The sequence below is a fragment of the Paramormyrops kingsleyae genome, chromosome 3, assembly GCF_048594095.1.
Source record: "Paramormyrops kingsleyae isolate MSU_618 chromosome 3, PKINGS_0.4, whole genome shotgun sequence".
In the NCBI taxonomy this organism is placed as follows: domain Eukaryota; kingdom Metazoa; phylum Chordata; class Actinopteri; order Osteoglossiformes; family Mormyridae; genus Paramormyrops; species Paramormyrops kingsleyae.
Window position 1 is genome coordinate 5,251,923 of NC_132799.1, and position 71,386 is coordinate 5,323,308.

At 48.5% G+C, this 71,386-nt stretch overlaps 2 protein-coding genes and 1 long non-coding RNA gene across 10 annotated transcripts; all 3 read right to left on the reverse strand.

Annotated features, from left to right (window-relative positions):
• Positions 1-1,208: 1,208 nt before the first annotated feature.
• On the reverse strand, positions 1,209-30,156 carry LOC140588352 (uncharacterized). The gene is made up of 3 exons (XR_011989706.1): positions 30,049-30,156; positions 7,978-8,158; positions 1,209-1,347 (listed from the first exon to the last, which is right to left on the reverse strand). It is a non-coding gene; the product is annotated as an uncharacterized lncRNA (long non-coding RNA).
• A 3,933-nt stretch (positions 30,157-34,089) lies between these two features.
• On the reverse strand, positions 34,090-39,635 carry npas4l (neuronal PAS domain protein 4 like). Of its 4 annotated transcripts, none has more exons than XM_023796246.2 (11): positions 39,564-39,635; positions 39,198-39,297; positions 38,775-38,922; positions 37,723-37,886; positions 37,493-37,635; positions 37,239-37,338; positions 36,577-36,832; positions 36,355-36,464; positions 36,049-36,184; positions 34,715-35,949; positions 34,090-34,601 (listed from the first exon to the last, which is right to left on the reverse strand). In XM_023796246.2, the coding sequence occupies exons 3-11, from the start codon at positions 38,885-38,887 to the stop codon at positions 34,573-34,575; spliced, it is 2,286 nt and encodes a 761-aa protein (XP_023652014.1). In that variant the 5' UTR covers positions 38,888-38,922; positions 39,198-39,297; positions 39,564-39,635; the 3' UTR covers positions 34,090-34,572. The 4 variants fall into 4 exon arrangements, with proteins under 4 accessions (XP_023652014.1, XP_023652013.1, XP_023652012.1 ...); XM_023796245.2 differs by having other exon boundaries at positions 36,577-36,835; XM_023796244.2 differs by lacking the exons at positions 38,775-38,922; positions 39,198-39,297; positions 39,564-39,635 and having other exon boundaries at positions 37,723-38,744.
• A 3,661-nt stretch (positions 39,636-43,296) lies between these two features.
• On the reverse strand, positions 43,297-67,394 carry klhdc3 (kelch domain containing 3). 5 transcript variants are annotated; one of them, XM_072709476.1, is made up of 12 exons: positions 67,276-67,394; positions 67,002-67,065; positions 64,102-64,483; positions 63,431-63,607; positions 63,140-63,255; positions 62,955-63,026; positions 61,368-61,581; positions 60,086-60,172; positions 59,006-59,114; positions 46,766-46,839; positions 45,949-46,027; positions 43,297-45,262 (listed from the first exon to the last, which is right to left on the reverse strand). In XM_072709476.1, exons 3-12 carry the CDS (start codon positions 64,253-64,255, stop codon positions 45,196-45,198), a joined length of 1,149 nt encoding a protein of 382 aa, XP_072565577.1. In that variant the 5' UTR covers positions 64,256-64,483; positions 67,002-67,065; positions 67,276-67,394; the 3' UTR covers positions 43,297-45,195. The 5 variants fall into 5 exon arrangements, with proteins under 5 accessions (XP_072565577.1, XP_072565576.1, XP_072565578.1 ...); XM_072709475.1 differs by having other exon boundaries at positions 67,144-67,318; XM_072709477.1 differs by lacking the exons at positions 67,002-67,065; positions 67,276-67,394 and adding an exon at positions 65,914-66,964.
• Between the last annotated feature and the right edge of the window lie 3,992 nt (positions 67,395-71,386).

Sequence of the window (71,386 nt, forward strand, 5' to 3'; positions counted from 1 at the left end):
GTCTGCTATTACCGTAACTGGCACTACCCTTCAAAATGGGACGACCGATGACCGAAATGCTTAACTAAAAGATTCCGACAAGAAAACAGGTCACTGTTGTGGCGTTGAGGAAACCGGTAGCAGTCTGCTGCGTCGGAGTAAATCGCTAAGGTCCGCAGAATCTTTGGTGAAAACCTTCTGAGCTGGAATCGGCTCCAAGCTTTAAGCATGACAGGCCATTTAGTAAGAGCGGTGCAGAATATTGCTGACACTCACAGACACCTACATGCTCCTGCTATTTCCTACAAGGGAAAAAATTGTGCCAGTTACTTTGTCGCTTTTCTTGTGAACCGAGTTCACTAGTAACTAGATAAAGAAACCAGGCACCAGTTCAGTGACAGTGGGTCTTTCTCACCCTCCTGCGTACTGGGGTCACGCTCCAGCGTTCGCTGCTCTACATTTTTGCACCAGTAATACGGCGACTTAATTAAAGCAAATATCATTCTTCCAGGGGTGTGACCCCAATCCATCGACTGATTTTGCAAGCATGGATTTCCATCTTTATTAGGATCGCGGAGGATAGGAATTATGGGTAATGGCCGTTTGTCTTGAGCACATTCATGAGCCTTTAGGAAAGGTGCTATGTGAAGAAAAAACGAATTAACTGGATGGACGGGAGCTGAAGGGGGAGAGAAGAGAGTGGATGAGGCCGAGGAGGTGAGTGGATGAGGGTGAGCTTCTAGGAGGAGCCACAAATGTCTCCTTTGACAGCACTGTCCAATTCTGAGTCCATCTTCATCCCATCCAGGCGGCGTAATCGCGGTTCACATTAGCATAAACAACGTCCCCCGCGGCCCATCTGTCAAACTATTTTCTTAAGCCATGGAAAAAAAAGAAGAAATCTCCCCCCTGGAGCTCGTCTGAATTATTGATTGACCGCAAGGCCGCTGGTCACCGTAAGCGATGACAAGCCAGGAGAGGAATACCCAGAATCCCCCTCAGCATTCCTCTGAAGCTAGCCGTATGCTAAGAAATTGAAAAATGCAAAAATAGTGCAGATGGGATTTGAGATAATTGGAATCACCTCCCCACCCCCCCACCCCCCGAAAAAAAAAACGCCTCAAACATAAAATAAAAGTCAAAAGCACAACGCAACACCCTCCACGTCTGTGAGGCCCCCAGCTTGGAGACTGGGTGAGTTTTATTGGAGAATTCATTGTACTGAGATTGGGCTGTGTCAGGGCTGCCATGAATGATGGCGCTGGTGCTGAATTGGATTATCTGCGTTCATTTTGGGTCTTTTCACCCGGGCCGACGGCTCATTTCGGATTCAGGGGTCGAGGCGCCATGCCGCCTGACGCCAAGCACCTGGGATGGAAGAAAACAAGTAGCAAATATATTTCACTTGGAAATTGCAAATCAAAAAAAGAAGAGATGGGGAGGTAAAGTTGATAATGGGAGGGGTTCTGTGAGAGGGGGGGGGGGCTGAGCCAGTGGGAGAGAGACTATCAAAGGTGCGAACTTCAAAGACGACAATCCAATCGACGCAGTAAAAGCTCAGTCACACTTTTCAAACGGTGCCTGACCTGAGATATCATCAAAAGAAAAAGAAAGGAAAAAAAAAAGAAAAAAGCCCTGGTGCACTTCCACAGCCTCACCAGCAGGGGCAAAAAACAACCGTCAAGGTGAAGTTATCGACTAGCTGCCAGCCGATAGCATTTGATTCCTATGATTCACCTTAAACCCACGTAGAGCTGCAACATAACATACAGATTAGTCAGTACAAGGCAGGGAGCTTGTGAGCGTAGGACATCAGAATAAACACACATATGAAGCAGCCAGCCATAATAAACGTGATAAATATCACGGATCTAATATTAATATTGTGAATTAATAACAATAATAACAATTAAACAATTAAAAATAACAGGTGGAATTAGACCTGCAGAAAGAGCAAAATTGATTTCCAGATCTGTAGGATATCCATCTAGTTACCGCACAATTTGGTAACTCCAATCAACCTCAGCATGTTTTTGGACTGCGGAGGGGGGGGGGGGTACCCAGAGTAAACCCCATGATGACACGGGGAGGACATGCAGACTCCGCACACGGAGCCCTGGCGGGGACTCGGGTCCTGAGGCGACAGGGCTAACCAGTGCACAGCACCACACTCTCCAAGCTGTAAGGCATTGTGTATAATATACCAACATCTTTCTGATGGAGTGACGTGACAGTGTAAGATTCCGGGGAGAGGCTGGATGTTGTAGCCCAGACCCCAGATTCCAACCTCGGCAGCTGGGCTCGTTCCCGGTCACCCTGCCCAACCCCCCAGCATCTGTTTTGGCTTCCTGTGTTTTTCGCCTGTGCTGAAGTCCAAAAATACTTATTTTCCCCTTTACACTCCCATTCCATCCCTGACTGGAACAAATCTGACTCATTTTATTTAATAGACACTTTTATCCAAAGCAATGTACAAGGGATGGACAATGAAACTGAAACACCAGGTTTTAGGCCACGATAATGGTGTGATGTGGGGGCTCCATTTGCAGCATCAGTTTGTCTTGGGAATGACAGATACATCTCCTGCACAGCGGCCAGAGGGATTCTGAGCCATTCCTCATGCAGAACAGTGGCCAGGTCACAATGTGATGCTGGGTGAGGAAAGTGTTTCCTGACTCGCTCCTCCAAAACACCCCAAAGTGGCTCAATAATGTGCAGATCTGCTGACTGTGCAGGTCATGGGAGATGTTCAGCTTCACCTTCATGTTCACCAAACCACTCTGTCACCAGTCTTGCTGTGTGTATTGGCGCAATGTCATTCTGATACATGACACCATCTTCAGGGTACAAAGTTTGAACCACTGGGTGAAGATGGTCCTCCAGAATGGTTGGGTGGTCCTTGGCAGTGGCACTCCTATCTAGAACATGTAGTGGGCCTAGGAAGTGCCATCATATTACAGCTCAAACTATCACTGATTGATCCCTGTGCTGCAGTCTGGGTACAGAATAGTCTGGGTGGTAAGCCTCTTTTCCAGTGAAGGTGGACTCATCAGAGAACAATACATGTTTCACATTGCCCATAGCCAAGATTTGCACTGCTGGCCCCATTGAAACTGATGTTTGGCATTGGCACTAGTGACCAAAGGTTTGGCTACAGCAGCCAATGAACATAGACCTGTGGAGCTGCTGGTGAACAGTTCTGCTGGTAACAAGAAAGTTGATTGAAGTTAATTCTGTATTTTATTTTATTTTATTTCTATATTTTGTTTTTTGGATACAATCCGGGTTAGTGCCCAGACGTCCCATTCAGACAGCTTCCTCTGATATCCAGAGTTCCTCCTGTTGGATGTGGTCAGTCCTTCATGGTGATATGCTGACTTTACCCTGGATACCGCGGCTCTTGATATGCCAGCGAGACATGCACCAACAATTTGTCCTCTTCTGAACTCTGATATGTCTCCTGTTATGTTGTGCGGATCGCAATATATTACATATAACTGTGCTATTGCTCTGCTAATTCAACCTTCACACTCTGCTCATACTGATAGAATGTGCAATCGGAGAAGATTGGCCACCAGGCCGCACATTAGGCGTGAAACCTGAAACACTGTCCCGGCCAGTGTTTGAGTTTCATTGTACATTTTTTGAGAAAGCAGGGCCAGTCAGTCCCAGGAGCAATTGAGGTTTAAGGGGCTTGCCTCTGCTGACCCAGGGATTTGAACTGGCAACCTTCCGTTCATAGACATGTTAAATCCACTGAACCACACACCCTCCCCGTGACTCAGCTGACTGTGCGTTTTAAACTGATGCATACAAACAACAGTGTCTCCACGCTTACGACAGTTCCGCTATGCGTGACTTCCCTCGGGAAAACCACCACATACTAATTAGTTAATTGAAATTTAAAATGCATGGTAATGTGCTCATTGATCAGTTGAGCTTTGTGATTGGACAGTCAAGCAGACATTTGCATAATAGTTACAAGCCTTCTTCCCAGGGTGGGAAAAAATATATACGGCAGAGCCATTTAAATTTGATTTACTACTGATTGTTAAAAAAAGATTCATGCAAGCCCTGCTCTTCTCGTTTCCCCGTCACCGCATTGCAGCTTCAGTTATTATGTAAATGATCGCAATAAATCTCGCTTTATATGGCGTCCCGCGGTGGGAAATGAGGACTGGATTTCCAAAACACCACACTTTCATGCACATTAATGGAGCCTGACTGGCCAAGCTGGTGATTTTTCCCCCCATTGCTGTTTCACAAAAGCAGCTACACTGCGTTCACCATAACAGCAGTCGCACGACTGGCCGCTCAGCTGCAGAGGCTTGGACAGGATTGGCTGCTTTCCAGAAGTAGCTAATCTGGTACCTGCTTTTGACAGCGATGGGCGGAGACTAAGGCTCGATAGGCACCGCCCAAACCATCCACTGTCAGCCACCCCGTCCAAATGACTGATAAATAAGTCATAAAACCTACATCAGTTATTTATGACATTATAAAGGGACGGCCTGCACCACCCTCAAAGAAAACAAACCTCCGAACACCAGGCTGGCGTGGGAGGGGGCAGGGCTGCTTGCCAAAACTCCTGGGGATTCATTCACTCCTGGGCTTGCATACTATGGCTCTCTACGGCCCCCAGCCTATCCCATCATGCTCCTATATCATATCTGCCCACACATTTAGAGTCCAGAGCAAAACTTGGGGTTTAACTGCAGGGTTATCCATCCAGCCAGGTGGTTAAGGGTTATGCTCAAGGGGCTGATGGGATTTGAACCAACAACCTACCGATCACAGACACAGAGACCTAAGATGCTGAGCCAAACATCTCCCCCAAAGGGTCCCGTCTCCCATCCTTTACAGGAATGTGGTCTGGGACAGGGTGCTGCATACCTGATGTATAGATTGTGCTGAAACATACAGCTTGTCACCATGATAAATGTGGAGTGGGGGGTGACTAGGGAAGGTCTCTCACCGCCTCTATGACGGGACAGATTTAAGGTGCAGGTCCCATCCCAGGGGAGAGATGCCTCCCCCCTCCCCCACCGTCGTTCTCTCGCCAGGGGTGTCTTCAGTCTTCGTGCTTCTGCTTAAGGTTCTCGGAATTTCATATTACGAGGTTAAAATCCCCTCTCTGTCACAATCATTAAAATCCCAGAATGCAACAGGACCTGCAAGTGCCAAAGGGGAGGTGTTTGTGAGCATGTCAGTGCTGCCGGTTTTAATCAATCAAAATGTAAATTAGGGCATTACCAGAATAATCTGGAAAATCCTGCTCTAACTATTTAAGGGGACTAATCTGCTAAATATTGCTGAATGTGGATGTCAGGCACACTGCAGCCCTTGATATGACGAGCAATGCACGGAAACGCTTTGATTCTTAAAATTAACTCCTAGAGGAGTGCAGAGCTCAGTGCACAATTAAGCTCGTCATCAGGGAAGACCATCGGGAGCCTCCGCGGCCTCGCACCAGGTGGAGCCCACACCTGGCAACCCCAACGTATGGCGAGAGCGCCGTCCAACAGGGCAACCCGCTCCAATTTAGTCAATCAACCCCATCATTTGTATCAGCAGGACTCAACTCAGACATCTACCAAGTTCTTGCTGAATTGGATATAAGGCAGTTAGGGTAGGAGAAGCGAGGACAATTAACTAAACGGCAAGGAAATCCAGTGGCTTGCTGCTCCCAGATTGGCCACATGCAGCCTCTGCTGAGAATATAATTTCAGCCTCATCCTCCAATCAGGATTCACGTTAAATGTGGTAAACCTTCATTAGGCGGCACGGTCGTTAAATGGGTGGGAGGTGGAGTGTTCAGCTGAGTCAGGGGATGGATATGCAACCATCACCATCAGCTGTTTATTAGGAAACAAACAAAAAAAAAGAATCGTTCTTCTTAATTACCCAGAGGTAACGAGGAACGGCATGGCAGGAAGATTTACAGCCCCAACCTCAGCTTTCGACGGCCACGCTTCCCTGAGCCCCTCCATTTTTCTGCGTTTTCCGCTGGGAAGTGATCATTTTATCCCCCAAACTTTGCGTGTTTGCTAAATTTTATGGTTCATTAAAGAGCTGAAGTGATGCTGGAGCCGTTCCAGCCTCCGTAATGAGTTTCTGAAAATGATTGTTTTTAATTTAATAATTTACTATTTATTATTAGCCTCTGATGTGCATTGCAGGCACCCAGGTTGTATAATGAACTCAGGAGAGTGCGACAGTTTAAATGTGGCCCTCGGAGGTGTAGTAACCAAAGCCAGACTGCAGGGGTCACTCCTCAGGGTGGCTTATCAAGCACCCTTTTGGTTTTATGAGCATGGTGAGCAAACTTCTACCCAAAACAAATCCCTGTAGCTGTTTTTTTTTCCCCTGGGAATACATGTTCTGATAGAGGTGTAGAACATTATGGGATGTTTTTTTCCTTCTGCAGTTGCCATAGCAAACCTGCATCATTCAGTCAGCCGCTGTTGATGTACATGCCCCCCCTCATATAAGCCCTGCTCTGATCTCCCACTGACTTTACTGATTATTCGCTGGGTGTCAGCCACACATTTCGGGGTCCTGCATAATGCAAACCTCCGTATACTCCATTCCTTCACGGAATACAGAGTTTGCCAGAAAGCACTGCTGCTTCCTCCCATTTAACAAGCCTCCTCTTCCTCCTAAAGATGCGGCTGCTTCATAACGTCAAAATCTGTGGTGGAGTGAGAGCACATTGAAACCCCCTCTCCTGTAAGTTCATTATGTGGAAACGGATGCATCTGTTTGCCTGGCAGTGCCCGGATCCCGGCTGAATCGACGGGGGCACACGGCTCTTAGAAGTACATGCTTCACAATTATTTTCATCTTAAAGGACAGAGCCTCTGGAGCTCAGCTCTACTTTTACGGGTCACGAAAATGCCTAATTCCAAGTTTAATGCGTCATTCCCAGATCGAGCGATCAGGAGCGCCAACTCAGGCATGCCGGGCTCCGCTATCACAGGCTGATGACAGCTTTGAACCAAAGCGGCTCGTCTAAATCAAACCGGAGCTCGCTGCCACCTTCGTCTCCCAACCCAAGTCCTCATCCGGCTCTCCTGCTTCCTGGGACCTCCTCCTCCTCCTCCTCCCCACCGCGCGCCGACGCTCCTTTCCCCCGCACGTCTGCGTGCCGGGGGGGCAGTGGTGGGGATTAGTATTTAGATTTCCCTCAGAGGTAATTTTCCACATCAGTTGCCCCCCGCTTCCTCCATCGCTGAGGTGCGCAGCGACGCCGGCCTTGCTGTATTTATGAAGTCCCCGTAAGTTTTTCTCGGGTCCTTCTCATCAATTTGAAGAATGGGTGCCTACCACCGTCCGAGTGTGGAGTAAGATAGTTTAGCATAGGCTGGGGGGAAGGGGGCGGAGTCAACACGGAATTCAGGAAGTCCCCGGTAAGCGCTGTGTGTGTGTGTGTGTGTGTGTGGGGGGGGGGGGGGGGGGGGGGGGGGGGGGGGGTTGAGGGGGCGTGTCAGGCAAGGAGCATTAATCACAGGGAGGGGGTCCGCTGAGGGCCTGTCTTCCAGAGTCATTTCTCAGCGTGTTAAAGCAATACCTCTCCACAGTGTTACCCCCCCCCCCCCAGCTGGTGTGCCACTGGGGAATGGGGGCAAGGCAGCGTGATTCTGAAGCGGAGCACAGAGCTCAGAACCTCAAATGGGACGAGAGAAACAAATACCCAGAACCCCCCAGACAAGGGAGCATTAAGGCCACATAGAACCATGTGTGGGATTCCAAAGGTTCCAGGCATCAGTGTCCTCTAAGGAATATGTGGTCTCTCTCAAACCAGGAAATCCACAAAAAACATAGAAGAATGTGTGGTGCCTTAAGTGTCTGATGTTCCCAGAATATCCCCTGTTGGCTGGATAAGTAAGGATGAGGTCTCCCATGTTTCAACTAATTAAATGAAGTAATAAATCAAAAGCAAATGCTTGTTTCGGTATTTTGCCTCATTCAGTAGCCAAACTACTAACTGACGGTTACCTTCATGGGCTTGAACTGTGAAAACAGAACGAGTGAGGAAGGAGGGGACAGGACCCGGGCCTTCTGCCAATCACAGACGCTGTTGCTGCGTTTTGGTAAGCATGTAGCCAGTAGCATCCTGTGTAGCATCCAGCCACAGAGGACAGGAAGCCATGCAGCGTTAGACAGGAAGTGAGACCCTCTGCGAAAGCCAAAAAGAAAAATGGAATGAAAAAATTAGAATGTGCAAGATGGAGAGACAGAGGGAGGGAGAAGGGGATCCGTGTGGTAGTGGGGGCATCTCTGTGGGCAGGGCCTGATCCTGGTGTTTAAAGTCCCTGACAGCGTGTGGCCTATTTGGGGCCCGAAGAATCACTCCGACAGTTTAAATGCCACACAGCCAATAAGAGGCTCAGCCTGTCACCACTCATTTGCTCATCAACAGAGGTTGCCATGGGTAACGGGAAGTGATCTCCCAAATTGCTTGTATCTTTTATGATTTTTTTTGTGTCCCAGTCTTCCCCACGGACGGACGTGTCTGCACAGACTGGCCCTATTTGCCGTGAGAACCGGCGGTGGGAAAAGGTTATTGAATATAATTAGACGTGCGTGAATTAATACAGACATTTTGCCGAGTGCGCAGGGCACATTCGGCCATTTAAATATGGCCCGTACATAATCGTGACAGCTGTCATATTTATAGAGCCGATTCTGACCTCAAACTTGGTTTTATAAGCTCTGTTTTATGAGCTGGAGGAAGCGCCACAATCGTCACGTCCTCCGAGACTCGACTCCATCTGTAACAGCTCACCAACGCGCTGTTGTCAGACTAGGGCCTGTGGTAGCGCACCATGCCGCCATATTGAAATGTTCAGCCCGCCGTAGGAACAGAAGCTAATGGTAGCGATTGCAGGGCTGAGTCACAAAATGACGTGATCTGAAACCTTTTAAAGCCCGTTTGCTTCTCCCGAGTCCCAATGCTGTGCCACGGGTGATTATTAACAGCGTTGCTTTGTTTTGGCAGACGCGTCAACACATTAGCATTTCCGATTGATGCACTCAGCTCACGGCAGGAAATGCTTGAATTGTTTTAATAGCCCCGTATTCCCCAGACGAGGCGTTTGAAAAGACATGTGCCATTTTTTTTTTGTCTTGGTACATGACAGAGAGGCCTTCTTCTCAGACAGCACAATGAATATTTATAATGGCGGCATAATGACACAAACAAGCTAATACAGTGAGATACATGACCAGACAAGCGAACTCTCAACAGTGTCTGTTTTAAACAAGCCATCTCTAAATTAAGAGACGGATGGTAATGTAAATAAATCTGTTCCGAGATGGGAAGCATAATGAAATCCCACCAAACGAGCTAGACTGCGACGGCAGCCATGAATTAATTAAAGGTAGCTTAGCTAGAATAGCCAGACACTGAACCCGAACACAATGTCACTACATTGTGGGATGAGATTGATAAATAAGCAAATGACCGACACGGACAAACAGAAACGCGCGGAACGAGGCCCAGCCCTTGAATGTCCTCTGCTGGGGAATCCACCAGAATTCCATGTAATAACATCCAAAGCATGTAGCCTGATTAAAATGCTACAACACACACACACTCACAAAGAGAGTCGCAGATACTCCCCTGCATAAAATGTAAATTAGGAAACCGACGATGAAATCTGCAGTGTTTTAATACAGCTGTGCATAGAGAGGCTTTAACTCAGACATATAGCTCAAAAACTTCTAGAAGAATAAGCAGTGCGTGGCTGCACAAACCAAGCTACTAGATTAAGTACCTTTCGATTTCACTGAGCTCTTGGCGTCTTTCGGAGTGAGATTATACGGCAATATGCAAACGACTGCCTCTCATTAGCACCCTTCCGGAAGGTGACAGATGATCTCGCTCATCTAACACTGTACAACTGTTTATAAAAGCGGCACTGGCCACTGGCGTGGCGTTACTGCGTTTACCGGGCTGCTTGGGGGTCGCCCTGGATCGCCAGGCCGTGAGAGGGGCCCCCCCAGTGTTATTTTCCATCTGACACCCAAATGAATGAATGTGAGCAGAAGACAATCTCAAGGCAGACGCAGTGTCGCGATTATCGAAACGCAGTGTTGCGATTATCGAAACGCAGTGTTGCGATTATCGAAACACAGAGTGTCCCCCCCAACGCCAGACAGAAACAGGCACTGCGTTCGTGCTCGGACTGCCCCCCCTCACTCGGCGGTGACCCAGCAGAGTGACATCCATGACATCCATAAATGATGCGACTTCGCCATGACAACAGAGCGCTGACAGAGGCCGCCAGTGACAGACACTCTGCAGAGAACAATGTGGGCGGCGGCTAAACAGGGCATGGATATTTTTTTTTGGGGGGGGGGGGGGTAAGTTTATGTGGTACTGTATAATTCTGAACATGCACGGCCTACAGCAACAGTGATCTTTAAATCGCCTTTGAAGAGTTTCTCCGTCTGTCCTACGCAGGAGAAACGTTATGTACCCACAATGTAAGTTTAATAAAGGAGAGGCAGCTCGTAACTCTAAGATAACAGCAACAGCCTTAAACCTCAAAGACAAAACTGCCCATTATGGGTCATTTTAAGGTCTGTACCCACAGCCAAACTGTCTGTTCGCTGTCACTGGTGGTATTGACCTGGTTTTCTCGGAGATGCCAGTAGCCAGAGGGAACAGCTTTCGCTTAAGCCCCAATGCAGATATGCGACGGCCAAACTAGGGCCCCCTAGGCAGCGTGGGGTTGGGGGGTCTTTTCATTCCCTGGGGTGGAAGCAAAACTGAAAAATCTGAGGCACAGAGCCTGCTTTGACATTGACAGTTTTTACAGTCAACATAATGCTATGCCTGAGCCACGTATGGAAAAGATACAGTGCTCTCCTCACACTGTTCCATCTGTCAGAATGTCCTGTGTTCAGCTGGAGACAAGACCCCCAAGCACGCCTCTCTGGTCTTGCCAAAGGGGCTGTGGAATGTTCCCCAACACTGCAAAGTCTCCGCAGAGCTCAGGAGAATCTGTCAGGGTAACGGGGACAGCTTCACTGCTTAAGGGCCACTTTTACTCACAGGTGAGTTTTATGTGGCTGGTTATTCCAGTGCATTTTTCAGCAAGGTCCTCTCCTGCAGGTCACTCACCCGGTAGTGAACATAACGGGCAGCATCGGGCATGGACCGGTTCATCATTTATGTTTTCATTTCAGACATTTATGTACATTTCAAAAAGAAGGATCAGTCAGTCGCTGGAGAAGGGGCCTTTGTCAAGGACACCATGGTGAATCCACTCTGCAGATGCTGGGAATTGAACCGGCAACCTTCTGATCACTGACACAGCATCTCCTCTTCAGGCAAGTGTTCGGCTGAAACAACGATTTTTGGGGTTTCATTAATTCATAAAGCAGGAAGTGGGTTCCACACTTATTTTTTAGAACATTGCATTGAAAGCACATACACAAAAAAAAAACCAGCCCAGATACCCAGCATTTATCAGCTGCTCTCATTTTTAATCAGCGGGGGAGCAGAAATAATAACGAGCGAGACGCCTTCTGTGAACCGCAGCCAGAACGGAAACAAGTGTTTGCCATGAGGGAGCAGCTTTCATGCTGCATCCCAAGAATATAAGCCGCTGTAATACTCTAAATGCTACACCTTGAGTTAACATCCAGACGCTGCAGTAGGCAAGGTAGTAAATAAATAAATAAATCAGCTCCGCGGTTTGCGATGAAGGTGTTTAAGTAACGGCACGCAAACAGTCTTTTGTCTAAAGGGGAATGCGGGGATGCTCAAAAGTGGCTTTATTGTAGAATCTGAAGACGAGCTTTTTGAGAAATCACAGAGCCGCCATGCATTATTAACTGCGGCACGCGCAGTGCGATGAAGCCCCGCTTCGTATCCGTTCCCCTCTCTGCTTCAGCTGAATTTGCTTTGCTGCTGATACAAAGCCAATCATTCAGGCTTTAAGCAGACAAAAGCAGGCCCTAGAAGCACACTGGGAAAGGAAAACAAGAGCATTTTTTTTCTAGCCTTTTGTTTCTATTCAAAACAGAGCACGAGCACGGCAGTGGGCTGGAGAATGACGCGCCAATTCTGACAGACACTAACCGAACGTCCTATGCAGACAAAGACCCGAAGTAATAATAGTCAGCTACATCTGAGAAAAGTTTACATGGCATCTGTTAGCCCTCCGTCCTGTAGTTTTTTTTAATGAGGGGGGCATTAGAGCAGCTATAATTCATACAGAAGGGCCAACCATGTAATTAGCCAATGGTACGTTCAGAATTGGTGAATGACAGGGGAAGAGGAACTCCAGGAGCCAATCAGCTTGGGCCACTGCCCCTGTGGTCCCACCCCTGTGTACACCCCTGCCTGCAATGTTGCAGTTGGCGTAAAATTAATATCCGGGGGACAGGCTCTGGTACCTCTAATCCACTCTCCTTTCTCTCTCTCTCTTCTCTCTCTCTCTCTCCTCTCTCTCTTGTTCTCCACTTCCGCTCACATGAATCAATCTCTATTACAAAAAAAAGGGTCCGCAGATAAGAATTAATCTGACTTACAGCTGGATTTAACGGGCGGTTAAATTACGGCCCCAGAAATAGCTACAGGAAGCACCTGGGCTGCAGGAGCCGCTTCAGTCTCGCTGCCAGATGGGATGAAAAACGATCATCCCTTATGGTACTTGAAAAATTCTCCCTCACAGCTGTGAGTTACTCTGCCATAATTAATTTGGTCCTAGAGAAAAGGTAAGTGTGGCGGACGGTAGGGAAGCAGCAGATCCGGCAGCCCAGGACAGTGCGGGGATCGTCTCCCACGAGGGCATTTTCGGGTCAGTCGCTCCACAATACTTAACAATGCAGCTATGGGGAGGGAGATTTTCCAGTGTTAACCTGCCCTAATTTACACAACGGAATATTTACTGGATTAAAGTAAATAAGCGACAGGGGACTCGGGGACTTGATGCCAACTGGTGAAGAGTTTGTGTTGGCTTGTAGTTCACTTCAGACTTCAGAAAGCCAGACCGGCAACTCAGTTTTGTTACCGAAAGGCTGCGCAACACCAACAAACTGATGAAACACCCGGCTGTCATCTCAAAAACTGTTTATCCCTCACTGTGGGCTAATGGATAAATTGCTAATCTCCCAGGAGACCAGTAGGGGGTGCTCTCACAGCAGCTGACAGCCAGGTATATCTGGGCTGGCTTAAAACTCTCACGCTATAGTGGATCGATATTAATTATGTTCTGGTTCAATTTCACAAACTCGGTTGGTTTTTTTTTTTAAGACTCTTAAGCGTGGAACGGCACAGCTAATAGATGTAAGGCGGGGGCGGAGTAATACGATTCATTCCCGCTACATGAGCGACGGGGTCGGCCTAAAATAGACCCACATGGCAGGAGATCCATCAGCAGCCTCTGCGGACGCACCGATGCTTAAGTTCATTAACGCCATGCAGCATGCAGCCAGTGGTGCTCAAAGCCTGAGGCTCTGCTGTCCAGAGGACTCCGGGCTGCCAGGGACCCCATTAGCCAGCCACCAACAGCCTGCGGTCCGCTGCGCGTGGGCTGCGCGTTCTGCTGCGACGAGCCGCACAAACACGTACCGCACACTCGTGCAGACGTAGAAACATCCGCGCACACGCCAAAGGACACGAAGAAAGGCTTGAACACAATCACTCCACTAGACGCATGCTTGGAGACGACATTGGCCTATAGGGGGTGCAGTGGTTAAAAGAGAAACCACCTTAAAATGTCAAGATCTGAAAAATTTATATATCACACTACACCGTGTGGCAGAAAAATCTAACAAACAAGGTGACACTGATTAACGATACGACAAAATGCTACACTGTGTTACGCTGTAGCAATGCCCAGCATGTACCCAAGTGCAGAGGTGATTTTTGACTTTTTGATTTTTTCACACCAGCATAGGCGTAGACACAGGCCAGTTCCTCGTTATCTGTTCACACCTAAAAAGCACACATGGTCGCTAAGGAGACACACTATTCTCACATCATGTTGCAGTTTCCATGGCATCCAGTCAGTGCTGGTTAATTGTTAAGTTTTGAGGAGAGGATTGGTATAACGCTCGCGATACCATTTCATCATTTCAAAGTATCATGAGTACCAGTATAGCGGTGGGGGTGAGGGTGGGGGAGCTTTTCTGTCCTGGAGGGCTTTCCCTTAACCTGTCATGTTAAACACAAGTAACACAAAAGTATGAACATACTATTTAAAATACTCCCAAAGTAAACATTTTCCATTGTTTGTTTTTTAAAGATAGAGCAGAGGATTTTTAAGGGGACAGAATATATTGAAGGCTGGTGAATTACATATCACTGGAAGAGCAAAAAACATGTTTAAAAAATACATCTTTCACTATTAGTCCATTAAAAAAGCATTTCAAAGCCCAGAATCAAGGTGCATTGATAACACAGAACATCTTTCATTTATAATACATCAGTCCATCTATCTATCCATTAATCTACTTATCCTGGATAGGATTGAAGGTTATTTAAAATACATTTAAACCTAAATATTACAAAGAGATTTAGCAATTGACTGTAACAAAGTCAAGATTCCAAGTCCGCCATAATTAGATTATTGAAGATTTTTGAAAAACTTAAGTCTGAAAATCAATCAGTCTTTACGTTTGTGTGGCGACAATGAGCTTAGAATTTATCGCACAGTCGTAACTTGGATAAGAGAGATGAAAGTATATCTCATTAACATAACATTGTTACTCGTACATATAACGAGTAAAGTCCTTTAGTTGAGTCCTGTTCATAGCTCTTATAACGGTTGGCAGCCACTAATCACAATCCTGCTTCGGGCGTTCAGTACATCTGGGGTGACCACTGAGTAAGGAGAAAGTTCCGGGTTTTCATCCACAGCAGCGAGGAGAGCGTCCTTGTTCGAGCATTATATCGCTACCTTCTGTTGTGTCCAACTAGCGTTCGTGAGGTGGAAAGCGTACAGGTCTTAATCGGTGTGCTAAAACAGCTTCGTCATGCTTCAGAGTAAAGCTTTACGATAAAAGAGCGTATCTGTGAACAGTGGAAACAGGAGGGACCAAAAATGAGGACGCTTAACGCACGTGGACACCCACAACCTTCCCAGACACCAAAGTGCTACACAATCCAAATGCAGCTTTATATCAGAATCACAGCAGCACACGTTTCCGCTTCACGTGAGAGACCTCACTCGATGCGCTGTGGCTTGGAACGCTCCGCACAGCCGGCTGCCTGGCGTGTTACGCGGTGCGCTGCGTTTCACACAGTTTTTCCAGCTACAGCCATGCGGTAAAAATGCTGTTGACAGATACTAAAGCTTTTTCTACTAATATTTTGCTTTAACACGTTCAGATCATTCACTGGCCACTTTACATATTTACATTTGACAAACTAATACCGCTAATAAAAAAACTGATGTCTTTTCTAATGTCTTATTTTCTGTTACTGAGCCAGTATGAGTAGCATCATTGGCTATGGAGCTGTTTGTTATTGACTGACAGGATCTAGTTGGTTCGGTATCCCCCCCCAGCCCCCCAGCGGAAGTTACCAAGCTTGACTGAGCAGATCAACATGATAACACCGACAAGGAAAGTTTGGACTGGGCCCATTGATCAGTACTCGAGTCAGACACACGTTCTCTCCACTCCATCAAGCCGGGACGTACACAAATCATGCAGATACCAGTGCAACCACCGGCTTGTAATGGAGAGCTAGAAGCTACAGTGAGTGGAGGACTTCAGCTCCATCCAGGCTTCCTCAAACCCTGCTTCACCATCCCAGCCCTGAGTCCAGGCATGTGGTACTGGTCCGGTCTCCCAGCATTAATTCTGCTCGGTTCTGTCCAGCACTCTTCCGAGGTGCTATTGCAGGATGTCAGACCTGAATCTGAACCCAGACTCTTTTCTTGGCACATTAACCGTTAAGTAAACAAACCATTGCCTTGGGTAAAGCAGCAGAATTAGATTCCGGGTTCCTTGCCAAGATGTCACGGGTCTACGGAACCGAACCGAACCGCAAGAGAGGTGCCAAGCCGCTCGGCTGCTAAGAAACATCATCAGCTTAATTAGGAGATAAAATATAAGAACCGTTAAAGTAGAAACAGAAATATTGACTGAAGCTTTTTACTAAACTGTCAGTAAATAGTTACGATTTAGTCAAATTCATTCAAATCGTCATTTATTTTTCAGTGGCTAACCCACGCAGAGCGATCTGAACCCCTGTAGTGCATTAGAAATAGTTCTGGAAGCACAGAGCTGGTACAGAACTCGCATCCTTTCCAGAACCACAACTGGAGAATCTACTTGCTAATTAGGTTTATATATTATTAAGGCGTATAAGGAGCTTTAGGGTAGACGTTCAGCACAGAGGCTCATTTTATTTCAAAAGAAGGCCATAGGCGCCTTTGAAACAGCTCTATTTTTGTATAATACCCACACTGCGGTGGAATAGCACAGCTCGACACACCAGCATAGGATGGAAACTGGGGGCACTTCCTGGGAATGCTGCTTTAACATGAAACCAGCTGCCAAGCATTTACCCACAAACCTTTGCAGCTACAGATCTCATGCAGCTAAGATGCTCATGGGGACGTGATATTTATGCCAGTCACCCCCCCGGCCCCACTCTGAGTCACATGTCAGCAGAAGGTAACCACATGGTTTAAGCGGGGGCTGTGGGTAATGCTCGTGTCAGGCCCTGTTGTACCCATAATTGGGTCTCTCAGCCTGAATCCAACAGTCACGTCCCTCAGGGGGGGGCAGACTGATTAGCACCAATTAGCATCCACACCTGGCTCACTCTCTTTATCAACCCCCCCCGCCCCTGCCCTCGTGCTCAGTGTCAGCCATTGTTGCTTCTCTATGAGCTCTGTGTGCTGTCCTGTCGGTTCCTGTTCCTGCCTGCCTTCCCTGTTCCCTCCCTTCCTTGCTCCTTAACCCTCCAGTCCTTCCTTGTGTGCCGACCCCTCATTCTTCGTGCCTCCGTAGGACTGATCCCCCTGGCATCTGACCCTTGACTACAAACTTTGCTTAACGATTCAAATACCGTCTGCCTGATCTGGATAATAAAATCTATCAGCTCTGCATTACGGGACCCCAAGTTTATGTCCTGGCTGGGTCTGACACTCACTGTATTTATAGGTCAAACATCCATCCATCCATTTTCTGTAACCACTTGTCCTAGGGGGTCTGGAGCCTGTCCTGGATACTACGGGCAAGGGAACCACCCAGGAGAGGGTGCCAACCCATCGCAGGGCACACTCACACGCCACGCACTCACACGCCACGCACTCACACGCCACGCACTCACACGCCACGCACTCACACGCCACGCACTCACACGCCACGCACTCACACAGGCACACCTATGGTAATTCCAATTAACCTCAGCATGTTTTTAGACTGTGGGGGGAAACCGGAGGACACCCCCATGACGACACGGGGGGGCATGCAAACTCCACACACATGGAACCCGTGCAGAGAATCAAACCCAGATCCCAGAGGTGTGAGGCGACAGTGCAGACCAACAGCATGCCGCCCCGAGGTCAAACATATAATATTTTAATATTAAGATTGACTATATTGATCCCTGGGGGAAATTCTGGTGCATACAGCAGCAAGAACATAATAAATAAACATACATACATACATACATACATACATACATACAGTGCAAACAGATTTAAAGGGTACACAGATTAAAAAAATAAAAAATCCCGAAAAACAGAATATTGAGATACTACAGAAATAATTATCTAAAGATAAGAAAAATACATTAGCACTTTGGATAAAGGTCCTACCTAAGCAACAGAGGACACAGGACGTCCATCACACTGCCCCTTCACTGATCTTTATATAAACTCTGGTATAGGAGCGTTTTTGGCACATTTCAGATTGCATTTCAGATGACGGCCTGCAGGTTATGGGCTTCTTGTGACGGGGCTGTGAACAGAATGGGGTCACCCCCCACCTGAGACACCGCTCTGCCGGGTGACATCACACTGGCTGAACGCTCCTGCCCTCCCCAAGATGCCGACTGATATGCAGGTGTGAGAGAGAAGCATTTTCACCCCGGTCACATGCCCAATATCGTCCGAGGCCCTCACGCGTGAAGTCTGGAGGACGCTGGACGGACGGTTTAATCAGAGGGGCATTTTAATATGCAGACAGAATCTTCGGGAAACAACACAAAATATGAGATAAAGAGGACCTTGTGGGTGCAGGAAAAAACTCACCACGTAACACATTGAGTCTTTGGGGGACACTGTAATTCACTGTAATTCACTGTAATTCACTGTAATTCAGCTCCCAGAGCCGCCTGATTCGCTGTGAACGGTGGGGCTTCATGTCACATGGCGTTCGATAACAAAGGGCGCGGATCAATCACACTCCTGAGTGACAGGGAGCGGTGACCCTCCAACCAGAAGTTTGTTCAGAATTCCCACCACATGTTTCCTGCATATGGGAACCGGCCTGGAGTCATGCTTCTCAAACTTACTGTACCTGAAGGCTGGCTGGGAGACAGAGGAAGGGACAGAAGGGGGGCGGTGGGTCCTGGCTGAGGACAGGGTCACCAACTGTCACACATCTGGCGTGACACTCATGCTTTCAGACTCTCACACTCACACAAGAAATCTTACAGCAAATCTGTATTATGCCATTTTAAACCTAAAATTAGCTACATCAGAAGCGATGGAGTAGTTTGCAAACCCTACAGACTATTTACTAGGTAATGAAACTGTTACATACATGTAAATGCGTGTGCATGTGTGTGCAGACATGTCTCGAATCGAAAATCTCACTGCAGCCATCTGACCAAAGTTGCCAGCCCAGTGAAGGTGATGTTCCACCTTGTCCTTTGGAACAGAACATATCTGATGGCCTTTTTGGACAGAGACAGACAGAGAGATGATGCTAAAAATAAATGATTGAATAAACAAACAAACAAACAAACAAGCGAGCGCCCCTGCCGTGAGGAAAATGACACAGCAATCAGAGGGCGCAACAGGACGCCACGGTGATTAACACTTGCCGTTTTTTGGAGGCGTATATAAATGTATAATTAGAACATAAAAAGGTCTGAAGGACCTACTGCATCGCCATGCTTCCAATTAATCTAATTCATTTATATGGGCATTTCCATTCCACCCGCCTCTCAGTACGCTGGAACGGAACCGCCAAAAATAAAACCCCTATTTCTTCGGGAAACAACACGAGCCAACTTCAGTGGCTTGGATGGGCTACATGCTTGCGGTAATGCGACTGCCCCCCTCCCCCAACACCCCATATCATCATAGCGGCAAGGGCAGGCGTTAAATTTTTAAGATAACACAAGTCGCAGCAGTGGCTGGGAAACAGCGGACTTGGCTCGACTTTCCGCAGTGAAAACGAGCGACGCCGCCAACGTGGAGCTTTTCGCACTTGGACCGGCGGCGCTCAACGGAGGCTGCTGTGCAGAAGTCAGCGCGATGTGCCCGAGCAGTACGGCGCCGCCCCGCCGCGTTATATCGCAGGTTACAGAAAACAGTGGGGGAAAAAGTTGCGCTATTGTGGTCCATTTTCATTAACCGGCGTCACGATTTGCATCTATTACATAAAGGTTTAATAACCGCTGCACATTTGTACGTCCTTAAAGCGGCAGAGATAACGGGGAGGACGGACTTATGAAACACAGAGCCGAATTGTGCAAGTTCCATCATAGTTGACACAACACAATGCATCTTTTATTCAATAAATAGGACAATGCAGATGAAAACTGAAGTAACTTAAGCATCTGATTCATTTTAGAGTCACTAACTTTGCTGCAAGACAATGTGCATGACTGGACCTCCCCCCCTTCACCGCCCCCAGATAGGATGTACGGACCTGCTACTGGCTATTAAACCTGGCCCCTGCCGAAAGCAGAATCACATTCCAAAGTCCAGGTCCCTCTTAAAATTCGCATTGTGCCATTTGAGTCCCATTATATTATATAAAACAGTCAAGGGTGGCTTTAGGGGTCAAAGCACTGTTCCGGCCCGTAAACCCGCCTTTGCACCATGATGGCCAATGACAGGAAGGGAAATCGCCTGTAACTGGAGCGAAGTCACAGATTTACAAAACAAGCTAAAATCAACAGAAGGTCAGAGACGTCTCTCTGCAGTAGCTGCAAGCCCTAAAAAAATAAGACCGACAGAAGAGTTTCTAGGCTAATTAGAAAGATGATGGCCCACAGGAGTAAAGCAGAGGTACAAAGGCAGATGCCAGGTCATCATAAGACTTTGTAAGTCAGGCACAGGTGTAATTTCGGAGAAGCGATGAGATCCTCCGCGGTTCCAGTCTGGCTTCACCACAGAACCCCGCGAGAGTCTGGCGCGTTTTGGAAAGGTCAGGCTTCCTGCGGGGCGCATTTAATGAGATGTATGGGTGCCGGCGCACGTTTCAACGCAGCCGCAAAGGTCACCTAAACACCGGGCCAGCTGAACAGGCCTCTTTTCCCATAATGCAAAGCAGCCCAATTAGTGTTTGTCCCTCCCCTACTGGGCACGTCTCCTCATTCTGACAGCAGCAGCCTGCAGCCTTTCGTTTCGGCTGTGCATGTACCGATCAGCAGTTACACACGTGTCCAGTCTTCGCCATGACCAATGCTGTTGGAAGCATCTGTACTTGTGTGCTGGTGTGTCTGTGTTGCTCAGCAATTACACCTCCAAAGCACCAGGTGATACATAGTTCTGGATGTTGCATTTACCGTCTTCCCGCCCTGCGATGTATTCAGTTGTTGAAACAGAAAAAAAAAAAGTAATAAAAGTATACAAAGTATCCATTTATCGGCTCCTGGCTATATTTGTGCTGCTCCAAACTTCCCGCAGACATATTTGTGAAAAAGTCGAGCTACGATGTTGCTACGATGCCTAATGTGGGTTAATGCCAGATTTAATGTATTTAATGCCAGATATAAATAGCATTTCGATCAGCAGTATATCTGTATATCACCCTTCTTATGGTCTGAGCCGCCGCAATGTTTAGGTGCATTTCTGGGGAGGTGCGTGTCAGGCTGTGTAATGCTATACTTACACAGAAGTAAAAATCAGCCTTAAGACAGGGATCTTCTTGAAGAACAAAATGGACTTTGGTTACTGAAAAGCAGATAAGGGAGGGGTTTTTTTTGTCCTAGTTGGTCAATTTGACCACGTAAACGGCCATCTTACCCCAACCAGGAAAAAACAAATGGTTGAGAATTGATAGGTCAGTGCATTGCAGTGCAAATCATAATGCAGTTTTAACCAGCAGAACTTCCCCAAGTAAACCACTGCAGTCACATTAATGGGCAATTATCCTTCTGAAACCGAAACGCTGTAATTATTGTGCTTGACACTCATCTTCCCCTAGAGGGCGATATGGTTAACGAGGTCAGCATCGGTCAGTAATTCAGTTAGCATGTGGAATATTTCTATGTGACATAAATCCCCCAGAGAAAGCACTACAGCAAAAGTACTTCCTATTCCTATAACTCTGCTCAGAAGCACTATGGTGGGTACAGAACTACGCAGATGGTAAATTTCTGTGAGCAATGTCACACCCAGGGAAAAACCAATAAAAACCCGGAATGTGCCAAACACGAGAGCAGAAACCCGTTAAATAAAACGGTCTGCCATCTCCACCTCAGCCCCCCAGCTCCAGCCCATTCCCCAATTTTCCGGTGGGAGAACCTTCATTGCGGGCCAGTTAATGAATAATAAATTTTAATTCATTCCTATGTATTAAGCGAAGTCCTAGCCGACCATGGGAGAAGGTGACGCATGTCAAAGGAGATTTCTTGTCAATGGCTACATTTATATGCATTTCTATAATCAGTACATTCCGCACGAACAGATAACTAAGTTATTAGCCCGATTACCACGACTGAACAGCTCAATTCCACAACAGTGCAGGATTGGCTGGAGCTCAAACCCACCAGCAGAGCACAAAAACCCTCCTTCTGTGTTCAGATTTATCAAGGTGTAGGGTTTGCTTTTGGATCAGCTCCAGTCAGGCTTGTCCTTAGAAATCTTTGACTGGCTGAATAATCACATAACCCCCCCCCCCCACCACCTCGACGGAATGGTCCACCCCCCAACTCCCTCCACTTTGCTCTGTTCTGGCGGCTTCCCCGACTGCACGGCCGTGATGAAGGGCTGCAGTAAACCCCCCCAAGTAAGCTATTAGATCCTGAAGGCTGGCAGACGACGTTCTTGAACCGCCGGCTGATAAATGGGTTTGTTCTGAGGTCATGCGGAGAGGATGTGATGGAGTGTGGAGGCGGGACCAAGCTCTAGGAGCTCCGGGGAAGGCGTGGGGTTGACCTCGCAGGGGCAAGCTGGCCAGGTGTTGGAGGACACACAAGCACGCACATTCTCAGGGGGGGTCTTGATGCTATTGACGAAGCAGGACCGCCTTGATTCTCGGAATATGAAGATACCAGGATTCCAGGACGCCGTCTCGACCGACACGCAGGAGATCCATGCGATTCTTGGCGTTCTGCTAAAGGGTCACAACCCAGAAACAAATGACCTGCTTCCTGTTAACCTGCCAGAAGGAAACTCTGGAGGCTCAGCGTATTGAAACACTCAATAACATCACGGCGGATCTACATATCGGTGTCTACCTGTCACTTCTACTGAATAATACTCACACATTTAGCCATTTATATGGCCCATATAGCTTAGCAAAGTAATTATGGCTAGACATTTGGGCTACAGCGGAAACACCTTGGGGATTTCAAACCAGCTGTCACTACCTACACTGAGGGGACCAAGATGGTACAGCACAGGGTGGGACGGGAGGGGGGGGGCAGAGGGAAGCAAAAGGAAGAGCCAAGACATCCTCTACTGCATGACATTAAACAGGAATTACCTGCCACTTACACCTCAAGGGATCTGAACTTCAACACGGAGGTCTAGTCAAAAGTGACTCTGCTATGTAGCATGTCACTTAGCGGCCCCTGAAAGTTCCCCGCATGTCAGCGACTAACAGTAGACAACGAGATGCATATTAATAGGTTTTAGATAAAGCTATTCTTAATGGGACATGTACCTTCTAACTCATTTTTCCTTGTCAGGCTCGTTGGGGCCCAGGAAGCGATACGAGGTAGAAGGTCCCGAGGTAGAAGGTCCCGAGGTTGGGGTATGCCCCACTCTGGATCTGGATGGGATGCTAGTCCATCACAGGGACACATACACGAATAATTATACACTCCGGGCAATTTAGAGACAGCCAGTTAGCCTGACTGCATGTCTTCAGACAGCAGGAGGGGTTCAGTGTCCCAGCCAGGGCTGCCAATAATGGCGGAGAAAGAGGAAGACTTTCAGCGGCCAGACACTAGGGGGAGCCTACGAGAGTGCGAGCACAGAGAATGATGCTACTGCAGTAGGACAGAATAATATGCATCTCTGAAAGGAGACTGGGCAAATATTATTCAAGGCCAAAATGATGTCAATAGTATTGTTACCAAGCTTGTAAAATGTAATTTGCACATGCATTAAGTATCGGAAACTCCCAGAGGTAGAAAGCAGGAAATTACAGGTTATCCATTTAAATGGCATTTAACTGACGCCAAATATGGAATGAGGTCAGTTCAGTTCACACCACAGGGCATTCGATAAGGAAGCGGTTCGCACAGGGTCCTGGTTATTATTAAGCCAGATTTGCGGCACATCAAATCATGACTCAGTTAATCCTTCGAAACAAACATTTACATGTGAATGGAATTGCAGGATTATGCTAAATTAAACCAGTAAGAGAGGTCAAAGCCCCTTTCCTGCCGTCCTCTGTTCCGATGCAGTGAAAGGATTGATGATCATTAACTAGCCAAAAACTGGAGGCATAAACCAGGAAACAGGCATGACCTGTAGGGGGCGATATAAAAGCAGGCTGCCAGTATGCAAATACATGGTGCATCTGATTCATCGGCGCAACTGGGAGACGTGTCGACCAATCACATTCCAATCGATCTTCCCTATGGTGCTGCTCTGCTTTCCCTGCGTGAGGAACGCTAGCGGCACGTGGTGTTTAACGAAGCCACAGAACGGGAGAGATTTTAAACCGATGCGGGAGGAAACGGCACAGCCTCACTAAGCAGGCCCCTCGGTCTGCAGGAAAGCCATTCAGCTCAGCGAACTAATGGCACACGTGGGAGAGCCCCACACAAACATTTTGGGCTGAAGGTAAACAGCAGCACATCTGTAGAACAGTGACCGCCGGCTGGAAGGCAGCCAACGGGCCTAACGTGACCCTGGGGCCAGCGATGGGCAGGCATCCACTTAGCCAGCAGGGGGCACTAGGCAGGGGTACGACGTAGATGGGGTGCCAGTCATCTGTGGGGCTAAATAACTGCACAGCATGTCCATGGACCGCTGGACGAAACCGACGTACTTGGAGGAATCAAAACATAAGATACGGAACACAACCAAACACCACACGCAGGATTCGAAGTCCTATCCCAGAGGAGTGAGGCGACAGTGCTACCAACTGAAGGACAATACCAGCCCTGAGTCACCAGCATCACGGCAAAAAAATAAATGCACTTTGCTGTACGGTTTTGTTGGGAGACTGAGCAGTGAAATTCCCATCCATCACCTGCTGGTCCTGATGTTACTCCACCCGAAAAGTTATCAACCTTGGAGCTCCAAGCTTCTCCAAGCGGAGGAACTAATCAGCCCCCCCGCCCAGCCAGTAATATCTCTGACCACACATTCTCAACCCCCCACTGTTAATTCCCTCAAGCTGCACTGAGAGGTTTATTAATCATTCAGGCCTCCCCAAAGACCTACTCTTGATTGACAGCAGTATTGATGAATACCTCTGCTGTCGGTGGTGGGAGTGGGCGGCACAAGGCTCATCGGTCCACCCCATTGGCCAGGAGCCTGCCCCCCCCCCCCAATCAGAACCACTAACAGCGTCTTAATCATCGATTCCTGCCGTCATCCAATATAACTCAAGGATGTTCAGCATGTTCATTCCCTCTATTTTCTAGGTAGGGGCACGTTCTTGAGTCACCCAGGGTAACCTGCTCGATACGCCCACTGGTTGTTCAATTTTGGAGGCTACAGCTGGAAGTAGTGGGAACTTGGGGGGGGGGATGTTGGGTGACTAAGGCCTCCCCATCTCCAGGAGAGCAGGAGAAGGCCTCACAGGATCACGTGCAAGTCTGCATTATTTATTAAGCAACTCGCAGCCGGAAGACCAGGCATGCGATAAAGAGAGCGAGGGCGTCCGATCCACCCACCGGAAAAAAAACTCTCCCCGTCTTCCTGACAGCCGGTGGAATTCGGTGTGCCGTGGGCGTCGGCCCGCCCGGTGAGAGGGAGGCAGTGCCTGACTTTGGTGCAAGAGGTGGGTGAAAGTGAATCCAAAATAATATATCAAAAGGTCCCAAACTCATCACAGAACTGACATTTAGAACGCCAACGTCTGTCACCGTTTGTGCTTCACTGTTCATGACAAACCCTAAATATACATCTAACCACTTATCCTGGTCAAGGTTGTGGGGTAATTTAAAAAATATTTTAACGATTATAAATACAATGACTGTGAAATTCAAACTACTGACCCTCCCTGTGAAGGAGGTTGAGGTTTCTCTGCTCCAGATGCAGAAATTATCAGAACATCGGTGTGAAGATGCCATCCCACTCAGAAAATACATTCAACGTCCAAACAGAGAAACGTGACGCGAGGCGTTGGAAAGTATTCAGCACAGTTGGGAAGGAAATTAACTCTTTTGCGCTTCCAAATGAAATAAACATCAGGCACACGAGTCAAGCAAATCTCCGCCCATGTCGCCGTGGCAACACCCCCCACCAACAGCACTGGAGGATATCGCCAAGTTGCTACGGCGATACGATGTGTCAGAACGCAGCGATCACAAGGATTCTTCCATGGCTGGGGGGAGGATTGCAGTGCTTGTGCAGAACGAGCATCACAGTACATCACAGAGGGACTATACCTGTTGCAACACCCCCAAGTAAGTAGCGTTCACATCACTATGGAGACCAGAAAGCAAAGACTGCATGGATGCATGGAACTCCAGTCAAATGAAGCCCCCGAGAAGGACCTGCTCAAAGGCCTGCTGCCCCTACAGCGTGCAGTGGGGCTCGTGGCTGCAGGTCCGATTGTGCAGACAGACAGAAACAGGTCCAGGAAATGAATAAGTAATGGATGGCAAACATAAAGACAATCACAAGCCGTTCTTCAGCGAACAACAGCAACACACCCCAGTAAACCCCTAAACATATTGAATGCACGAGCCTGAGGTTTATGGAGAGAGACAGAACCTTAGGAGGTCGTGTTCTGTACATATTTATAGGGGTGGAGTCTGGTAATCTTAATTATTAAAGGGTACATAGGCTCAGAGCACCAAGGGGACTTTAACGGCAGTTTAGGGCATTGAGGTCATCAAAATACCTCAGACCATTCAACCATTCCCCTGGTACTCCAGGGTGTGACTGGAAAACTGTACGCTGTTAAGCCAACCATGCACTGGAGGTCAGTGCAAACCCAGCTTCTCACACACACACATACACACACACACACACACACACACACGGAGGGAATCCATCTGAAGTGCAGCCCCTGGAAGCCATAGAGAACTTTCCTACTGAAACAAAAACATACAAGCTCAGACAGCAGTGCAGCTATATAATGAGACCTCAGCCTACACACTTTTAAAGAGGAATGTGTGTATCTGTCAGCTTCTGTAGCTGGGTAAGGAGCCTTTCTGTCACCTGATAGAGTCTCCCCACTGTCACCCTTTAACCAAACCACAGCCTACAGAATGTTCTGACGTTCCAGAATCCTCCCCGGAGAAACGACAGCCATCAGTGTCAGACTGGGAACAATGGGCCGCTGAGATGCCGTTTCCAGAAGGCGGGGCGGCACCTCTGGTCCCGCAGAAACCTACTCGAGTTGCATCAGTGCAAAAAAAAAAAAACAACAATACCATTCCCAGTCATTCAGATCCATCTGCTTTCCTGTCGGCTTTGTATCGCCCACTGGCAAGATCGACGGCGACACGGAAAAATATTACAGGTCAGTTTTTTTAAAAGAACGTCTTTTAGTGGCATTCTGTCACATTTAATGTTCAACTACCAGGTTGTAAGAGAAGCACGGAGACAAAAGCACAGGATTGTTAGACTGAAGCTATAATATTTACTTTGATCCTGACAGTTTCGCATTTATCTTGTGAAAGAAGCCCTTAACCTGGACCCTACCAAACAGATCTCTACTGAGGGGGGTGTTCTTCCAGTTTGAACTGGAACGTGTATAATGCAGGCTCACCAGACTCCCCTATGATGGAGGCTACTATCTTAAAACCTCTGAGATTACAGTAAAACAAAACTACAACAACAAACCACAGACAGTTAAGGAACAGCAGAAATCTCTCACAGCCTGAAGCAGTGCTTCACTAATGCGACAGCAGAGGAAGGCTTCCTCTCATCCTGCGTTCAGCCCGTTTCCATAAATAACGGCGCACCACTTAATTCAGCGTAGGATCAACGTGCCGTGCTGTTCTGACGCACCCCATTGGAGAACTTTAAAAAAAAAAAATTCATTCTGCATTTTACCAGTTTCTGGCCGTCCATATGTTTGACCCAATTACGCCGAGTTCCCCGGGAAACTGGGACGATGTGCTCATTTCGGCATGAAAAAGAGGGGATCCCTTTCCAAAACGATGGCTCAACGTTTCGCCGAAGGAGCTGGGGCGTCTGAAAAAAAAACACTTTTATGCCCGCTGCAAAGACAAGACAGCGCGCCCTCCCGGATTCACGGTCTGCCATCATTCCCCCCGGGGGGAAGCTACCTGGCAGAGGAATGAAGGAGTAGCGGCAGGCAGGCCAACACCACATTCACAGTGGAGCCACACACCCCCCCCCCCCCACCCCCACCCCCAGGAGGAACCGACCGGCTAATAAACGAAAACAGAGTGTTTCCACCTGAGGTCTTGTCGACTCTAGCAAATAAAATCAAATTCAATTTGGGTTCCAGCATTTTCTGGTCGGGGGGTGGTAGGGGGGGAGCAGGTGGTAGGGGGGGAGCAGAGACATGGAGTAATTCTATCCATCATCTAACCGCTTATCCCGAGCAGGGTCACAGTCGGGGCCTGGAGCCCATCTCAGCTGTAGGTGGAGCAGTGAACCCCGGATGCAATGCTAGCCCATTGTAGAGCACATACACATATAATCATACTCTATGACCAAATCCCAGATAAAAGTTAGCCTAACTGCACATCTTTGGACTGTGGGAGGGAACCCAAGTGCAGGGGAGGACATTTAAACTCGTGCGATTTAACCCCCAAACCCTGCAGGTGTGCACGCACAGTACAACTCACTGCGTCTCTTTGGATAGCTGAGAAGGGTCATGGAAGGTCGATACCCAAAGTGATTTTCACTTAAAGCAGTGCAGGCTACCTGCCCATCTCCCTTTCAGGACCTATTTTAAGGGCACTCTCAGGCCAGGCCTGAGAACTTCCTTCAGCCCTTGATGACAATGTGTCACAATGTAGCCAAGATCAGTTTCATTCAGACTGGATGTTGGTATCAAGTTCTGCTAGACCCCACACAACAGGACTATTCCACAGCAATTATAAAGGACAAGTCACAAAATGGAGATAGGGTGACAGTTGTATTTGTAAAGGGGGGAGCACTCTACAACTTTATCCCCCACCCTTTACTAGAGATATACAATCATAAAGGAGAAAGATTTTGCGATTCACCCCTTTCGGTTTTCACAACAAAGACGCTAGAGGATGAGTCACATTCCTTATGATCTCCCTAGTTTAATGATCACGGAGAAACAGCGAACGCAACGGAAGCCACAACAATCCTGAATCTCGACGGGGGGAGAACACAACAAGTTAGTGGGGGGAACACAACAAGTTAGTGTTTTAACCGGTTTTCTTTTCTTGGATGGATAATAATCGTGAGGAAGTTTCTCTTAAGATGAAACACCGCGGCTGCTGCAGACCAGACAATAACATCCACAGATATCATCGACGACCTGTTGCCGCATTCCCCCCCAGTAAAGTACATAAATCTCAGTCAAATTTAAGCGCACACACACACACACACACACACCCACGTAGTTCTTAGGCGTTTTCGGCGTCTTGGGGAAGGGCTCCCTAGGCATCCTATATCTCAGAGCTTATGCTGGCCTCGATACCATCGGCATGTAAACGCCTAGAGCAGCCTGATCCTTTTCCAGCGCTTGATGGATTTGCTGCCGCCCGAGTCGCGGCTGTCACGGCGCAGGGGGAAATTATCGCTACTTCAGGTGACAGCCACCGATGCACGCCAGATATCAGCCTAACAGCTGCCCGGGCTGACATATTGCTGAAGACGTGTCAGACAGCCTTATTTACGACGGCGGCATTCAGCGAGGGCGCCTCCTAATTAAAACCCCCGACGTGTCACCGCCATCTGGGCGCTGAAGTCGCGCCTGTAATTTGCTGACAATGTATTACAACCCAAATCGGTTGTGTTTTGTCTTTTTTTTTCTCTCTCGGTGCCTTAATCACTACTGAACGTTAAATGTCACGCTGCGACTCACATTGCGGCTAATTCATTCGTATTCATGCCTAAATATCAGAGCTGGCTATCCGTGCTCTGCTTTGCAGGATTGTGGCATGGGGATCTCTCCTCAATTATTCAGAAGATTGATGTATAATTAATCCAAAGTCATGGCAGCCGGAATTATTACCTATGTGCTTAATCCACCGGGAAAAAAATGAAATACGACGGGCAGTCAGACGTAACTGTGTGATGATTAATTCAGTGCAGCAACGCAAATCCCAACAGTGACCGTATCCATTCGCTAAAACAAACAGTGTAGTTTGTAATTATCTTATTTTCAATGCATTTGAAAAAATATAGCGTTTGTGAGTAAGCACAATAAGTCAGTATTATTGTGAGATAATATTTAACAGGGCCTATAATCATGACATTTCATAAATTCTATCCGATTACGGCATTAGTTTTAAGTTAATTTCAGAATTAAGTTTCCATTCTAAGGTACAAAACTTAATTTCCATTGGAACATCAGTGTTACACGGTGTGTCCTGCTTACCTCTCGTACTATTCTAGTTCACGCAGACAGCCTTCCAAAAATCTGTTAAAACATTGCAACGGCAAACAAGCATTTGGCGTCCTTGATAACAGCAAATCGGTCTTTGGATCTGGGTCCCTTTCATAGGCCTACGATAAATGGAATGCTTAGTCGCTGCCCGTGCACATTTAAGGAAAAGGTTTGAGCCGGATAAGTCCTTCAAGTGACCGTGATCTGGCAAAAGCGATTATGCGAGTGTAAAGAGTATTTTACGCTTTATTGATCATCATCCTCACCATCATCAACGGCAATAATATGGTACTTTTAAAAACAACACTAGGCCACTCCTTAAGAGTGGTGCAGCATGTCACATCAGCAATTCAAAGCTGGAAATAAAGTCGATACAGGTCTCAACACAGCGAAGTGAACTCAGAATTGGCGGCGTCGGCGCCCGCGTCCTCTTGGAAATGCTTCCATCGCTGAATGTATCATTAAACGAATTAAAGTTTAACGGGACAGCGAAGTCATGCCTCAGCATGCGACGACTCGCCATACTAGACGAATCCACAGGTTCCCTCTTGATTACCAAAATTAACGTTTCATCTGACTCACGATTACAATTAAAATCAAGTGATGTGGGGTTGGATCTATCTACATTGAAATCATTCGGCACTTTGTGGTCTCATCATCAGCTAATTCCCCACAATAGGCCCTATGATTTTGTCCCAAATTAAATGAATGACAAGATATAATTATTAGAACAAATGCGTCGTGCGCCCCAAGTTTCCATAAAAGCAAATATTCCCGTTTGTATTTATACAATAGCACCACCTGGTGGCCACATTTGGTAATTCTACGTTAGTGTAAAAGGAGAAACCGATGAACTTGTTGCCGTGCCTTAACTATCTAAAGAAAGCACTGCTTTTATCTCTATACTTAACTAATTCCCACATGCCCGTGTGTATACAAATCGAGCGTCATTATAGCAGCCTAGATCTTCGGGGATCGGTGTGAGGAAAGCAGCGGCGCAGCGGGAACCCCCCTCCCCCCGAATTGGGTAATTCAGCGCTGATAACCTTCTGGGTCGCCCCAAGTGCACGCGTGTGGCGCCGGTGCTGCTGTCGACTGCGGCGCAGATGCTCCTCAGGGACTTACAAATGCATTGTGCTGATTATCAAGTCTCTACTGAACGGGGGGCGGCTTATCTTATTACGTTGTATCAGACAGTCAGCTGATAAGGAACTGCTAGTATTACGGTTATGGTTGGTGGAATCTATTTCAGAGGACACTGAAAGAGACAGACTTTATTTATTAAACTAAATCATAAGGTTATTTCCCTGCAGTGGCCAGTTTTATTGTCGTTTTACTTTCCCACGCTGAAGACTCTCTCCTTTCCTGCAAAACAATGCCGGAAATATACTACTATTCAGAGAACTCACATAAATTTTAAAATAATATACATTTTATGTTATGTGTAGAAATTGAGCACTGGTCCCCCTGCTGGAAAGGACAGGTACAGCACCAATGTAACGAGACAGGCTAATCAGCGTTAGTAGGCTAGTGCTCTTTAAATTCATTATAAAACTGCTACCAAAATAACTACCCGTCAAGGCGATGGCATTCTTGATGTGCTGAAAATCACTACAATCTCCCACACACTGAGCTCCATATCCCGCAATTTTTCACACAGTCACCACACAGAATCACGCGTACATGCATAACTATAATTTATACAGGCATAGACTTAGATACGATTAGTACAGTTCTCAAGCGAGGAGAAGTAGGTAAGACAGTTGGTGGACACTCGGAAGGCAGAGTCAGTGCCTTTCACTTTTTCTGGGCCTTAAATCTGAATCTAAATTGCATCCGCTCTCTTTTGTAGGTACGTAAAAGTGCACAGATGCCCTAAGGAAAGTGTCGTAAATGAGCATTAGACTCTAAATGATCTCAGCTAACACATCCTTGAGGAGGAACTTATTAGTCTTCTTTAAATGGTTCCTTAAGTGGTAAAGCTCATCAAAATCGTCCGTCGCCGTTATAATTTGGTCCAGTTTTCCCGTCCCAGTGAGTTCTAGAGAATTTGGCACGAAGAGTGGAAACGCTGTACATTAAGATTATCTTCGCATGAGTTTAAATAAGGCAATAAATGAAGCTGCTAAAGAAATTAGACAAAATTAACAGCGACGAAGCAGTTGTTAAAGAAACGAAAAATAAACAGGCGCGCAACGGGGAAGTCCAGCAGTATCGCGATCCTCAAGTTTCCCCCACCATCAAATTTACAGCGGGGAACGAACTAATTAGTCAAAATTGGATGATTTGTATTCGGGCTGTTCAGACTCTGAGAAAATTAAGTTTATTGCAAAATGTAAAACTGTTTTTGTACTATTTGAATCAAACTGAAATAACCCAGTTTTGCAGTAAGAAGGCTTTAAATTGCCTAACACAATAACGTTTTTTCATACAATATAGTTTACCAACGTCAAATAACAGGATTTCAGTAACCCACAACTGGGGATTATACATCCCAAAAAAGGCTGTTTTTATCTCGGTTTCCACATACAGCATTTACAAGGGGAAAAAAACGCATTTCCGGCAATTATTCTTTTGGGGAGTGAAGCTCATACAAGGAGTGTAGCATTTGAGGGGGTCTCGGGGTGGGGGTAGCAAGCTCTTTATTACAGCAGGCGGAGCTGTCCCGCGTGGGCATGTAGATTAAAGAGTTTCAGGCTGTATAAAACAGATTGACACCGAATCAAATAAGCTTCTTTTTTGTGTGGAGTGAAAAAAAGGGATAAACATGTTTGGTGAAGGAGTCAGTAACTATTTAATTGAGGCAGTTACATGAAAGTTGTCGCATTTGTTTTGTCTGTCCACCGAAGGCAATACACTGCACTCTTTTGTTAAATAAAATGTTCATTTTTAAGGTACAACAATTCATAACTGGACTTATTAGTTTTGTGCCATTTTAATGAAATCGTAACATAGAAAGCAATGATTTCGGTAATTGTGATTTTGAAATGACAGAGAAGTTTGGTTAAGTACGTGAATTAAGGAACGACGCTAAAATATTACTGCTATAACACAGTAGGTGGCGCTGATGTGCGAGATTCTATGCTCGGGAGCTGTCCGGTGCTGAAACCGGCAGACTAGACTGCCTAATTTTGTAATTCTCCCTCCTGGTAGATCTAAGGTGATTATATTATTTTTAATGACCCTTCATCTGTATGGGTGTCTTTAGCTTTCTGTTTTGGCTTTAGTGCAGCAGTGGCCAATCTTATCCGCAAAGGGCCGGTGTGTATGCAGGTTTTTGGGATAACCCAGGTGTGAGGACTCTTCAGCCAATCAGTCCTCTAATTAGTAATCTAATTAGGGAGTTGCAGTGAAAACCCGCAGACACAGCGGCCCTGTGTGGATAAGATTGGCCACCCCTGCTTTAGTGTTTCATTTGTTATTTCTGTATCTAGCGGTATGACCCGAGGTTAATTGTTGCATCTTAAATTGAATGATACAAATAAATACATAAAAATGTAATAAAGTACTCCACCTGGCCATTGTAATATTAATTACTTTTATTAACCATGTTTTAAGTACAAAAATATAAAACAGAAAATGAGAAAAAAAGAGAATGGACGAAATGGACAAAATGAACTCATTTACAAATGTCAAAACCAACATACTGTATACTATCAAATACAACAAACTGTCAACACACACTGTGAGGCTGGTGTAGAATACATGTGTCCCGGCTTAAATCTCTCACGTTTATTGCTGTCAGTCGCAGAGAGACTTAGTCACACACAGCAATGCAGTTCCAGACTGACACCAGAATAAAAAGATGAAGACATACTGTCCAGAAGGCACGTGAGGTCCAGGGTCTACAGCTTAACGTTAAAACACGGCAATAAATATACAGCAGTCGCACTTAAAGCAAAATGAAACCATTCTTCTTTCATTTTGAACACGCCGAGGAGGTAGTAGGTTTGAGATGCATTTCATTACATTTAGTTTCTGTCCTTATTTTTTATTCTTGGAAATATCAGAACCAGATTTGGACGATCAGTGTCCATTTTGTACCAGTTGAGTTTTATTTTTTCTTTCGCAAACATGAAGTAAACGTGTCTTTCTCCAACTTGACATGAAAACAGACTAAGTGCTCATAAAATTCCCTTCGCTGTCCGGCCAGTGATATAAAACACACCAGTTCATGAGTAGCATGTGACTTCAGTACAGGAGATACAGCATAAAGAACAGCAACCCTAATCATATAAAAATAATATCATACAAAATGCTTCTACAAATTGCGCTATCACTACAGGTTTGGTCCATGAAATACGAAGCTAAATGATGTCATGTTTCATCAATTATGGCTCATTTTCTTGCCTTTTCTGTGATTGTTGGGAGTTGCGAGCCGAAAGCCAGTTCTGCTGGAGATCCAGTCAGACAGAGAGAGTTCTCGGCAAAGTCCCCCTCTGGATCCGGAAAAGATGCCGGTGGTTGCTATGACAATATGCCATACACAGTCGTAGGGTAAGTCACGGACTTATTTCAGTACATGGATTCTTCAGCAAGCTCATCTGCAAGGAGATGTAGGAGAAGACCATGAGAACCTTGAAACACAGGAGCTACTGTCACCACGACTACAATAAGAAGAAATATGAGAATGTTCATGTCAGGTGTATTTACCGACCTTGCTGGAGGCTACTATGCAGGTAGCGGCTGAGTTGATGCAACTCATTTCCATCCTCTTGGCATCCGGGCCTCACCAGGCAGGGATCCAGTGCAGGGTGCATGCTGGGAAACTGGTCCAGGGAGGGTTCCCACACCAGGGCGGTAAACAGGGCTGCAGACGCCTGGGAGATCGAGGCATCCAGGGACTGCTCCCCGTCCTCCACGTGCCCCTCTTCGGTGTCTAGGTCTTGTAAGATGCTGTAGATGACACCTTCATCCAAGATCAGCTCGAGTCTGGATGGGTGTGAGCACACATCTGGGCAGTCGCAGGGGGGTACTGGGCCTTCGCTGAGGGGGGTGGGCTTACCGTTTCCAGGGGCCAGACCCATACTACGGTATGTGTCAAAGCTGTTAGCCAGCGAGGAGATCTGCTGGGCCAGGATGCTAATTTCGGCCCTCTCCCGCTCACTGTACTGGAAACGGCACTCAGTCGCGGGCGAGGGATCAGGGGTCAGCACAGGGGTGTCTGAGACATCCTGACGGACTAGGAAAGGGCTGTCTCCCCCTGGTGGCGGGGTGGAGAGCCCGAGGTCGTCAGGATGAAAGGCACAGTCCGACGAGCCGTCAGCCACATCCAGCCCCTGTAGACCGTCTGGGACCAGGTGACTTCCCACGGGGCAGCTGGGAAACTCATAGGATGGAGATGGGCAGGACTCAGGCGACTGAGCCACAGCAAAATGGTGGAGGCCAAATGTGGGATCCATTGCAGCCTGGAGAGGATCTGAGGCAGGGAAGCAGTCCGATACCCCGGAAAAAGTGTTCTGGCCGGAGAGGTAGGGAGGAGAGCTCTCCGGAGAGGAGAGCAGGGTCTCGGCGTAGCTGTATGCGTCCAGGAGGAAGTCGGACGGACAGTCCTCCTGCGTGGCTGGAGAGTGGGACGATGCTGGGCTGTAGGGAGGCGTGGCGGGGAACACAGTGCTGCTCGTCAGCACCCCCTGCTGGCTGCCGTCTTCTGCCGGATTGGTGCAGATCAGGTAGCCGGTGTTGGTTTCAGAGACGCGGCTCGTCTTTGGCTGGGGCTCCTCTGTCACGCAGCAAGCCTCCCTCTCCCTCTTGAGGACCTTGGTGACGCCATTTCCATGACACTGGGGGGCGTCGGAGTGCGATGGTTGAGGCTGTTTTGGAAGGAGGGGGGTCGAGGTGATGGAGGCATCGCTGTAGATCCTCTGCTTCAGGAAGCTGGCCTCTGTTTCGCTAAAAACAAATTTTAGAACAACTGATGAATCCACCACTCACCTTCATCGCAGTACGATACAACTGTTACCTTTTCATACTCAGTTACGTCTTTCTTACCTGACAATATAGTTCATGCAGCTCACTTCCTGTTTCCCAGAATCCTTTGTAGCTCGAACATATAGCCACACCCAGTAGAGGTTCTTGTGTTGTAGTCTGAGGACCATCTCGACCAATGTGCCTTCATCTCCTTCCACTGCATAATGAACAGGAAAACATTTCAACCTGTCATCCATATGCACCCTTATTGCTACACACTAAATAAACGTTGTAACCACAATATGGCTGTCAGATGATGTAGTTAGTTAGACTGTTGTTTTTTCTCAGTTTCTTTCCGCAGTACAGTAGTCAGATAATAGTACTTACACAGACTCTTGTGTTTTGATGCACATGAGGAAAGATCATCTGGATGAAGCAGGCTGTACCAGGATCGACCAATCACCTCACCCGCTGAGTAGCCCAGGTGAAACAGCAGGCTGTAGAAATGGTGGGAGGAATGTTTAAATTAATACAACCAGGATCCAGGCTGCAAACTGCAGTGTCTGATTCCGTCGTGCATCCGCCCGGGATGCTGTGTGCGATGCTCACCTCTCAGGCGCGTAGGCGAAGGACATGTCAGGCCCGTGGAGTGTCCGGAAGGGCTCCGCGGAACAGCGGGGGTTACCGTCCCGCCAGCGATCTGCTGTGGGGGTGCAGAGGGCCACGAAGGCCAGGTCAGGCTCCTGGCCTGATGGGGAAGCGCGGGGAGCCGCCTGGAAGCGGCCTCGGACCAGCATGGAGCAGCTGCTGCCGTGCCGGAGCCGGAACGCCTTGGACATCAGCATGCGGCACACAAAGGTCCTCTCTGCTGGGGACAGGAGACATCGCCGTGGTGATGAGGGGGTGTTGATGCAGTGCAGTGATCATGACATTCATAGCAAGCAGGCAGACATGATATACCCAACAAACACCGTCAGAATGTGGTTGTTACTGTTACATTGTTGCTATTTATCTATTACATTGTTACTATCTGTTACATTGTTGCTATTTGTCTATTACATTGTTGCTATCTATTATATTACTATTCTGTACTCTGTTGCTCCTAGGATTTCAACTCTGCTTAAATTGCCTTTCAGAACATGGGAGTTTAACCCACTGATTGCTGGTTTAATAAACAGTAACTTGCTAGCAATGCAATGTGCTTTAGGCTTTGAAAACATTAGCTTGATAATTATAAAGTGTTGCCTGCTTTTCCTGGGGGTTTATGTTACCTTTTGCTGGCAGGCCCTCAGTCTCCAGGTTAGATTTCACAATCTCCACATCTGCGTTGTCCACCATGTCGTAGATAGCATCTCCCTGAAGCACATCCACCTTAAGGGAAAATGAAAACATGTAAGTCCCAAGCAAAGACCACATGTGAATTACATTGATTATTCAGCCTCAGAGTCATTACACTAAAATTTTAATTTAATTAAGTCTAAATAAAGGTATTTGAGATTGTTTAACCGCCATTTGGTCCACCTACCATTGAGTATCCCAGGTAATCGGCCACATTCTCAGACACATAAATCAGCTTCCCCTCTCTGGAGGTGACCAGTATGAAGCCAGGCAAGGCTTGCAGGAAGTCCTCATAGGGCAGGAAACAGCTGGACCCATCTGGCTGCAGCTCTGATGAGTACAAGAACCTGAAGAATTAGCTGAGCCCATGGATGGCGCTCAGGCAACATGACGCAGCTTGCAGGAGGCTCAGCGTACCTCGGAAGAAGATGGACTTCCGGATGAAGGTACAGATGGCCGACATGGAGTGTAGGTAGGAAAGGCGCTCCTGGTCCTCCAGCGGGATGGGCAGGAGGGCCCGCATGCTCCGAATCTCGCAGTTGATGTGGTCGCGACGGGCCTTCGATGCCCCCTTGGTGGACCTGTGAGAGACCAGCATGTCACGTGATGCCCGAGGGACTCGTACCGCTAATGCTATCACGTCAGACGAGAAGGAGGTGCCACCCACTCCCAGGACAGGCCACTCGCTCCCCCAGGACTGACACAAACATCTATTCCTCCTGGAAGTCGCTCCAGGAAAGCGGGCTTGCATCCCACAACCCCAGGCTGGGCTGAAATATTGTTGTTGGTACAAAAAAAATGGGGTGGCTCTGGATCCTTAGGACACCTTACAAGCCAGGAGGCCCCCAGACTCACACTGATGTGGCCAGCACTGTCAGAGGGCGCTGGCTTTATGTAACGGACGCTGTGAGTGGGCGTCACTGGTGTCGCTCTTGCATCCCCTTAAAAGGCGCCCCGGACCCTACGTCACATTTACGATGCAATGACGCACCTCCAAGTCCCCCTCGTCCAAGTGACCCACGCTTCCCGGTTTTGCCCAGGAGAGGAACAGCACTGAGTCACAGTGATTTTCAAATCACTCATCTAAGCGGTCCAATACAGCATATGCCCACAGTCTCTAGCTCTCTTATTTTCAGGCACAAATTACCGCTATTTAAGTCGTCGGGGCTGATATGAAAAAGTCAAAAGTCATATTAGAAATAGTCCATGAGTCACTGAAAACAAGAATCTTCAGTTCGTGATCCAAGTCGAGATTTTGATAGCGTTGTACCACCTTGGTGGGGTGTACACGAACGTTTAAACACCAGATCTGATACAAAATCTAAACACCCACTTTAAAAAAAGCAATAGAAATCAGTTATAACTTTTTACATTAGAACGGTGCGGTTTTAAACGGGCGGTTCCGGCACGCCACTAGGGGGAGCCTCTATCATGAAGCGGAGCCGCCGTGCCGTTTCTCCCGGACTCACCGAAAGCGCTTGCAGGAGACTCTCTGGGTCGCGGTGTAGCACCGGGACGAGCAGTGCGCCGGTCCGGGCATATCGCCGATCGGACTATGGCAGGACTCGCAGCACACCGTCATTTTCACTCTCTCTCTGTCTCCCTCTCTCTGATTTCCTTTAAGCACCAAAGTGAAAAAAGATCAATAGGACAAATAAGAAAACATTCCCTCGCATAAAATGAAAAACCATTCACTGTTGTAATATCTGTTGCATTTTTAAAATGTTTTCTTTTGCACAGGAAAAAAACACACATTACATTGAATTAGCCCCCTTAACTAATAAAAACTACTGAGCATCAAAAATATAATTATAACAACCTACATAGCTGTATCCGACAATCAGTTAATACGCATCAGCATGCAGCATGCAGCAGAGCGCGAACTCCCTTACCTTCACAGGAAGGCTGCCCGATGCCTCTCTGTCCTGCCTCCGTTGTCTCCTCCCTTTTATAGGCAGGCTCAGGATTAACCTGATACCTTTGTTTTAAAATCTGGCGGTGCGTAAGAAAAAAAGCGCCTAATGTTACTTCTTGTGACGTAACGACAACTGACGGTGGGATATTTTTAGTTATCCCGACTCTAAAAATAACTCCACTCAGACGCTAACCCCCGCCTCCCCTTACGGAAACATATTGGGCATACAGCTCCAGTAATGAAATGACCATTGATCATGTGTGCAGAATCGGTCCAGTCGGATCCAAAATGCAGTTAAAATGAAAACCCAGAAATGAACAGGCGCAAGTTTAAAGCTCCTCACCTGCCCGGAGGAAGCTGCAGTGCCCGCATGTCGCGTAGGTACGAAAGAGGGACACAAATTAAGAATGATCAATCATGGTAACTCGTCGGTAAACCCTGAATGAGAGTTAAAACAACAAGTCATTTTAGCTCGTCGGCTTAAGGCAAACAAACAGCGGACACGCAAGATGCATGCGAGTGAAAAGGACGCGAGTATCGAGTACAACAATATTATTGCCGGGGGTCCAATTTCATGAAATCATTTAGCCCATTATTTTGTGCTTTAACAACTTTTCATGCTTGCATAATATGATAGGAGGCAAAACCTTGATGAATGGGTTAATGTAGTTAAAAATCTTGCAAATGGACCTAAGTGAATGGGATGCTACGGCTAAATGATTCACTGCTTTATTATTATTATTATTATTATTATTATTATTATTATTATTATTATTATTTAAACTACTTAATTTGTGTCATTGATACACGGAGTGTGTTTGTATAATGGAATAAAATTATTTAGCTCCAAACTTAACGACCTCTGACTCTGTCCTTAGAATGGAGGCAGTAATTTTACTTACTGGTTTAAATCATGTTTAACCAGTCGTCCCGGGGCAGATCCGTTATATAGGCAATAAGTGAGATAGAGACACCGTCACGAGATTCCTCTATTAAATCTCATTGTGACTTCTCCGGTCCGACAAAATCGTATTTGCAAGTTTATCATGAATCATTCATAGCTTGGCACAGCATTTGAGCGCTGTTATTAAGCAAATTGCTGTCATTACTGTCATACCTAGCCTTATAATTTGTAATGTCATCGGATCACTGGTGTATATCTACCCTAACTGAAACTGTCCCATTTGCTGAATCTGTGATAAGAGTCTTTCATGTCATGCAATCTTAGCCACTGGAGCTGATAATGGTGCGGTGATGTAATACCAGTATGTGATTTATTAGTGATTTAGAGGGATCACAGCACGCACAGGGCTGGTAAGTCCATCAGGAGGTCTAGATAGCCGGCATATTCTGATGGTCTACATGCTCCTTGCACCCCTCTGTGGTGGCAGGTTGGGGGCATCAGCGGTTAAACTCGCTTCAGGGTCCACATGAATTGCAATCGACACCGGTGACACACATATCAGACCTGCACCCCCAGTCACTTCAGCCTCCCTGTAGAAAGGTGGTGATTTCGGGTGTCGAGGGGGGGGGGTTGTGGATGAGTCTTTATAGGATCCTCACAGTCAAGTTTGTTTCAAGTGCCCTCAACGGGCAGTGGCGTCGACGGGCTGGTCACCGCCAGGTGAAGTCAGGTCTGATGGTGGGGTCTGTAAAATATCAGAGTGAGGTGAGGACAAGGATGAGGAGTTCAGGAGTAGCAGAGGGGAGCCTCCACAGGAGCCCAAGGCGTCACGGCTGGGATCGGAGCTCAGGTGGACGCTGGTGTGGGTCATGGGGCTAGAGCAGTGGTTTAATTTTATGTTACGTTGCTTATTTGATGTACGTAACAGACATGTTCATTGTTATCAGTACCATTGATGAGGTTATGGCAGGATTGTAGCAGCTTTGTTACAAGCTATTTTGTTACAAGGAACAGTGTTATTTTAAAGGTAATTGAATAAACTTTTCGCTTATGAAGTCTGCCAGGGAAGATCATCTATTGCATATGGCAGGGGTGGGCAATCTTACCCGCAAAGGGCCGGTGTGTATGCAGGTTTCTGGGATAACCTGTAGGCCAACTGTTCAAACCCAGGTGTGAGGACTCCGCAGCCAATTAGTCCTCTAATTAGTAATCTAATTAGGGAGCTGCAGCGAAAACCCGCAGACACAGCGGCCCTTTCTGGATAAGATTGGCCACCCCTGGCATATGTACACCTCTTCATAGAAGTATTTTTTAGTATTAAAATTACACCAGAATAAAGAAAAATAAAGTAGTGATCAAAAAGCACTATCAAATCTACACATAATCTGCACATCTACATCGTCTTATTGTTGGTCTGTCGGTTTCAGCATTTAAAAGTCAGATTCTGAAGCACTGATTCACAGCGAAAACCCAGACAGCATCTCGGAATTGCCGGGGCCCTTCCCGACTCACCGCCATCATTTTTCGACAACCAATCAAAATTTCAATTCCCAGAAAAGCATGGGGGAAGATGGTGGGGGGGAACACTCCAAACTATCTGCTCTTCAGAAAGCCTGACCGAAGACAGAAAAATGAAAGATGAGACATCAAGAGAAAGAGAGAGAAAAAGGTTAGGGTGGGGTGAGAGATAAATGGCTTTTTGCGGACACTGGAAGCGTGTGTCTACAATGGCCAGGCCTGCAAATTGACTTTCAAGAGTTCTAATGGTTATTTAACCCAAAAGGGAAATTGTCAGGCAGTTTTGCGGGCCGTCTCCTGGCATTAACACTTGAGCCGACCCCTTTGCTCCGGGGCCAGACGGGGCAGCAGTGGACCCGCTTCCTGTGCGCCAGGCCGCACGTCTCTGCGGCCGGTCCCTGGGTGACCCGTCGTCTGCAGCCTGCACTTAACGCCGCAGATAACGGGACCTTTATAGCGGGAGTCTGGTGACAGACACGAGCAAACTGCCGGGCCGGAGAGGGACAGCTCTAGGCTCGCTTGGATCGGGGGCTGGGGTCCATCCGGGGGCTGCTCGGCCCGCCAGGGGCAGGCCAGGGCCCGTGCCAATCTGCATGGCCAGACAGCATGGCTGCCTCGGGGCCCGGGGTCAGATAATGCAGCCCCCTACAACCTGCCTGGACACCTGGGGTTCTGGCGAGAGGCAGCACAGAGGTTGCGCAAGCGGAGTGATGTACTCTGTCAGCCTGGGGGAGAGGGCCAGGTTTATCTTTACAAGTAGTACAGCGGCATCAAGACAAAAAACAGAAAAGACCTAAAAGACCTAAAGGTGGGCTTTTCCGTTTATCTACAGTCTATTTGCATGCCAAATTAAATTATCAGAGAACATTTTGCCCCCTCCCCATTAACATGTAGATTTTGCTTAGACGACAGCACCAGCCCGGATTCTGCCCCCCATAGGGTGTGAGTTGGGGCATTAACGAAGGGGACAGAGCAGGCTTGCGCACCTGGGCCCCCCACGACAGCATCCCCTGCCATCCACCCAGCCTGATTTATTACCACACTTGAAACGTCACTCAGACCATCCACGCCACCCCCGCCCCCCCAGCATGACGCAGCCCGTGCTCTTTGCCAAAAGCCGGCGGAGACGTGACCATTGCCTGCCTTCCATTTGATGAGTCCCGCCTGTCGAATCCTGCAGGCCGATCACAATCTTTTGGACTTCCATCTTGCTCACTCGCGGAGTCCAGTTTTGACTCTGGCCGCCCGTCGTGGGAATTCCAGGTCACAACAATCCATAACTTACCCATACAGCAGTGATTTTATCCAATCCGCTAAACGGCTTCCCCTGAGGGTGCCGCGTTCTGGCCCAGCCACCCTGTCGCTAATTTCCCCCCACCCGCTAGTGTCAATTCAACACCCAGCCATTAAGCTGACAGAGGCTGGACCCCTGGCCAACTTGGGAGGGTAACACGAGACCCCTCACAGACGGGGTCTGTCAAGATGCACCCCAGGCGTCCACTTAACCTTTAACTTCCATGGCCTGGCCCCAGCCACTGTGGTGTGTGCTCATGAGCGCCGCCCCAGTGGGAACAGTGCTACATACCCCCCCCCAGCCACCCACACCCATTCCCAAACATGGTACCTTTAGAGGAAAAGTAAACGCACACCAAAGTGCAAATAAAACCGCATCCATTTTATTGACACAATTTCAAGAGCATATTGCACAATAAAAGTTTTATTCAATCTTGGTGGGGCATATCTCATTTTTATTATATAAATGTAGAGCAAAAAGCCTGTGACCGCACACCGAGACCCTGTGGGACTACAGAATACCGCCCACTTCCTGCCCAAGTACTGTTAATGCCTGTCTGTGGTTAAAGAGTCATTACTAAATTCACATATGACAATAAATCTTTAACAAATTCACCCCACACATTTTCCTGAACAAAAATGTTTCGAAGTTGCCGAGCACCAGTTGGTTAACATACTCACAGAGGTACAAAACACACACTACAAATTTCAGGGGATAAGGATTAAAATGGGGAGGAGAGGGGGATTAAATTAAAAAAAAAAAGAAAAGAAAAAAACAGCATGCCAACCGCCTGGACGACTTGAGCGGGGTCCAAACGCTCCGCTCATTCTTAGGAGGAAGGGTTACTCGATGTTCCTGCTGCCCAATCCACCTGGCCCGGGCGGCCGGTCCATCGCGGTGGGACACTATGGTCTGTAGGGGGCGCCACTACTAGGGAGCAAATCGTTGAGAAACGTGGGTCTCCGGGTTCATGGCATGCTCACCCGAGGACTCAGTGGTGTGCAGCCAGTCCTCATCCTCCTGATGCTGGACCTGCCTCATGTGTTTGGCTGAAATGTGTTTCCAAGATCGAAATCAGAGCAGGAGATTAATCGCAAATCACTTTTGTTTGGACAGAGAATACAGTCTGTCTAAGGGGGGGGGGGGGGTGGGTGATACAAAGGCAAAATAAATGGATTTACATGTGAAGTGCGGACCATGGTTTGAGTCAATACATGCCAGACCATGGGTCGCGGGGAAAAAGAAAATTAAATAATAAGCAGACAAGAAAGAACACCAGCACAGGAGAAGGTCGCCACGGTAACCGCAGAACCAAAACACGATTTGCCGCAATGAAGCAGGAAAACGAGGCGGGTGATAGACATGGCCACCCGGCGCCTTCAAAGGCAGCGGCGGCAGGTTGACATGGCGGCAGGTTGTCATGGCGGCAGGTTGTCATGGCGGCAGGTTGTCATGGCGCGCTCGCATGACTCTGCCTCCATATGAGGGTCTTCGGCTTCGGGAGGTAAGGGGGGCGGAGCCAGGATCCTGTGGCACCTGCTGTCTTGCAGGAAGACGCCGTGCAAGGTCTCCACGTCCAATTCAAAGGGTGGGGGGGGGGGGTCCCCTCCTGCTCACCGGTGGCTACCGCGTCCTGGTAGAGGTAACAGGTTCGGAGACAAAGGCTCAGGCTCCAGAAGCAACAGCTGGACGGTACCAGTCTCACGTTCGGCACTCCCCCTCTGCGGAGGACGGAGTAGCGTCTGTATCCCGGTGCTGCAGACGGCGCACAAGGGTAACACAGTTTGGAAGAACGTCTCGCTGAGGGCAGCAGCCTCCAGAAATGGAAAATCACGGTGCGGTGGAACGTGTACAGCTACTGGACAGGAAGAGGGTGGTGTTTTCTGTGCGCTGCCTGATGAACTCATACCTGGCCATTCAAAACACACCTTGCTGCTTTTAAAAAAAAAATTAAATAAAACATCCACTGGCTACTTCATCCAAAGACATCTGCAGGCGTGTGTGAGAATGAGGAACAGAACGACATGAAGCACGTCCACCCGCATCCCACGTCCGGTGTTCTCTGAAGGGGGACAGGAAATACTGAAGGGTTCTGCAACACCCTACTGATCCCAAAGACCCGCAAACTAGAAACAGCGGATGTGAAGTGAACAAAAAAAATCTAAGAATAAAAATAAAAAAGGGACAAGCTCCATGACCGGCGGCACGCAGACGGGCCTCGTCCTGCCAGAACCTGAGGTGCGGGTCGGGTCGGGCCGCTCAGCCGTGGGACGAGAAGATGGGTCTGCTGATGTTGCTGTTGGTGGTCATGGCCGTCAGCTCCCACCTGGGGAAGGAGCAGGGGATGAGAGGAGGATCCTTATTTACAGCTCCGCCCCACGCCAAGCTGGGGGGGCCGACACCGTCACACAGCCCCGGTGAGTGTCGCTGCAAAACCAGGACATTCAATTATGAAACAGGTTGGAGAGCAACATCTGGAGGGCGTTCCTGACAGCACGTGCGTGTGTTTATCAACATCAACACCATGGAGGTCCTACGAGAAGCACCCTGCAAACACACACACACACACACACACACACACACACACACACACACACAGATAACTGGCAGATTTATGACGCTGGTGCTGTATCACGTCAGTGGACCTGTTTGCTTTGCTATCTGTCTGCGAAGAGGGCCGCCCCCCCCAGGCCAGGAAGGCGAGGAGTCTCTCTCTCTCTCCCCACCAGGGTTAGCAGGATGGGTCCCAGCCCCCTGGCAAAGTGGGCACTGAGCAGCAGGCCTGGTGTTACCCCGCTGCGGGCTCAGGTGGGGGCAGGTCACCATCCTTTCACTTTGGACACTCAAAGTGCCCCCGAGTGGCGTAAGATGTCCGCTTGTACTTCAGCATCAGACATCGAGCCTCAACATCATCACATTACAGAAGGACCCACTGAGATAAATAAAGCCGTAGCTGGGATGTAAAAGGGCAATGAAGTTTAAGGGCAGAGCTCGCGGGCGCGTCCATCTTACCGGATGTCATGTGGCAGAGCCGACTGATCGAGGCTGTACTGAATAACGGCTATTTTGCATAATGTCTTCAAATTAGGGCCTGGAAAAAAAAGAAAGCCAATAAAAGTGAATGAATCATCTGCAGAGCCTTTTAACAGGCTATTTTTATCACGCCAGTCATTCACAAGCCTGGCCCATTTATTCCGGTTCGTAAGCAGCGCCGTAAACCAGAGGTTCCGAGAAGGACTGGACCAAAGAAGCGCACAGCTATACCCCCCCCCAGCCTTGGCCCGGCCCAGTCCGGCACTATGCCTCTCAGGAGGGGGCCACGGAGGCTACCGACACCGGGTCCTTCATCCCAGCGTCCTCTGGGGGGCCACGGGCGGATCTCCAAGCTGCCGCCATATGGAAGGCAACATGAGAAGTGGGCACAAAGTGGCTGGGGGGAGGGGGGGCGGGGGCAGCGGTGGCGGCGGGGGCGGCACGCACAATGTGTTCTTACCCCACCTGCCACCTCGCGCCCGCAGGTTGCTTTCCAAACGCCCACGCACAGATACGCTACCCTCCCACCCTGTCCGTGCTTCTGGCCCCGCCTCAGTCTTGCAGGAATTGGCTTTATTTGGTAATGGATCCTGCCGGAAGGGGGTTGGGTCATGTGCCTGAGAGCAGGTGACCGGGAGGTAAAGAGAGGGGAGGGGCAGCAAGGCCCAACCCCGGCTGCAGGGTGGGAACCGTCATTGGACAGTTAGACGAGGACATTAATAACCAGACTACGTCCCACGGAAAAGTGCATCCCTGATAAGAGCCGGGAGGAGGAGGAGGAGGTGTAGATACTCACTGAAGTCCAGGATGTACAGGTCCGAATGGTCCATCAGGTTGAACTCGTCACCCATCCCTTGTTCTGGACACGGGCTGCAGGGACACCGGAGTGCAATGCGGGTCAGGCGTGATTCAGATGGCGCCACGTTCCACACCATCGCCACTGCGCCTCGTCGGACAACCAGGTGGACGTGGGGGCTCATCACAGTGGTGTCGGACCCAGTAACACCCGGCGACTGCACTGATTAATGGAAAATGCCCCCCCCCCCCCCCCCCCAATCTCCAGCCGCGGATTCTGAGTGTGTGTCAACCTGGCAGGACAGACAGGAAGCGAGTGCTGGGGTACGGGGGGGGGGGGAGGCGTGTCCACATCCTGTCGCGATCTTTCAGAATAAAGTATGTGTTCTTCTGCTCCTGAAACCTGCGCCGTCCCCCCTGCCTCTCCCTAAGCCGTAGTGACTCACACCGCCGCCAGCGACTGCCCAAGCATTTGCCCAGCAGGGGCAGACATGAGTCACCTGACAGGTCCTTTTGGAGGCATGAAGGAACAGGAGTCATGTCCAGACTAACGGACATACACACAGAGACAGACACATACAGAGGAGCAGACAGACTCACTGACATACACACAGAGACAGACACATACAGAGGAGCAGACAGACTCACTGACATACAGTCAGACAGACGGAAGGACAGACGGACAGATGGACACACACACACACACACACACACACACACACACACACACACACACACACACACACACACAGAAACATTCATACATACAGAAGTAGCCAGGTCAGGCTGTCATTGATGACAGCTCAAGTTTTAACACACCTCACTCTGCCCATGGAGATGAAAGGGAGCTCTGGTCAACAGCCACATGCTCCTGTGCCCCCCCCCCCCCCCCCAAAGGCCAACAATCTCCCAGCCGGCTTTTATCACCCAGGTACAAATTCAAGAACAAGCGCCAGTCAGAATGAGGGAGTGGTAGTGGGGGGTCTGTTTTGGGTCCCCCCCCAGGGGAGATCAAACAGAGAGCGTGGCCGTGTGCTTATCTGTGCGCCCCCCCCCAGCCCAGTTGCGGTGTGCAGGAAGCGGGGGTCCCGGCCGGCATGGTAGTCTGTGGCCGGCTGATAGGCCAGCCCGTGCCGTTATCGCAGCACATCTGTTTCCTGCCGAAACCAGAGGAGAGCCGGAAGACAGACACCTGCATGGATCCAAGAGGGACCCCCCCCCCCCCCCCCGAACGCCACAGCAGGAAGGCCGGGAAGTGCTGCTGGGATCACCGCCATGGAGATACATCCCAGCACTCGCAGGGAGAAGATTCCAAGCTGTAATGGACAGCCAGAGTAGCGCCAGTAACCCTAACCATCTACACCACACCAGTTCAGAGACCCCCCAACCAACGCGTGCAGAGATGCCTCCTACACCTAAGAGACGATTTGACAATGCTGCCTATCATGCTGCCCCCTGAGGGGAATCTGACTGAGGTTGGTGGTTCGCCTACAGACACGTTCCTACGAGAACAGCTGCAGTCACACCCCCGCATGGGACAGGGCTATTGGGTAAAGCAGCTCTTCGTTCATGAACTGCCTCTGTGCCACCGCATGAAACCCATGACATCCAATTCAGTGACAATAAACACGGCCGTAAATACGGCCCATAACATGGAACACTTGACGACTGTGCCATAAACTGGAATTTTTACTGGACGTCATTCCCTTGCCCCTATGGTCGGATAAAGAGGCTACTTATAAACATCACACCTCAAAGCGATGCTGCCCAGAGGCAGGAAGACAGGGGACCCATCCGGGCCTTCGGAGGGACGCCACTCTCTCTGCCCCGATGCCCCCTCTTCCAGTCTTACTCCAGGATGTTTTAAGGCTTTTACGTCGCTAATCTTGCCTAAACAAATGGGGAGGGGGGGGGGGGGAACCTTCGAGTTAAGCGGTCCAGTAAGAAGTGGGGAAGGGGGTGTCCCAGGGGACCAGATGGGGAACTCATTACGCCTCACCCCCTCTAACACCCCACCACAGGAGGTCACCCACCCCGGATTAGAGCAGGACCTTTATCAGCCACGCCCTGCGGCTGCGGCCCTGCGCCGGACCGGTGCGGCCCAGTGGGGTCGGGCGCTGCATTAGGGCAAGTGGCTATTTATTTAGCCTTATCTCCGAGGGCACAGCGCGGTGTTAATCAAACGTGCCCTATGAACTCACTAAACACCCCCCCCGAGTGTTGTTCTGCCCCGTAACCTTTCAGGACGGGGGGGGGGGGGCACAAGAGGAATTTATTGTTGTTGCAGAGGAAATTGATGCAACCCCACAATAATTCAAGCCTGTTGTTTTAATCCACTAAAACTATGTAAACAGGGGTGCAGCCCATGTTCCCTACGTCCACTAAGCATCAACATCATCCACGTAAACAGAACCGGCTGCAGCATCACCATCCCCAGCATGATGTCATAGCCTTAGCAGAGTATTACCTACAGCAGTACTCTCAGCATGCAGGGCAGAGGAACGTAGCATCCTCTCTGCATCGCACACAGTAACACACGCTCCCCCCTTTACACCAGAGGCGCTTGGTTCAGTCCAGGCACAGCGTCGACACTTTGTGGAACGCTCCTGAGCAGTCATGCAGCCATCAAAGTCTGAAGGCCTGTGCACAGCCCTGCTTTCACGGGCAGGACCAGAATCTGCGGAGGTGTACCTGAGATGGACCAGAGATGGGGGGGGGGCAACAGAAGCAGGAAGGCCGTCGGGACGCACTGCTCGCGCCCATCATAAAAACACCGTTAGATGTGAAATTGACCAGAACGTTAACAACACGTCACGCAGGACGCTCACCGGTTACCCCCCCCCCCCCCCGGTTTCCCTTGGCTGCAGTGAGAAGCCCCCCAGGTGTGACTTTCCTCTCTCTCCTGGTGTTTGATGGCCTGTGTCTGTGACATGATCAGAAGAGAGCCATCGAGCGTAATAAACAGTGCTCCCCCATGGGGGGGGGGGGGGGGGAACCCAGCACTCACCGTTTCACACACAGCTTGGGGAGGGAGGGGGTCTAACCAGGCCTTTTCCCAGCCAATTTCCGGCCCATTGGGCCCCAGTGATGTTTACAGGGACCTTAGACAGGCAGTGGGACAAAACGGGGAGGAGGATCATCATCCTGCGCAGGGTCGTCCCGACCCGACACGCTCTCAAGCTATTACCCGCCGGCCACATCCTCATTATTCCTGCAGCAATGTGATCCATGCCCCCCCCCCCCCCCCCCCCGATGACCTGTGCCCCCCCCCATACACTCCAGCTCTACGGAAAGTCATCATGTCCAATAACTTCCTGTAGAGCGCCTTATCTGCCGGGCCAGATGCACGCTGTTTGGTGGAGCCTCTCCTAGTGCCGTCTTCGCGCCGCACGCCGGCCATCCGTAACACACAGGGCACGTGTGTGGAAGAGCAAGAATCCCATCCTGAAAGGGACGTCGCTCTAAAGCGGGTGAAAGTCATGGGAAGCGTGCATGGGAATGGCTGCCAGAGGCGAACCGTCTGACTGGTCCAGTGAGACCCTGGGCATGGGGTGCACAGTGCTGCACTGGGGTGGCCCTTACTGCGCACCTCACCCATCACACGCTGCCCCACCACGTCCATCACGTCCTCATTACTCTCGTTTGCTATGTAGGAGGTGAAATATACTATGCAATGTGAGCAGTATGCCTGACTCTATGGTACGGATGAGACCAGAAGGTACAACTGTAGTAGAAGTATAAACGTCAGTAGAACACAAATTATATAAGTTGGCTTGAATATGTATTTTTTTCATTGATTATATTTATTTTTTACATTTTGTGGGGCTCAACTTCCGTCAGTTTTAGATATCTGGGTCAGGCAGTACGCAAGGTGGCAACCATAGCCCAATAACATGCATACTGTGTATAGTACATACTATATTAACGCCGATTAGCAGGCTTCTATCGGAATTCAGTATACTGTGTATAGTACATACTATATTAACGCCGATTAGCAGGCTTCTATCGGAATTCAGTATACTGTGTATAGTACATACTATATTAATGCCCGATTAGCAGGCTTCTATTGGAATTCAGTATACTGTGTATAGTACATACTATATTAACGCCGATTAGCAGGCTTCTATCGGAATTCAGTATACTGTGTATAGTACATACTATATTAACGCCGATTAGCAGGCTTCTATCGGAATTCAGTATACTGTGTATAGTACATACTATATTAATGCCCGATTAGCAGGCTTCTATTGGAATTCAGTATACTGTGCAAGTATGTGATTTCAGAAATATTCTACATTCCTGTTTTATGGTCAACAGTGTTCAAAATACTGTTATTATGGGATGGCTGGCATGCGGCAGGAGGGCAGCTGGAGAAGAGGTGCTATCAGACAGTGTGTGCTTCTGGTCCGGCAGATAAAGCACTAACGTTTCATTAACTGCTCAAGAGAGTTACAGTATTATGCTGTTTTTCAGATTCAGTCCCATTAAAATCAAAATCGAACCAAACCATCAATACACAAAGAATACTACAAAGTAATAGTCACATTGTCAAAGATTTGCCATTACCATAAACAAAACAAAAATGGGAACAAAACAAAAACAAAGAAACCATGTGACTCTGGGCCAGGACCCACCCCCTAAGTTACACATCTAATTTATTGTGTCTTTAGAACTCGGCTGGGTATCTTCGGCATTCTAAGTTAACCCTTCTCCCCTTCACATTCACCACCCGGACTCTAACATTGTTGTAACTTATCTTTTCAGGCTTTTATTCACTTTGAGTGGACTTTCATGTCATTTCTGATTTTATTGGCGTCACTGTGTTTGTTGTTGCTGTGTTTTTTGATGTTCCCTTGAGTGTCCTGAAAGGTACCTTTAAATAAAACGTATCACTGTTGAGCAGCGGCAAGCTGTGTGCCAGGCGCTGCTTCTGAGACCAGATTTCTATCCGCTGTCTAAAAGATGTCGCTCTTCCACAGCCGTGCCTGAGCCGAGACGGGAAGAGACAGTTTTCCATTGTAAGTTTTCTGAGCCATACCCACGCTGACATGGCGCTGCTTACTTGCAGGACCGAAAGCGTGATCACACCGAGCTGGTTGCATCACCATCCTCTGATTGGTCGAAATGCAATCAGTGCATTTCACAGATACCGTTGATCTACATCTTTATGCATGAATTACCTTAAGGAAAAAATGACATATTCCATATTGTATTCATTATTAGTAGTACCGTACACTGCAATGTATCAATGTATAAACTTCTAACCTCACATGTTAAAAATTAACACATCGTAAATAATGACGTATACCCTGTGCACAGAAAATAAGCATCTCTTTGAAATGTCACGTCACTCCATTCACTAAACCCGGCAACGCCTTTACCGAGCCAACCCTATTGCAGTGGAAAATCAAAGTTTGCTGGAACCGCACTATGAATAGTGTCTCTTCACAGTATGGCTCAGGTACAGTCCGGTTCCCGTATGACAGTGGAAAAGCGCCGAGAGAGGCTTAGGCCCCTGTCTGCTTCCCCTTGATGCCTGGGCTGTGCAGGTGAAAGGGAGGTGTTTCTGCATGTCTGTAACTTTACTGCAACGAATGCAAGACATCTTTTTGCATTATAAGTTAGCGCCAAGAGCAAAAGCAAGACAATAAAACATTATTATTAAATACTAACTTACTATAGTCTCACCCGGATTTATTCTCTCTTAATCTATGAGGCCCCGAAGCCTCCTTTTGCCTGTCCTATCTCTGCCCCCCGCCAGGTCTGGACTGGAGGGGAGGGGGGGGGGGTGGATTAAGGTGCCGGTGTGGAGTTAAGCTTCAGATGAAGCCGAAGATGTGAGCCGTGGGCAGACACATGGCTGAGGGGTTAAGATTAGCGAAGTCGAAATGACAGACAGGCCTGAAACTTACGGCTGGGGGTGAAATCTGAGACCCAAAACGGGGTCTAGGTCCTGATTTTTGCTCCCGCTGCAAGTGGGAAAAAAAAGGGAACGACGGAAACACGAGGAGAAAGTCGGGGCGGGGGGGAGCAGCGATCTACAGCTCTTGTCCGACATTATCATTTCTCGGCGGCTGCTTTATCAAAACATGGAAAGAGATGGTCAGGAAGTTTCAAGTAACAGCAAATCTTGCAGCTTTATGGAGGAAGCAGTGCAGTTTCAGCGACCCCCAGGCTCATGCCGGGCCGGGGCAGGAGGGCTAGAGGACATCCAGGCCACCGCCAAGGACGGCTGCGTGCAGGAAGTGGAGGGCAGCGCCCAGACGGCAAACAGAGCTTGTCAGCCTCTGTGGTCGGTGCGTCGCACACCATTGGCGTGCGCAGGACACGTGTAGCTGGGCTTTTCCAGACGTCTCATTTAGTGCCGCATTTAAAACTTCGTTAGCAGGGTGGGGGGTGAGGGGGGGTGAGCATTGTGCGGGAATGGGAAGGAGCAGAAGTCACACATAACCAAAACAGCCTCCACACACCTTTACTGGCACTACATCTGCACCCACTTCCTGTACATTGAGGAGCACTGCTCCCCTTGGAAGCTGGGGGGGGCAAGGTGAGGGGTATTAAAGGCTGTAAGGAGAGAGCATCTGGGGAAGAAGTGTGTTGTTGTCCCCCCCCCCCCCCCGATTTATCCAGATATCACCTGCATACATGATGGAACTTCTGTCACCCACAGGTTGACCTAGAGGTCGACATGTGTGCAGAGTTGTACGAGGCGGGGGGGGGGGGAGGCAGGTGATGGTTAAGATTTTTTTTTTGTGGCAGACGTTTGCTTCACAAGGCTACAGCATTGCTGTCCGGTGGGATTAATGAACTACAGCAGAAACTGAAGATATGAAATGGAAAACTCTAGTCAAGGTGTAGAAAGTGATCTGTTCCTAGTTCCTGTTTCCTCAAATGTAAACAACACTTGGGGGGGGGGGGGGGGGGGGGGGTCAGAGACCAGCTGCCTTCCAGGCTGCAGCCGCGTGTCTCTGTTACAATCTGTTACATTTTATATTTATATTTTATATGGACCAAAAATCAGATGACACTCACTTAGTGCAAAGCTTATTAGCAGCCCCCCCCCCCCCAAACAAGCCATAAAGTCCTGGCCCCTCTTATACATTCCTTACTTTATTGGCAGCTCTGTTGTGACATCACAGCGAGCAAAAAAAACTGCAGAGGACTATTCAGGTGACTCTACAAGCCCGGGATAAGACAGGCCACGCTCACCTCTCAGGAGGCCCAAGAAATTGTGGGCCTCCTCAAGTCATCTCCCGCCACCATCTAGTGTGCAGGATTATGCGACACGAGAGGCGGCGCCCGGTGACGAGGCAGTGAGTCACTGCGGCTTCACCCTCTGAACCACGTCACCGCTGCCTCTCCGGAGAGCGTGCAGGGCGCACACGTGGCTCTGCGAGAGTGCCTCGACAGATTTTTCCGGCGCCCACGGACCTGGATGCGGCAGATGGTGCCCCCGCAGCCCGGAATGGCGGAGCTGACCCGATCGCTCCCTGTCGCACACCTTCTTTCGTGTCTATTTTTGCCCAAACTGCAGGTCTTTTAATTCTCTGCAGGGATCGAGAAGGGAGTGTCAACGGATCCCTGATACAAACTCCGCCAAGGTGATCACCATCTTCACACGCCACTAACAGCCGGTCACTGCTAGACAGGGATGCAGGAGAATCGAGGACTGACATTCTCAATTCCACCTGAAGACGGTGCCCCCTATACGGCCACATGCTGCGTGACAGCACGAATTTTGCCACCATTGCTGGAGTCTAACTTCAGAACAAACACACAAACACATGAAATGGCCTGGTGGTAAACTGAGGGGCAAGGTCACGGGGTCACCATCGCAGAAGCGACACAGCACTCACAATCCCAGGGTCACGACGGCGTTGACAAATTAGCTGGACAATTCGCGGCCACAAACAAACAAAGGTCGCAGAAGGAAGGCATGCGGCTGAAATGCATGTGGGAGTTAACCGATTGGCCCTGGGCTCGTCCCAGTGGCCGGCTGGCTTTAGATAAAGCCCTGAGGCTTGGTAATCCAGGAGTTCTTAAGGCTCAATTTGCAGCTTTCATCCACTAATCCACCATTAGTGCCCTCGGCCCAAAGCACACAAATATACACGGAGGCGCACAGTCACTATGGCCAGCGAATCAGCACCGGTAGGAGCAGGTCGCAGCCAAGCCCATCGATGATGATTCTGCTAAAACAGGTTCTAAGCGAGGAAAATGAACAGTGCACTAACAAATCACAGCAAATTAAATACATTAAACTCTAAATTATTACTGAATTCAGCCAATTTGAACTATTTCCAGGACGGCCTTGTTATTTACAAGTGTTTCCTGTCAGACTGGGCCTCCCGTTCCACCTCCTGCTGTGCCTCGACTCCAGCTGACGGCTTTGCTAAACATGTGACGTGCTGACGCAAACCCCAGTCGGTACGTCTTTAGCCGGCGCTCCGAAGCCCTCCCCGCCTATGATTTTTTCACCGGAACGCCAGGAGAAATAAAACAAATAAATAATAAAAGTCCCAGGAAGAGTGACCCAGCGCCGTCGCGGCCAAGCTGCCCTCTCCCAGCATGCCAATCTGTCGCGTCCCCGACAAACATCCTGTCGGGCAGAGAATGCCCTGTTCCCAACCCCGCGGAGACCAGGCGGGGCTCCTGGCCTCAGCGCCACGTGAGGCGGCGCGCAGGAAGGGCGATGACATCATGCTCACACGCGCGTGTGTGTGTGCGTGCACACCCACGGCACACTGCACACTGTGACAGGCGGGGAGCGTATCTGCGGGGTTATCGCTGCCCGCTTTCTGCGAACTCACACTACTCCACATTCAGGTGCTTTGTGTCAGACTTACTAGTAAATGGTCCCCAAATACTTATGGCCAAATTACGTTAAAATGTGTGGCGCACGAAATAACTACTTTGTCCTTTGATAACTGTCGCAAGACTGTAACAGTACAGAGGGGGTTACGGCAGCATGGCTGAGGCCAGTAGAGCAGCAACTCACAAAACCCCCAGGATAAATAATGGATAGACTGATACCACGCATCACTACGGTAAACCCAGCCATCTCGCCGGGAAGGCAAAGCGCAGACAAACTCTAGATGGCCAGTGTGTGGTCAAGCCGAACGCGGAGTCTCCCCCGGCCGTAAACGAGTTCAGCAGAGCCCGGGCCCCGCAGCTGGCTCAGGTTTCGCGCTCATGGGGAGGGGGGCGACTCCCAGGGGCAATAAATCAGGACGTCCGGCAGAATTTCACGCCCCTCCACTGCTCAGCAGGCCTGTTTACACTGCTGTAAGTGGCACTGAATGGCTGCCACTAGCACCTAGACTGCTCAGGCCTCACGGGGACTGCGAGCGCGAACGCACACACCCACACACACTTAGCACAGGACGAGTCGTTTATATTTACTGAAAATGATAAGCAAGAACACTTAAAAATAAATCAACCCTTTAATTACACATGTACAAGCCAAAAATCCCCAGGCACAACATTAAAAAATAGCCTGGCTATGACACTTCCTGTCAACTCAGACCACAAGTACTCACTTGCACAAAGAAGCTATTGAATAGTGCATAAACCCCCCCCATGCCCCATCCGCCGCGGGCACCGAAGGCTAGTCACCGAGCTGCCCAGGTGCTGTTCTGCTGGGCCCCGATCTAACCCCTTTGAACACAGTAGGCTCGCGGTGTTAACGCTTTTATTGTGCTTCAGTAAAACAATAAATTATCGCGCTACAAATTCCTGCGCTTAAGTAAATATCATAAACGGCAGTGGAATATCAAGCGAGGGCGCTCTGTCTTGGATCAGTCTGAGAGGGTGGCGTTCCCGGGAAACAAAGGGCCAAAGCGTAAATCTGAACGGGTGTCGCGGGCCGACCGGACGCGAGGTGCCCGCAGCGTGCTCCTCAATCGCGGGGTCGCGCAAACAAGCCGTTACTTGTCCACACATAATCGCTTCGCTTATTTCAGTGACGTTTCTCCAAATACAAATAAACACCTAAAGTGGCATCTGGACTGTTTCAGCTGTGGTAGGAGTTAGGAATTATAAATACAGAGAAATAATGGAAGCACGGTACCTTTCACAGAATAAACCAAAATGAACAACAACACACTTCCCTGTATTTCAGCTTGACGACACACAAGCTTTCCCAGGTGACAGAAGATGAGCACACAGACCAGGTCACGTTGGCAGGGGGGGGTGGAGGTGAGCTTTTACTTTTTCAGCCCCAGGGTAAATAAACGGTGGAGCTGCTGGGCCTTCTGTGCGGAGCAGCCGCCCCAGAGGATGCAGGCGGGCAGGCGGGCTGAGCCTCTGTGTGGTCCGTTCACGCCGGGCTTGTCGGGATCGTGTTCTAATTTGTACAGTAACTAGAAACAACGCACAAGCAGGAGAACCCCGCGGGGCATGGCCGACAGACGCACGGCTGGGACCTGCCGCCCCACACGAGGCCCATTCCCAGCCGCCTTCCCAGCCAAAAAGTGAGAGTTTCTTCAGAATCCTTAAGGATGGGATTCCATGTATCACTGCTGAGTGATGCATTATAGTTCTGCAGGGGTGTACCTAGGAATTTTGGGACCCCAGACAAAATGACATCTTGCATATGATTTTATGTATTCAAGGGCCCCAATCAAGCGCCGAGCCCCCTGAATCTGACTGGGTATCCATGCCCATCCAATGCCCCAGTGGCTCTGATGCAGAACACGTTCTTTGAGACTGTAAAACCTCACCACTCGGATTTAAGGGCCTGGTGTCAACCGAGGCTTCACTGTCTGCTGTACTTCACTGTCTATTATCACAACTGGCCTGATAAACTTTAACTTCAAGAGTGTGCTAGCTTAAGTATAAAGTGAGCTGTTAAAAAATAAATTGTGCTCGTCAAAAAATATACTTAAAAAGCTCTCTGCATTGGCCACTAAGTTTTCAACACGCAAGACTGAGATAATTAACTAACCACTGAAAAATAAACAAATAGACTGCCAGTAGAGGACTGGCTGCTCAGCACACTGCACCGGCAGAGTGTGCTGGAAAAGTACTTCTCAGCTCACCCATTAGGAGAAGCTTGCAATAAATCTGTGGGGTTAAAATAATCGTTTTCTTTGCCTTGTCAACTTAAAACCCCCTGCTGTCACTGTTGGACAGGAAATCATGATTCCTGAAAACAAACTCCGCTCTAATCCCAAGAGGAAGCCATCAGGCTGAGCCAGCCCCAATTAATAATGCCCGAGTTTCACTCTCCTGTCCCGCCTGCCCATGCCTCACTACTTTCCCTAATCCTGTCCAAGCAGCCCCCCAGCCCCAACTCCCCCACAGCATAGTTCCAGGTGTTCTACACCAACTCCACCATCCAGTTTCTCCTCATTACAAAACGCAAAAACCAAAATCATCTTGCACCATCTACTCCAAACACTTTAAGACTCTTACATGGTTGTTCTTAAAGGCTCAAAAGGTCAGCCTGACTACCGCAGGTTGACCGTCGCTCCGTTTCCATGACAATCCCTCTTGCATAACAAGCAGTCGCCGTCTCCCAGCAGCCATTTTCCCAGGCTGCTCCGGGCACCGGCAAACAGCCCACGCACAGGAGTTTCGCGTTCTAATCGGCTAATAACGAGGGCTGCGAATGGGGCAGGGGGGCTCCCTGGGGGGGCTTATCAGGGTGAGTGTGCCATGGCGGAGCTGCAGACAGCTAATCCCAGCACCGCTGGGCCCAGCGGAGCGCCCAGCCCAGTGGGGCTCAGCTGATAACCCCACTACGCGTCCATGGGCCGCTGATAACGGGGGACTCCTGGATGGTGCCCAATGAGGGAGGCGGGGGGGGCGGTCAGGACTCCGGGGTGGGGGGAGCCCTGCCATTAGCTACCTTGTTACACGGCTACTGGGCTATCAGGGCGTCGGGTGGGGAGGGGGGGTTCTTAATTAAGCACCCCCTCACCCCACCCAGCCTTACCGAAGACACCTTTCCCAGCCATTCTGGAGGCTGCAGCTGCAGGAAGTCCTCTCATGCCCCCCCCCCAACCCCCTGTATCACAACTGCAACAAGCTTCTATGATCAAGGTAAGGTTATGACAAAGGTTTAAGAGTGAATACAACTGCGCTAAAATAATAATATATTCTGTACATTGTTATAAAAAAAAGGAGATTGTGGCACTTGGAGTCACCAGGCACCAGAAGGAATGATGTAGAGTCTGCAAATCAAAGAGTGGCCAGCAGGGGGTGCCAGTATGGCATAGTGCACCTCAGAGCCCTTTACCTGGTTCCCCCGAACAGGATGATCTTGTCTCCCACCATGCAGCAGCACTGACGCCTTCGAGGACATGGACCTTTCCCCTTGGGATCCACCTTCTTCCAAGAGAAGCTTTCTGCAGACAGAAATGTACGCACACGCGTTTAGCGTGGAGCCTGGGCGACGTCTGACAGCGACGCCGAGTGTGTGGAGGAGTCAGACCCCACAGCCCTGGTCACATGGCACAGCCACGGCACACTATGCCTGACACCTCTGCACCCCCCATGCCCCCCACCCCCTCCCCCACATCGACGTCACGCTTCACAGACGGCTGCCCTTTTGCTGAAATGATGCAAAATGACTGGGCTGCCACTCACCCAGCCATGCCAAATAAGGAAAGGCTCCAATGGGCTTAGCCAAAGCAGCAATTCGGCGGCGTCATGCCATCACCATGGTAACAGACCATGTAATCCAAGAGCACGTCACCGAATGAGCCCTGGGCAGCCGTGGGAGCTGCGAAGCTACAGGATGACTTACTTTGCTTGAAAATGGGTCATGGGCACAGGCGTTGGCCGAGGGTTACAAAAAAGCAAGAAGTAAATAAAAACACTGGCAAAGGAAGAGTACTATATATATACCAGCACACGATTTAGTGGTTTTAAATTAAACTGATTTAAAACAAGACAGGAACGAAAGTAGGTTCTATCTACAGGTCCGCAGCATGTAACAGAACAAATGGGACACCTGTGCTTTTAATTCCACACCATGTTCAAGAGCAAAGGGTGACAGAGATTGGAGGGACTCCATCTTCTTAATAACGCGTGGGTGGGAGCCTAAGTCAGCAGAACGAGGCCCGGAGTCCGGCGGCGCTTCGCTGCGAGGGACGGCAGCGTCCGGCTAAACTTCGTCTGAAATCCAGAATGTTTAACCCAGTGCTTAACACATATTGTGCGCTTTTAACCCGCTGTGAAACTCTTGGAGCACCAGGGGAGAACGCGGCAGCGTTAACCCGCCAACTTAGACACTCACAAATCGAAGATCTCCCGGCCGAAAGGGGAAGGAGCCGCGGCGGCTAGACGGCGGGATTTTAACGGGAGCTTCACTGACCTGGATTAAACTTCCAGAGGTCATTGAAGTGGCGGTCCAGGCGGGCGTTGTAGCCTCCAAAGATGAAGAGCTCCCCGTTATACGCGACTGCAGTCAGGGAGGAGAGGGAACAGACAAGAGTTACCAACACATCCTCAGAACGAGGAAACAAGCAACAGGTTACAGAGGCCTTGGGCAGAGCCTGACTGTATGGCAACGGGTGACCTAATGTCTGCGAATGAGCAAATAGACCCCGGTTATCCCACTGATCACCAACACGTCTGATTGGTTGCACACCTATCCATTCGACCATTTTCCTGCCATATCACAGTGCACATGCATACAGACAAACAGTCATATGCTAGGGGCAAATTAGTCATGTCCATCACATTTACATTTATTTAGCTGGAGAAGCTGGAGTACCCAAAGTCGTCCCACGTCACACAGACAGAGTCATCCCAAGTCCAAACACACAAACCGGAGGCGAGATTCGAACCCCTAACCATGGAGATGTGAGGCAACAGTGTTATCCCCAGAGGAATGCGGAAACAAATTAAGAGAGAACTGAAAAACTGCAGAGTAAAGCCTGTGCCCTTCGTCAAAGAGGCATCGACACCAGCTATCTGACACAATCACATACGCCGAGTGCTCAGTGAGGCGACCCTTTAGATGACCTTGTCGGCCCCACAGTTCAGGGTGGGCAGTGGTAAGTCTCAAGGAGCTGCCTCACCCAGCCCAGTGATGGACCTCGCTGATCAGAAGGGTTTCAGATAAGACAAGGTCGACAGACCAGCTTCAGTTATGAGAACAAGGCTAAGACGCAGTCTGGTCCAGCACAATCAGCAACCCCTCTCCTGGAATTTCACTGTATTTTCTTAAGCCAACTGCACAAGTTACCCAAGGTTACACAGTAACTAAGAGTTTTAAATTTATATGTGCACAAATTGACCTTTCTACAGCAGTCATATTTCTCAGAATTATTCCTAACTATAAAAGTGCTTCATTGACTATTACTGGTAATGACTTTTTTTAGACGTAGTATTCATCTGTGCCACTGTGGTGCCCCCTAGTGGTGAGACTGTTGTGTATTAACATATCGATCTAAGTGGCTTTGAAGAAATCTGTAATTAGGAAATGCAATTCCAGAAATAAACTCTCATGAATGAACATAAATTTCAAACATGATCCAGGCATAGCATGATAAATATACATAACTGCGTGCATGTGCATTTGTACATGTTTCAGTGCACGTGTGCTATTCATTAACGACAGCATATTTCTGTGCATGTGTAGCGCCACCTACAGGCTGAGTGGCTCCGGCGTCCCTCGGGTAGCAGCTGCGTGGAGGGGGAGTCCAGCCAGCAGTTGGTGTCTGTGTCAAACACCTTGATCTTGTTGCAGTAGATCTCGTTGTTGGAGTGGAATGGCCCGAAACGGTCGGCCCGTCCCCCGAACACAAACATCTTGCTGCCGATGATAGTGGCAGAATGAAAGTCCCTCCAGCGAGCCGGTGTACCCTGAGTGAGAGGAAAAGGAGACAGGCAGCATTTCCACCCCACTGTTAGACGCAGGCTGATCAATGCAGAGCCATTTATATCATCCTAAACTTCATAAATCATTCTTAAAACAACATTTATACTTTACAAGAATTCATTGTACATTATACTTATTTTCCAGAAGAAGAAAAATATCATACACGTTTATTCTCTCCCTAGAAATAACACGACAGACAATAACAGGCAAACAGTGCCATCTGGTGGCCTTCTTATGTAACAACTTGGCAGGAGACCAGGCCTAGCTGAATAACCTGTCAACGAAACAACCGGCCACAAAGCAAACGGTCCACACCTTTGTTTACTGCTTAAATACACCCATATTGTTAAAAAGATCAGCCATTCCCAGAAAGGACAGTGATGGAATATACATACAAACAAAGCATAAGGAAGAGTGAATCCATGCAACAAAGACTGAAGGAATGTAGAAACCTGCATTAGTTTAAAAAAAAAAAAAAAAAAAAAAAAAAAGAGCAGCATGATGTGACAGCCACTACAGAGACATCTTAAGACACGTCACAGAAGGACCCTTCCCATGATGCCGTGTCTCCTCCATAACAGCCCAGCGGCTGACGGGAGCGGCTAGACCCACAGTAACGAGCCGCAGGATGGCCCCCAGGCGGGGCGGGGACACGTGTTAATCTGTTCTGACAGACCGCCAGAGCCCTACAATCCCACGCAGCTCTGCGGACTTCAAAGCCTCAACCAAGCCCTGCCGGAGCCCCAGACCCAGGGCAGTGAAAAGATCCTAGACAAGGGATCTGATGTGATGTCTGGTCCCAAACCTTCTAGGCCTCAACTCGATGGTGACACTACTTATCGGGAACCTCCACACTACCACTGCCAAACAAAGCTGTTAAGTTTCTCCTCAAAGTTCCCACTTTCCTGCTGCAGGTTCTGGAGAAACAGTTCAATTCTAGTGCCCAGCTTCTGATGTCAAGTAACCAGCTTAATTTGCTGGTACTATGGTCCACGCTGCTCATAGGCTGCGCAGTAACCTGTCTGCTCATGTTAGCTCATCTCCTCCGTTGCGATTTTTAAGTCTCATTGAAAAACATATATTTTTTTCTTTTGGCTTGTTGCCCCTTTAATATTCTGCTTAATTTGTGTTTATTTTCATTTTGTTTTCTTTTTAAATTTTACTTATTCATTTATTTATTTTCTTTCTTACTCTGTACGGCACTTTGGTGCAACTTCGGTTGATTTTAAACGGGTCATTTAAATAAATCTGCCCTTGACCTTCATTCAAAGACAGGAACAAACCAGAGAGGGCCTAGAAATACCATGACCATCCCCTGCCGGATGACCGCTTTCACGTGAACACTGCTGACACTCACCTTGGCATTGACCAAAGACCAGGTCATGGTCACTGTGTCTAGCTTGTGGATGTCATTAGAGAAACAGTCAGCCTGTAGGGGAGAAAGAGGCACGGAAATAAACTGACGTGTCTTATTCCCTCTCAGGATATCCTGCGCTGTCAAACATCATCAGTGGGCACAAGTTATGCCCAGAATCTACCTACAAGCTGCTCATATCCACCAAAGATGTACATGGTCTTCCCCAGGACACAGGCCGAGTGCCCATCTCTCGCTCCTGGGATCGTCCCGGAAACCTTGGGCGTGGACCACCTGTGATTGTCTGTGGCACCAAGGAGAGGGGGGTGAGGGGGAAATGGCCTTGCATGGTGTGAAAGAATCTGTAAGTCCAGTGGCTTCTTCCCTGGGGCACCGCTGTCTGCCACCCTATTCTACCACACCTCGAAGGCAAACAGAATCTCGAACAGATTGCATTGTGGGTACTGGCGGAAACTCACTGACGTTGAAGGCATAGAGAACGTTGCAGGCCCCCTCCGTGTCGTTGCGCCCCCCCCACAGGTAGATAGTGTCGTCCACCAGCACGGCCGTGTGGCCATAACGCATGTAGGGCACCTCCCGCGCATGCTCCCTCCCGCCAGTGCGCACAGGTGGCAATTTCATCCAACGCAGTGACACTGAAAAAAGAAAAAACAGAGGAGGAGCTGGGTGTGGGGTCATGGGCACAGGTACACGCATATTCACCTGACACACCAATCACATTCCAAATATGTCTCTAATGAGGATTCTAACTAGCAGGGAAGCTGATCAGAATGTAAAGATTGTGCCCTTAAACAGACGTCAAATTCTTTTACTTTCAGAAAAGGACACGCACTCGAGGACAAACTGGGTCATAAGTAGCAACTGCTGCAAATCGACATGCCACGGTGCTTGACACATCTGCTGCGGTATTGAGGTTTTAAGGTGGGGTTTCTGTGCTGAGCGGAGGTGGGAGGTGGGGAGGTGGGGGGTTGGGGCAAAGACACAGTCATGATATGAAGGTGAGTCAAAGCAGGGCCCCTGACAGAAAAGCAACACCTGCACAGGGCTGACACCTGCAGCGAGGCCTGGAGACGGGGTGGCCCAGGCCTGGTTTGGGCAGGAAGCAACTTACGAAGTCGAGCTGGCTCACCTGCATTGAAGACGTGGACGTCGATCTGTCGCAGCGTCTCATAGTCCTCACCAGAGCAGTAACCCCCGAAGGAGTAGACTCTGTGGCCCACAGCCACTGCCGCGTGGTTGACCCGCCGCGGGCCACCCTCCAGGTGCACCGTCCACCGCAGCATTCCACAACCCTCACCCCCTCCCTCCCCCCTGCTACGCTGGCTCTGTGTAGCCACTGGCTAGGCCATCAGCCCCAGGGCAGGCCAACACATCATCCTCACCGCTGACCCTCAGAGGCAAAGAGACAACGGGAGCCAGCCGTGTGCTGCGTTGTGTAAGTGCAGAAAGACTGGGGGGGTGTGTGAAGAGCTGACTGCTTCCCGCTGGTGCCTGCCCCTTATCTGCCCCTCCTGGGTGAGAGCGAGAGAGAGAGAGAGAGAGAGACTGAGAGAGCCGTCCTTTGAGGTGATGTCACAGGAAGCCAACATCTATATAAACTTTCAACACCGCATTAATTTGCAGAAGCCGTGTGCACACGGGCTAACGGGCACCTTGTCGATCAACTGCTGTTTGCCTGTATAGGGAGCCACATACACAATCCTGCTCTGACTAGGGAACAGCAGCAAAGCTGACATTTTCATGCTGGGGGGGGGGGGGAAGGAGTTAAAGGCCAAAGGACGCAGCGATTTAATCCAGTAAAAGTAACAGCTGCGGCATCTGGGGCAGCGGACCAGGGAGACGGGGAAAATAAAAAAACAGAGCATCAAATCTTACACCACAGCTAGAAATAAAAACAAGCCCACAAGGCTTTGAGAGAGATGGAGTTTAAAGAGATGACTTTGGGTGCATAGATGTCACCGAACTGCGCAAAGTCCACTATACAATGTATTACAGAGTCAAAATCAAACAATTCTGAACTAGGACATTACACCTGAAAGCCATTTTTCTAATAGGTGAATGATGCATGAGCTGGATACTCCCAGAGAAACTCCAGGAGAGCTTTCTATTGGACACTAGTCATATTTCTGCCTGTTAGATTGCAGGTCAACACTGTTGTTACAGATTCATTTCTTTTTTTCAGCTATCTGCACGTGCACAGCAGCAGATATAATAATTTAATAATTAATTTACACTTTATTATTTATATATAGAAGGAACCTGATCGTTCATTGGCATAAAATGACACAACGGATCCAAACTGACAGCATTTGGAACCTGCGCCCGTTGTTCAAAGCAGCCTTGCGTTCCACGGCAACACAACAACACAGGACAGAGGAATGAGCCGGTGGCAGGCCATCCATTCTCAGCCGTGGGTGACAGAAGAGACCCCATGGCCCAGGACAGCCCCCTCAAACACACGAAGAACAGCTTCATGTAAAGGGGCTGTAAGCCAGTCTGGAAAATTCACAAGGAGGTGCACGTTTAATCTCAAAATCCACACAAAGAAAAACATCTAATTTGTTACTGAGCTTGCAGTCAATTTTTCAGTACTGCACCCATATAGGACCTAAAATTTCCATACTGATTTCCACACAACCAAGCTAGAACGAATAGCTCTTGTGCTAAAAATGGACATCAAACTATTCACCGGCTAAATAACATGACACAACTAGAAACACAAACGTCAAGGGACTATAAGCCTCCACAGCACCCGTAACGAACACTAAACATATAAAATCAAGCCTCGGTTAATAAATATCAGTGCGGGCGAAGCGCCTAAACTAACAGATCAAAGCTGGAGATCAGCGAGGTCGAGCGTCCCTGCAGAAACACCATATGAGCACCCTCCCCCCCCCGAAAATTGGAGGCAGATGCTTAAATTACGCACGGGCGGACTTACCGCGAGTTCAGCTGAAAAGCGGAGCCACAAGGTGACCAGAGCCCAAGAAGAAGGGAGGGGGGGGAAATAGCTGACAGCGGCTGTCAGGTCACGAAGCAGCCTCGCTACAGACAGGTGGAGAACAGGGGCTGGCACGAACCAACTGTTCAAGTGAACCTCAACCTTCTCGGTGCTCTTAAAAATAAATGCTGGCAGCGGGCGTTTCGCAGGCAGACTATTTCCAGCACATCTACCAGGCTGTCCTAACCCATATCACAAAAGCAAGCCTCGAGCTGACATGTGACATGAAACGTAGGCTTGTCCATCTGAACACAGCTGTGGAAAGCCAGTTGTTATTTCCCTATACTGACTACGCACCTACACACCCCCTTGGGTTACACCCTGCCCTAAACGTTCTTTAACAGAAACAGTTTATCGCGATGTGCAAGAGTTCACTTAACTTCAAATTTGATAAACCCGTCCTTAAGTGAAGGACCTGACAGCTGACCTGACATATTAAACAGTACTGCTGGGAATGTGACCAAAGAACCAACTGACGTATTATCGCACCCGATTATATTTAACCGGCCATAAATCGCTTTAATCCTCCGGAAATATGCCGACAGACTTCAGTAACCCTCTCCCAACGTTTTAGAAAGGTAGAGAATAGAACTGAATTGGCTGATTGTGAGGGGTGAGCAGGGTATCCGAACGCTGGTTTTAGGAGATCACCCGCTGCTGATTTTGGCAGTGTCACGCCAGACAGCTGACCAGGCAGTAACGTAAACAAGAGAAAGTATCGTGTGCCCCCCGCCTCCACACTTAGGGCGGCATGTAGCGGGCTAGGCAGTAATCAAAGACTTCAGCTATTCCCCAGGACCTAGTTTATCCGCGGCCGCAGTCCCGCAAACAGCGGTCACTCGTCCGACCTCGCTAACTAACCGGGCCAGCTGCTAGTTACCGACAGGGTTTCACTAGGACGCGGCTTAAAAAGCCCAGTTAGCCACCTAGCGAGCTAGTGCTGCGCACGCGAGCTCCATGGCTAACGGTGCAGCTGCCACGCCACAGCGCGAAATACGCGGACGAAAACCGGGGCGTAAAAAGCTTACCTGTCGGTCAGCCGCGCTCTCCACCCGCCGCCGTGTCGCCCGTGACGTTTTGTTTACCGCCGAGCTGTTGGCAATATGTAAAGTTATCGTCAAAACAGAAAAAAATCAATATACTACTAGCACACGCTAGCGAGCTAATTACCCGGAAGGCTCAACTTATCCTTTTGAATATCATAGTTTATTAGCGTGTATTCATGTGTTATTTTAAAGTCACCATCGACTGAAATATTTTTATTGTTTGAAATACTTAGCAACACAAATCAATTACAATTACTTTTTCATGGAAATCGGAATACTTCACAAAGAGTGTGCGCGAGCGATACAGCGTTGCATTGTGGGTATGTGTTTTTGGCGACAGCAGAGTAAAGCGGGAGAATGCGTTTCACAGCGGGTAAAAACTACAAATGCAATCGTGCCTTGAAACAAGGCACACGTGATTTGATCCTCCCACTAACCAGGAGAAACGGCACAGTTGGATTGGAGGAAAGTGACGAGTATGACAGTAAAGGCGTTTCGTGTATGAATTCTTTGGGCAAAAAAGTATTCCATTAAATGTATTAAAATATTTGGTTATTTTCAATAACCTGCGTACTTAATTTTCATAACGATGTTACTTATATGATAATTACTTGTGAAAATGTATGGGGATAATGTATGCTTTTTAAAGGTGACTTTTTATGTTTACAGTTGAAAGCGTTCATTTTAAAATAAATATTTAATACTTATCATGAATAATGAAGTTAGGCCGGATATTCAGCTGTTTTAGAACAGTGTGAAATGGGACAGATGTCAAGTTCCTGGATTTTCTAAAGCAAACATGAACATGCCGGGCATGAATATGACGTTGCTGTTTCACACACTCACCACTAGTGGTCTCCCAAATTGGTAATAACGATGAAAGTTAGTGAATATGAGGTTGTTTTTCGTTATGATATAATTTATTTTGCGCAGTCATTAGATTAAAATGTAATGACGTTATATTAAAGGTGGCAGGGCATATAACTCATATATTGTTTTTAATAAATAACTGCAGCCACATATATGCTTATAGCTTATTCTAAGACTGTTTTAAGGACACTGTCTTTGTGTCAATTATATATAACATATATTTAAATATTTAACACCCACTATTGAAACTAGGTCAGCATAAACCTTGCGCGTCACCCTGTAACTTTATTTTTTTGTTCGTTTTTGCCAACAATAATAGCATCGCCATGAACATTTCATATTGCGTCAGTTCATCCCGGTTTTATGCGTCAGCCAAAGAAGTGCAATAATAAACCGAAAACTTTAGCGGCAAAAATAAATCAGGCAACTAATGCAGTAAAGATAAAACGTGAAGCGATTCTTGAGATACCATCAGGTGGTTCTTGCTTGGTATGTGGTTCCTGCAATAACTTGCCAGATGTAAAACCGGAACAACAGGCAGAGTTCTTGACGCTCTTATTGCGCTCACTGAGTTAATTCCAAACCATTTTGATCAGCACGTTAAGTGCTGATATTTCAGTCACGCTTGCATTATAGTACCGTTTTCCACTGTGTTAAACTGACTGGAAAAATAAAAAGTCGGGGGACCTATAGTTTTTGATAATCTATTTTTGGTGTTGTTAATTTCATCATTTCCAGGGGTTTTTAGTTCACCCACTCAACACATTGCATGAATTGCATGGCTGTGTGAGCTAATGACATTCACATCACTGCACACATGTAGCAATTTACACTGGAGAAAGGCACCATTTTCAGACTCACAGTTCTCTGTCTCCATCACAGTCATGCATTGTTTTAGGAGAAAATAATGTCTCTACGTAAGAATGCATGATTACTTCGAAGCGATTTGGTGATTCACATGCTGTGCATGGTGTAACGCAAATTTTTTTTTTTTCATTTTATTTTGAGGCAAAGCCCACAATTACCAATGAAATGCCTGGATTTCAGGGTAAGTTGTAGGAAATCAGAAAACAAATGTGGGGCGAGGTTGAGGTAGGGAGGTTCAGCTGCCCTTGGGGGAGCGATCTGGCAGTCAGTCCCCACCCCGACTCACTGCCCGCAGGCCGCTGCCTCATTGTGCCCTCGCATTCCATCCCCAGTCAGCTGCATGCCGCATATACAATGGTCAGATTGTGCTGCTGCCCCACCCTAGACAACAGCCGCCCGCATCCTCAGCCCCGGCCCCCCTTGGCCAGCACCTTCTGCTCTAATGCTGACATCAAAAAAAAAATCTGTAAAATATCTGGGCACGGCATTCTGTCCGTCTTACCGCCACGCTGCCCACAGTCACGCAAGGGAAAAAGTCAGCGATAATCAAGCTAATTAGTGCACCACAGATTCCTCACACACACCAAGACTACCCTCACACATAATAATGGTCTGTAGTATTTAAATCTGCAAGGGAAGACTCAGCTAACTGTTATGTTGTATATAACATAATATGAACATGAAGTATATATGCTTCTTTTATTTTTTTCCCTGAGACCCAGACTAGGTTAAGTGTTTGAAATATACATGAATAAATGCATAATTGGACCAAATGTATAAACACAAGAATAAGCCATTATAAAGGTACAGAACCATAAATAATGCTGTGATTTATGTATTCTGTATTACATACCCTGTAATGGTTTGTTTAACCACCTAGGATATTTAAACAGATTTCTTTTTCTTCTAAGACATTTTCTCCATGCATGGGTCATATTTTCCTGTCATTGACTTTTGTGTAGCACACAGCTGTCATCTACAAGTGTTTTGATATTTTGTCTGCAACAACCCAGCAAAGTTGAAATTAAAAAAATATTGCATTGGCTTATATGTTCACCCAAGAGGTGCAGAAGGAAACCAAGTAATTAAGTAACAAAAAATAAATACGGCAGCAAATTAAATAGGGATAATGCTTGATTAAAGGAGGCGCGTGTCTTGCAGTACGGGCAGATGGTTCTCAGTTGGTATGTGGTTCCTGCAATAACTTGTCATATTTAAAGCAGGAAGAACTGAGGATGCTGATGCGCTCTAGGCTCATCCTCCCCTGCCCTGCTGCAGGGGCTGGCATCCCTGCTATTCCTCAGCCCTCCAGCTGGTGGCGCTCTTACAGATCCCATCTCCTTTCCTGCGCTAATGGGCTGGCCCACCCGCTCTGTGGCACCTGTTTCATTTTTGTGTGCTCTCTCTTCTCTCTTCACGCGTCTGGCCTTGGTGGGGCGTGACAGCACATGTGCCTTCGTGCCCCTTTAAAGGCGACAGATGCGATACTGCCCCCCCCCACCACCCCATTTCCCAGCAGCGAGTCCCTTCTGCTCACCAATCGTGGATTCCAGGGCAAAGTATGTAGAAAAATAACAACTGCAGGCGTGACAGTTGCTCCTGCGCATGGGATGCCTGTTCCCTCCGCAACCCCGGTGACGAGAGACCTCTGAAATGCTTTGTGGCAGGGAAAAATACAGCCTCAACTTTAAAGCGGTCGGTCCGGTTACCCTTTCCCTGCCCTTTCCCTCCAGCAATAAAAGGGGACTTTCAGCACACAGGACCGTAAATATCACAAATAGACACTTTCGCAGAGATAGCTGTTACTTTCGCTCTCTTAGCGAGGCTAATTTTGTGGGTGAGTCCAGAAATTATCCACCCCCATTCGCTTTCTGTTGAGATTTTTGAGGTTGGTCTTTAAGGACCAGAGCTGTCATGGGTCTTGACCCAACTGAATACTCAAATCTTGGTCTTTAAGGACCCATGATCGGCACTCTGCTTCATATTGAATCATTCGCTGTATGAGCTTTATACTCTAATTGTCTTCTTAAGGTCATTTGTACATAGACGACTGGGTCAGAGCATCTCCAAAATGGCAGGTCTTGGGGAGTGTTCCCGCTATGCAGTGGCCTGTACTTACCAGCAGTGGTCTAAGGGATGCCAACTGGTAAACTGGTGATGGGGTCATGGGTGCCCCAGGCTCATTGATGTGCTTGGGTAGTGAAGGCTAGTCCGTCTGGTCTGATCCCACAGGAGAGCTACTGCAGCACAGATTGCTGAAAAACTTAATGCTAATTATGACAGGAAGGTGTCAGAACACACAGAGAATCGCAGCTTGCTGCATATGGGGCTGTGGAGCCATAGACAGGTCAGAGTGGCCATGCTGACCCCGTCCACCACCGAAAGCACCTACAATGTGCACGTGAGCATCAGAACTGGGCCATGGAGCAATGGGAGAAGGTGGCCTGGTCTGATGAGTCATGTTCTCCATTACATCATGTGGATAGCCGGCTGTGGGCGTCGTTTACCTGGGGAGGAGACGGCACCGGGTTGCACTATGGGAAGTAGGCAAGTCAGTGGAGGCAGTGTGATGCTCTGGGTGATGTTCTGCTGGGAAACCTTGGGTGCTGGCATTCATGTGCATCCTACCT

Bases quoted from the DNA above. Each gene is read 5' to 3' on its own strand.
- npas4l (XM_023796243.2), bottom strand. From the start codon at position 38,056: ATGCAAGCCCGCTTTCCTGGAGCGACTTCCAGGAGGAATAGATGTTTG. The intron at 36,465-36,576 runs GTGAGCATCGCA...CCATTTCTACAG, and splicing joins TTCGCCTACGCGCCTGAGAG to CCTGCTGTTTCACCTGGGCT. The intron at 35,950-36,048 runs GTAAGAAAGACG...ATTTGTTTTTAG, and splicing joins TGCATGAACTATATTGTCAG to CGAAACAGAGGCCAGCTTCC.
- klhdc3 (XM_072709476.1), bottom strand. From the start codon at position 64,255: ATGCTGCGGTGGACGGTGCACCTGGAGGGTGGCCCGCGGCGGGTCAAC. The intron at 63,027-63,139 runs GTAGGTAGATTC...TCTCCCCTACAG, and splicing joins TTGGTGGATATGAGCAGCTT to GCTGACTGTTTCTCTAATGA. The intron at 46,840-59,005 runs GTAAAGGGCTCT...GTGTCCCTGCAG, and splicing joins ATCCTGTTCGGGGGAACCAG to CCCGTGTCCAGAACAAGGGA.